This window comes from Anthonomus grandis, chromosome 1, assembly GCF_022605725.1.
Source record: "Anthonomus grandis grandis chromosome 1, icAntGran1.3, whole genome shotgun sequence".
Lineage (NCBI taxonomy): Eukaryota > Metazoa > Arthropoda > Insecta > Coleoptera > Curculionidae > Anthonomus > Anthonomus grandis.
In genome coordinates, this window is record NC_065546.1 from 42570028 (window position 1) to 42631404 (window position 61377).

The 61377-nt window shown below is 32.9% G+C and overlaps 4 protein-coding genes across 6 annotated transcripts; 2 read left to right on the top strand and 2 right to left on the bottom strand.

Moving 5' to 3' along the window:
• The first annotated feature begins 301 nt into the window (after positions 1-301).
• Positions 302-6151, top strand: LOC126744931 (uncharacterized). Its single transcript, XM_050452530.1, has 2 exons — positions 302-1083; positions 5873-6151. Exons 1-2 carry the CDS (start codon positions 768-770, stop codon positions 6049-6051), a joined length of 495 nt encoding a protein of 164 aa, XP_050308487.1. The 5' UTR covers positions 302-767; the 3' UTR covers positions 6052-6151.
• Positions 6152-6295: 144 nt separating this feature from the next.
• LOC126744897 (U3 small nucleolar RNA-associated protein 25 homolog) lies at positions 6296-27236 on the bottom strand. 2 transcript variants are annotated; one of them, XM_050452488.1, is made up of 6 exons: positions 26699-27234; positions 23384-24045; positions 23086-23328; positions 17886-18512; positions 11924-12100; positions 6296-6589 (listed from the first exon to the last, which is right to left on the bottom strand). In XM_050452488.1, exons 1-6 carry the CDS (start codon positions 27096-27098, stop codon positions 6422-6424), a joined length of 2277 nt encoding a protein of 758 aa, XP_050308445.1. In that variant the 5' UTR covers positions 27099-27234; the 3' UTR covers positions 6296-6421. The 2 variants fall into 2 exon arrangements, with proteins under 2 accessions (XP_050308445.1, XP_050308453.1); XM_050452496.1 differs by lacking the exon at positions 6296-6589 and having other exon boundaries at positions 11965-12100; positions 17900-18512; positions 26699-27236.
• Positions 27237-27290: 54 nt separating this feature from the next.
• Positions 27291-33177, top strand: LOC126744912 (transmembrane protein 161B). The gene is made up of 9 exons (XM_050452508.1): positions 27291-27608; positions 27687-28058; positions 28109-28188; positions 28262-28477; positions 28536-28652; positions 28702-28842; positions 28896-29070; positions 32666-32884; positions 32940-33177. Exons 1-9 carry the CDS (start codon positions 27606-27608, stop codon positions 33057-33059), a joined length of 1443 nt encoding a protein of 480 aa, XP_050308465.1. The 5' UTR covers positions 27291-27605; the 3' UTR covers positions 33060-33177.
• An 8271-nt stretch (positions 33178-41448) lies between these two features.
• LOC126745642 (heat shock 70 kDa protein cognate 4) lies at positions 41449-59804 on the bottom strand. Of its 2 annotated transcripts, none has more exons than XM_050453576.1 (6): positions 59639-59804; positions 54109-54506; positions 53870-54050; positions 51042-51637; positions 46901-47062; positions 41449-42267 (listed from the first exon to the last, which is right to left on the bottom strand). In XM_050453576.1, exons 2-6 carry the CDS (start codon positions 54490-54492, stop codon positions 41638-41640), a joined length of 1953 nt encoding a protein of 650 aa, XP_050309533.1. In that variant the 5' UTR covers positions 54493-54506; positions 59639-59804; the 3' UTR covers positions 41449-41637. The 2 variants fall into 2 exon arrangements, with proteins under 2 accessions (XP_050309533.1, XP_050309539.1); XM_050453582.1 differs by lacking the exon at positions 59639-59804 and adding an exon at positions 59445-59571.
• Between the last annotated feature and the right edge of the window lie 1573 nt (positions 59805-61377).

Here is a 61377-nt window from a genome sequence, read left to right on the forward strand (position 1 = left end):
TAAATTGGGCAAATAAACGATTTGTAATTATTATTATTATTCTTATTATTATTAAGCATTATTAATATTTAACCTAACAGTGACATTAAGTTTTTTGATATCAAGATGAAATTAAATCAGGTAGTGATTTTTTATTTTTTGTTGTCAATTTGCTCATGACAAAATAGCCTTATTTAGCCCATATACTACTAAGTAGCCTAAGGTGGTCGCAAAAATGAAATAACAAGAATGACACTCCATTTAAAAAAAAATTCCAGACATGCACTATCGCGTTCCAAAAAAATTGTAAGAGGTTAGAAAATGTTAACCCTTCTTTGTTAGGCTTTATGGAAGACCGACGCACTGTTTTTTCTCGCATTTTTACCCCGAATACCTTCAAGATGCCCCCCGTAAATCAAAAGGCATAGCAACAAACACACCCCGGTACACGTTAGTGCCCTTTTGCAAACCTTTTTTCCAGGCAAGGCGCATAATCTTTCCCGCCCGAAAGCGACAACGTGGGGCAACCCACACCTCCCTAAATTATCGATTTCTCGCTATAACCGGGCCACTGAACCCCGGCGGCAAAACAAAATCAAAACAATCTGGTCGTCCTAATTTCCCCCCCACGGGAAAGAAAATTAACCAACTAACACACTTTCCGCCGGAAAAATGATCGATTGTGTAGCAGGAAAAATAAAGCGAGCATCAGTCCTAGAAGTAGTGCACTTGATTCCTTAATATAAACTTTACTTGGATCTTTTAAACTGTACAGACACACGTTAATAATGTCCTACAAATCCAACGGGATTAAATTAACGAAATGCGACTCGCAACAGTGGAAAACCGCTTCGATGCTGGAAAACAACCCCCCCTCGGTGAAATTTGCCGGGGAAGAAGCGAAAGATCGACTGTACGAACCGAAACATAAAAAGAAGCTGGTGCGGGTGTTGACTGTGGTCGCTTATGTGTTCTTTGTGTCTTTGGCGGCGATAATGTTGTCGCTTTATTACGTATTCTTGTGGAATGGGGAGCAACGTGGGGCTGCCAAAGTGGTGGAGAGGCAAGTGTACACTGGGAGCAGATGCGACAGTATTTTGACAGGTATTGAGAGACAATCACCGTTTTTCAGAAAAATGGGTTGTGTCAAAGGCAATTTTATTCCAGAGTGACCATTTTTTATCATAACTTAGGACCTACTTAAAATATTTTTAGATTTGTTTTATTTTTATATAAAGGGATTCTTGATGGTGGATTTGAGGGTAGAAACGTGACTCTGGGTGAAAGATTTTGTGACTGGGGCAGTTTTTGTTAGGGATTTTTTGCCAGCTTAACTCCTAACTAATTTTCACTTTTTGCCAGGAATATTTTCACTAAGTAATAGGAATATTTTTAAACGGGTTTTAATGAGAGAAAAAGTATTTATTTCCTTAAAATTTCATATATGAACGTTTCTTGTACCCCAAAAATTTTCTGAATTAGAGGAAATTTTGTTAACCAAGGTCCAATGGTCTCCAAATTTAAGGTTTGGAAACGCATATTGCGATATCAAGATTTATACTGGACATTTTTTTTATCATAATTTGAGATATTTTTATACTTTTTAATATATTGGAGTTTTCGTTAGGGCATTTTTTTTGCTAGCTTTCCCAACCAATTTTCACTTTTAATGGGAATATTTTCAAAAGGAGTTTAGTAAGAGAAAACCCATTTCTTGTCTAACCATTTAATATATGAACATTTATTGAACACCAACAACTCTTTGAGTTAAAGACAATTTTGTCAACCGAGGTCGAAGAGCCTCCAAATTTGAGGTTCTGTAACGCATATTGCAACATCAAAATTTCTAAGCATTGCTGGTAATTTTTGGTAATAACGTGGGAACCACTGGAAATATTTTCATACTTTTTTTAGATTAATATAGTACACTTCCTGAGGATGAATATGAAGGTAAAAACGTGATTTAGGACAGTTTTGGTTTGGGTATTTTTTTTGCTAATTTTCCTAACCAATGTTCACTTTTCTTGGGAATATTTTTACCATAAAATAGAAATAATCTTAAAATGATTTAAGTCAGAGAAAGAGCTTTTCTTTCCAATTAATTTCATGTATGAACATTTCTTGTACCTGAACAACTCTAAGTTTGGCAAGAGGCAATTTCGCCAACCAAGGTCCAAGAGGCACCAAATCTGAGGTTTTGAAACACATACTTCATGATTAGTTTTAGGGTAGTTTTGGTTGGGAAATTTTGTATGCTTACTTTCCTAACCAATTTCCAGTTAACTTGAAAATATTTTCACCAGGTAATAGAAGCATTTCTTTCCAAATAATTTCACATATGAATGTTTTTTCTACCCCAACAACTCTCCGAGTTAGAGGTAATTTTGTCAGCCAATAAGTTCCGAGAGCCACAAAACTTAAGGTTTTGAAACGTATACTTCAATAAGATCAAGGTTTTTAAACTTTATTGGAAATTTTTGGCTATAACTTGGGAACCACTGGTAACATTTTCATACTTTTTTCATTTTTTATTTTATTATAGTATAGTTGCTGAGAATGGATTTAAGAATAGAATCGTGATTTTGGGTAGTTAGGGCTGTTTTGATTGGCGGCATTTTTTTTGCTAACCAATTTTTATTTTTCTTAGTAATATTTTCATCTAGTAATAGGAATATTCTCAAAAGGGTTTTAGTGAGAGAAAAAGCTTTTCTTGTCCAAAAATTTCATATAGGTATGAACATTTCTTGTACCTCAAAAACTCCTTGAGTGAGAAGCAATTTGCTCAACATATTTAATACTTTATATATAATAAAATAAATATTTTCATACTTTTTTTTAGATTAACATAGTGCAGTTACAGAGAATGGATTTGAGGATAAAAACGTAATTCTGCTTGAAAAATTATTGGTAGTTCGGGCATTTTAGTGAAGGCATTTTTTTCGTAACCAATTTTTATTTTTATTATTTTCATAAAATAATAGGAATATTCTCAAAAAGGTCTCAGTGCGAAAAAGAGCACTTCTTTTCAAATAATTTCATATATGAAAGTTTTTTGTATCTCAAAAAGTCTCCGAGTTAGAGATAGTTTTGTCATGCAAGGTCCAACAGCTACCAAATTTGAGATTTTTTAAACGCATATTGCAATATTACAATATTTAACCATTACTGGACATTTTTGATCATAACTTGGGAACCACTAGAGATATTTTTATATATTTTTCAAATTAATATAGTGCAATTCCTGAAGATGGATTTGAGGATAAAAACGTGATTCTGGGTGAAAGATTTGGATATTTAGGGCAGTTTTGGTACGAGAATTTTTTTGTTAGCTTTCCTAACAAATTTCCACTTTTCTTAGGAATATTTTCACGAATTAATAGGAATATTCTTAAAAGGATTTTAGTGAAAGAAAGAGCGTTTCTCTCCAAATTAATTCATGTATGAACATTTCTTGCACCTCAACGACTCTTTGAGTTAGACGCAGTTTTGTCACCAATTAGCAGCCACCAAATTGAGGTTTTGAAACGCATATTTCAAGATTACGATTGATGAGGGAATATTTTTATAAATAACAAGAATATTCTTAAAAGGATTTTACTCAAAGAAATAGCATTTCTTACCCAATCATTTCACATATAAACATTTCTTGTACCTCAAAAGGCAATTTTGTCAACCAAGGTCCAAAAGCCACCATATTTCAGGTTTTGAAATGCATTTTCAGGGATAACATGGCAGCCACTTAAAATATTTCCATATTTCTTTTATACTGTAATATAGCGGAGTTCCTGAGGATGTATATAAAGGTGAAAATCCGTTAAAAATGTATTTGACTTTTGGCTTTGTTCTTTATTAGGCCCCTAAAGATGTAACCTGGAAAAAGCCTTTAAATTACTATAATGGAGAAACTAGAATGTTGCGTGATTCTAAACCGTCTCAAGGGATTAGGAGCAGTTTTAGGATAAAACGCCTATAAAACTGGGTAGTATTATGTCATGAGTTTTATTAGCAAAAAACTGGAAACTTGGAAATTCATAGTTTTAAAAATAATGTAACAGAATAGGCAAATATCCAGGGATTTGATAAAAAATATTTTATGTCTTCAAGGAATTTTACGTTTCCTTCTGCGCTGTACAAGGACTCCTTTTATATTCCAGGCACTTGATGCAATATTTCATACTTTCCAAGGTTATTCTTATACTTCCAGGTATTTAAATACATTTACATTTTCCTAAGATTTCGGAGTACATTTTTGTGTTTCCAGGCCTTTGACGTCATTCTTTTAGTTTCTCAATTTTTAGAGTAATTCGGTAGGTTTCTATTCAGTAGGAGATTTTAATAACGTTTTGTATTTTCCAGGCCGTCAAAGTAATTTTTAAGGGTTTTAAAATAATTTTTAATTTTAAGTTCTCAGGATCATTTTTTCCAGGCATTTTTTATTTATGCAGATTGTAATAATTTTTCATGTTTTTGAAGTAGTTTCTAGTTTCCTTTTAATTAGCAACCCCTTTAAGTGATTTCTCCAGAGCATTTTTTTCCAGGGTTTCAGGGATTTTAAATAATATTTAATTTTTCCAGACTCTCAAGAGCATTCTTTTCAGACTTCTGAGAATCGAAAATAATTGTTCATAATTTCCAGGCAATCAGGAGTAATTTTTCTAGGCAATCAGAGATTTGTCATGATTTTCCATGGTTTTGGAGTAATTCTGTAGGTTTTGTAAGGATCTGTAATAATTTTCCATGTATTCTATGATTTTGGAATTCTTCATTTTACATCACTTTGTTACGTTTTCCTTTCATTTGAAATAATTTTACCAAACTTTTCGGGTCAGTTTGTTGCTTCAGTCATCGTTTTATCCTTACAGGTGTTATTAATCACTAATTTTTCAATGTTTTCCAGGTTATAAATAAGGCTAATGAAACTGTAAGCTATCAAATAGCTTCCAGTCTATTAGGTCTCCCACGGACTTATAATATTCTATATTATAAAGTCGGAATTATATAGGACTTTATATAATTCCCCATGTTTTCCAAACTTTTGAAAATTAAAGTATTTCACTTAATTTATCGATGTTTTCCAAAAATTTTAAATAATTTTACATTTTTTCAAAACTTATATTTTAATAGTTTAGGATCTGAAATTTCCAGGCAATCGGAATAATTTTTCTAGGTTTTTAAAGATTTTCCTTATTTTTGGAATAATTCCGTAGCTCTTTTAACGATCTGAAATAATTTTCCAGACTTTTGGAATGTCTTCGTTTCACGTGATTTTCTTATATTTTCCTTGAATTATTTATAATTTTTTTCAGGCATTTAAAATAAATATTTATGCTTTTCAGACCCTCGAGAGCATTTTTTCCTGACTATCAAAAGTGTCTAACTTTCTAGGCATCTGAAATAATTTTCCACGTTTCTTAGGTTATGATAGTCCTATTTCTTATGGTTTATTTGAATTTAAAATCATTCTTCCAGAGTATTTTTTTGCAATTTCGAGGTATTTGTAAATATAAGATCATTTTGTCACGTTTTCCAGAATTAGAGAAAGTACTGCTTTAGGTCGTCCAGAGAATTAAGCTGATTTTGTATTTTTTCCAATTTTCCAGAGTTCCAACGTTGCCAATCATCTAACAGAACCATGATATTAATAAACGACCTGTCTGTAAATGACCTGTTTCATGTTTTAATATATACTGATTTATTTTCTCGCTAATACACCGGTTTTTGGAATCTGTTGACCGGGTTTTAGGAATTTGGATGTTGATAAACAATAGTGATCTATTTATTTTTATATATTTATACTTATGTATATGACACTTTTTGACACGTTTACCACCTAAAATCATAGAACTTTAATTCTACGATAAATCACACCTAAAAATTGATTTTTTTTTTGCAGAAATGCAGCGTCATTTCAAACTGATGGAGAGCCAACGGTTAAGTCCCGTCGCCCAGCAACCGACCACAGCCAAAACCATCGCGGAATACGACGATTTTAACAATTTCGAGCAGCTGAGAAGCGGAAATGTCTTTTTTAAAAAACTCATTAGTGACTATACATTTAATGATAGTGACTGATTAAAGACTTATTTCTATTTAAAATGACTAAATTAATGGGGGTGCAGATGGAAAATTCTTGACTGAGGTGGTGAGGAGAAACCCAAGAATTTACGCTGGGGCAAGAAAAGTCTGCAGGATTGTTTTATATACTTACTACATTAGTTGCTATAGATCTATGAAATTAGGCCTTTTGTAGTAGATTTCCTTATAGTTCCTAACTGTTATGTATCGAGTAGCCAATACTTTATATACCAACCATTGCTTTACTTAAATAACTCTTTTATTGTAACAAATAAAGATATTAACTGGTATCAAATGAGGAAATTTGTTTAAAAATCATAAAAGTATATTTACACAATAACAAGTCTCTTGTAAAGCCTATATAGAACTACTCGGTACCAGTGACGATCATATGCACATCTCTCTCGGACTCGAGCATTTTCGTCGCCCTCTCCGTTCCTATTATGGCAGCTAGCTGTAAAATGTCATATTTCGAGTATAACACTGTTACGGTCATATTGGTCATACTGCCCACTTTTTTGTTCATATTCGCCTCCTAAAAACGATACAATGGGAATAAAAAAGGACATTGGTAGAACGTTTAGAACATTGAATACACTAGAATAAACATTGGCTGTTTTCAGTTGAGCGCATCATCTACACAGGGCATAGAGGAAATATTTTGTTGATAAACATGCTTAGTATTCCACGTTGCCATTAATTACTCAATTTTAACAAAAGAAAAAATAAATAATACTACAATTTCCACATAGCAACGGTGTAAATTTCGCCCGGATTTTTATCGATACAGGTATTTGGCAACTGCGGTCATTGTTTACGTTTAAATGGTGTACCTAATAGTATTAGTATTAAAAAAGATATTTTGAGTGATTTCAGTGGGTTTCTTTTTAAAAATAATAAAATTATAAGCTTCCTTTTTGCTAAAAATTGGTAAAGAAAGTTATTATGACATATTATCAGTTAATTTTATATACATATAAATTGTATTGGAGCAGGTATTCGTACTGATGAGATGAAGTGCAATATATTTAAATTCTGTTAAATATTATTTTAATATTAGGTCTGTAGAGGCTGGCTCTGATTTGTTTTCTGAATTTATTTTGGCAGAGGATTTACTCAGTTATTGGCTTGTATCAAACCCGGCTATTTGAAAGTATTGCTCGTCAGCAATCGATTGGTATTCATGGCAATGATATTTTACGTTGTGATAGACAAACTAGAGGTTTTAAATTTACTTGAACTGTACGGTTTGGTGTAAGCTACAGGCCTCCACATGCTAATTGTACCTCTGACGGCCGATATTTTAAAAACTTACATATTTTACCGAATATGATGCAACAATGTAAATTTTTAAAATATTTCCTTAAAAAATTATAATTTAACACAAATGCTTAATTTCCCTAGAAGAAAAAATAATCACTCCAACACCTTACTGCATAGTTACTTCGAATGCTTCTCCGGTGGCTCTTTATAATGTGATACCAATGGATCACATAATCATTCACTTGTCAAATGTTTATTAAAAACCTGGAAAAATCTGTACAGTTTATTTTTAACAGATGCTATTGCTTGGGAAAATTTATTTGCCTTGGACCCCGTTGATGATATGGTTGAGTTCTGGAATGTCAATATTCTGCGTATATTTAATTTACATGCCACCCGTACTACTGTTAGAGTAACAAAATCTCCAGCGCCTTGGTTGACTCCGAATATAAAATTACTGATGCGCGACTTCAAAATAAGGCTCTATGAGGTATAGGCTCAATTCGGATTTAAACTGATTTGAGTATAAAAACCTTGAAAAGAAACTTTGTTGATACAGCTGTGCGTTAGGAAAAAAAAATCGAAATTGAAATCAAATCCAAAAGAATTTTGAAAAATATTAAATTATTTAATTATTAATTTATTATTGATAAGTAATATTATTGATACTAAGCATGCTAATCAACTTAATGCTAATATATCTAAGTTAACTTTCATAGAAGTTACTTCTGCTGATGTTTTGAAAATGTTTAACAATATCAAATCGAGCTCTATTGGCGCAGATATTATAAGTGTAAAAATGCTATATCTAATTTTTCCTCAGCTCATTAAGTTTAATGTTTCATAATTTGAAAAAGTCATATATTGATGTTGTGTATAGGGTTTATGGGGCAAATACTGAAAATTCTATACATTATGATCCCGAAAAATTTTGGAAATTTGTACAACAAGCAAGAAACACATCTAAAATCTCCAATATTCTGAACTACAATAACAATTGTCTGTCTACTCCCCTGCAAATTGTAAATGCTTTTGCAAATTTCTTCGATAGCGTCTTTAACAGCTCTATGAATTAAATCATATGGATATCTTATCATCCTTAAAAAAAACTAAAAAATAAAGATACTGCAGGGTTTGACAGCGTTCCCTCTTTTCTCCGACGTGATTGTGCTTCTGCTTTTGCTGGACCTCTGTGTATACTTTTCAATTTGTCACTACGTACAAGCAGTTTTCCCAACGTCTGGAAACAAGCAAATATTTGCCCTGTCTTTAAGTCGGGAGACAGAAATATGGTGAAGAACTATCGCCCAATCTCTATTTTGTCCAACTTTTCTAAACTCTTTGAGACCTGCATTTATAGCAACCTGTTTCATCAAATTAAACGTCTTATTTTGCCCAATCAGCATGGTTTTTTTTCAGTGTAGATCAACAGTCACTAATTTAACATCATTTCTGCGTAACGCTGACTCTGTTCGTGACCTGGGGGTCTGATAAAAAGCTCACCTTCAATACACATATAGATACTATCATAAGATCTTTAAAGACCCTAGGCTTCATTATAAGATCAACAGAACTATTTTTTAATACTTCAAGAAGGACAATTTCCGACCTCCAACTTAAAACTAAAGAGGGGTTTTAGTCAGCAGTTATTGCTTTCAAGGTTTGATGCACTGTCTCTTTAGCAATCTGCTGTTTGTGGAAATTTGATATGTAACAATCAAATTGATGCTTCAGATCTCCTATTAGCTATGAATTTTGCCATTCTCTACATCCATACAAGAAGACACAATTTATTTTCTTCAATTTATCTTGACACTTATGGCACCAATTTGGCCAAAAAAGAGCCCACATATTGAGCATGCAATTGGTTCAATAATGTTCAGCTAACGATTGATGTTGATCTGTTTAGCATGACTTTAAGTCATTTCAAATCTGTTATTTCAGATAGAATTAGATTGTTAGTTGTTTAAGTATTTAATGTAAGACTATACTACTGTACTATTTAGTTTTATATTGTATCAGTTAATGAGTTTGATATTGTTATTTGTTGCATTACTGAATTTATCGTATTATCTGTTGATATTTCAATAATTGCCTTATTATTAGGATTTGTTTCCTGTTGGACAATGGACTTTGAATCTGAATAATTAAACAATACCTTTCAACCTTCAAGTATTATACCAATTGCTGCTTCAAAAGTATTGGAAAAAATGTTTTACCACTTATACAGAAAAGTTTTCGAGCTAATCATAGCAGAAATACAGCACTCGCCAAAGTTTCCAAAGATTAGCATACCGTTTGATCCCCTTCAGTCGGTAAAAATTAAAATTTGTATTTGTATTTGTATTTGTATTTGTATCTGTTAATAACAAAGTATTATATTATGATCAAACAAGGTGTTCCACAAGGTAGTGTCCTGGCCTCTATTCTTTAATTTTAATTTTTCTATAAATTATTATGCAATACGTCAATATGCTGACCACAACGGAAGGAATCACACAATCATATCAGCCAAGCTCGCTCTAGATTTATCTATTGAATACCTAAACATAGACCAAGTACCAGTCTATTCCAAGGATCATTTTCCTTCAATTAGATAAAACCTTTTTAACGATATTCCTCTGTCAATTCGCAGTTTTCTAATGCTAGCTGCATCCGTCAGAGAACAGATCAAATGCTGAGTGCTCAATATTTATAAATCATGAAAAATGTAAGTTTTTCTTTTTTTAATATATTTTTTGTTAACATTTGTGAATCTTAACTTTACTAAAAATATTTTATATTTGCTTTTTTTTTTGGGACTTCATCTATTCTGGATGAGGTGGTCACGTGGAAGAGCGATTAAATCGAACAGTGCAACCCATTTCATATTTGTTTCCTAAATTATAAAACTGGCCAAGAGAAAATGCTGGAAATCATAAGTTTTATTAAGTTCGAAATTTGGTCACTAGAGAGTCAATAATTCAATTTAAAATTTCTCCGGGTAATATCAGCTTAATGTACCTTTTTTTGACATAATTATAAATATTGGAATATTTTCCATCATTTTGGTCAGACTCATTGGCATACCGACCTTCATAAAGTAGGGGAAGGTAGTGAAAGTATAATTTGTTTAAATGGCTATAACTTTTAAAAGACGAAAGATTTGTTAAATTAAAAAAAAAATTAGGTTTTTTTTCTAGTTAATTTAATCTACTTTTCGATTCTGCTATTAAAATTATACGGTGCCATTAGGGTTTTTGTGGAAATACTTCAACTGTAAAATAATTTCATGCCATGCCTCAGCAATACTAAAACGACTATGTGTAAAAATTTAAAAAATGTTTAAATATTATTAACTTGAATTTTTAGTTGATTTACCAAATGAAAGATTTTTCCATCGGATGACCAAGTGTTTTTCCCATATTTGTGTTTTGCGGCAACCAGCATTGAGTATCTTTTTTTCGTTAGATCCTCAAACATTATCACACCAGAGTTTTTGAGTAATTTTTTGGCAGCCTTAACAATTTTTTTTTAATTGTTGATATAAAGCGGACTGTAGGCTTCTTACTTTGATTATTGTCATTATTAATGGTAAAGGCAAAGTCCAGATCCTGAGGTGAGCACGAGATATTGAGGTTCTTCTTAATAAACAAACACACCTGTGCAGGAATATTTTGCTTGTCTCTAATCTCAATACCACAAATTCTGACACAATTGTTTTTTGAATTTTGTTCCATCTGCTCTAATCGCTCTTCAAGTAAAGTTATTGACTTTGAGTTTTTGGCAATGGAGTGTTCGCAATTTTCGAAACAATCACAAAATGAAGATACGGTTGCTCCTAATTTACTAAGCTTCGACACAATTTTTTCTTCTAGTTGCTTAATTATTTTGGTACATACTTCTGTGCAATTTCTCCAAATCATCGACTGAATTTTGACCATTTTCAGTTGTCGAACGTGTTGCGCTTCGAGACATTTGGAGGGACACTGATTGAATTTATATGCAACGCAGACGTCTTTTAATTAAGGTACAAAAGACGGCAATTATTACACTAAATTAGCGTTTAAGATGTATGAACTGGTGCGCGCAATACCTATAATACCGACACATTAAAAATTCAACTTTTTATGTTAAAAAATACCACTTTAATTAAATAAAATAGTGGAGCTCTTGGGTGCGTGACCGCCCCCAGAGCTGCCATACGTTCGAGTGATGTAGTCGTATTAGAGTTATGTAGGTAAGTATGTATATTATTATAATTTGCCAAATATTTCTCTTATTGGAACCAGTAAACGCCGCAAAAATGTGAAGGAAAACAACACAAATTGGCAACAATGGATACTAGCGTTGTAAACATATCAGGTATTCCAAATTGATTTTTTATCAATTTTTTTGTTATGAATATTCTTTTTATTCTGAAAAGTTTGTTGAATTGTCTCAAAATATACATTATTATTAGATAGCAAGTAAAAGTTTTAAGGAGCACATTTTTTAGTTGTGAAAATAGACAACACATTAAAAGAAATGTTCAGTGAATTAAGCGAAATCAGACACCTCGCCTATGGTTTGCATCTAACCTTGTTCTAGGTATTCAATGTCCTAAGTTAGAACGTGTATAGTGTACCTGCATCAAATTGGACAATTCCGAGTAAAAATACGGAAAACTGGGCGGCTGGTAAAATATTAAATGGCGCACCCCTTTTATGCGGATTCTGTGGTAGAAGTGGTGGCGCTCGGTGTAGAGGAGAAAGTGGGCGTCTCCGTGGTAAAACATGTCCCGCGCGCGGGCTATTTTTGAGTCCTGCGGAAAGAAAAATGATAAAGTTGAAAAGAGAAATAAATAGTTGTAAAATGTATTTTTTTTTTAAATATTTTACATTGTTAAAAAATCGTTGAAACGACATTACACAAAACAATACGGAATTGAAAACAATATGGATACCAGAAATGAGGGTTTAGTTTGGGGATGTTTAAGTGGTGTCAAACATCTTGTATAAGAATGTGGTACTTTCTTGAAAAAAAAGAAAACTAACACTTCTAAATGATGTCGTACAACTCTGTACCCATAACATAAATGTTCAAGGAATTTTTCGTTACCTAAATTAGTTTATTGTGCCATCAGTGACTGTGTTTTGTAATGTCGAGCCGGGCAACTTGAGAGAAATACAAGGTGAGGGTTCTCAAGAGCATTATTTTACCTGATTTAATTTATTAAGCTATTCATTATTATTCAATATGCGCATCTTTCTGTGCCAAGTTTACGAAGCTGGCGCCTTGGCACGTCAAATGACGCTATGGGGTTATCACCACAGTGTGATAGGCGGTTTATGCACTGTAGAGCCGGTTTGTTTGCTTGTTTATTTGTGACTGGCTACCTAGCCGATACCTGGTCGATTGTTGTTGAGTGTCCACATCAACAAGTTTTTTTTTTGTTATAAAAGAAGGACATCGGTTGTTAATTATTTTGCCTTCTCAAATATATGATTAAGGTCGGCTGATGTCAAAAATGGATGTTAATCTTACTGTAGGAATGATATACAGTGGTGGCAAAAAAAATAAGAGTGCCTGGTTTTATTTGAATATTTCTAATAATATATTGTGCTACATAGAGAAAAAAACAATAACGATTTCATATTTGTACAACATATGCCATCAGTCATAAAAAAATAAATACACGTTACCAGTTTAATTTGTAATTATAAATAAATAATTTATTTCTTACACGTTTTATGGTGGACAAAAAAATAACAGTATTTTTCAAAAATGGCCATAAAAAATTTTAATTACAATGTGGCGCAAAACAAACGACATCATTAGATAAGCGAGTCAGTACTTGGTAGAATAACCTTTATTCTTGAGGACGGCTGCGCATTTTCGTGGCATCGAATCGATCATGTTTCAACTGGGATGGAATACCAAGCTTCCTGAACTTCCTTCCATAAATTTTGCTTATTTGTTGTGTTGTTACAAGCTATTCGGTTTTTCAGCTCCCTCCAAAGCTTTTCAATAGCGTTAAGGTCAGGCGATTGTGATGGCCATTCCAGAACCGAAACCCTATTTGGGGTAAACCATTGTTTAACAATCCGTTCCGTATGTTTAGGGTCGTTATATTGTTGATACACCCACCTTATAGGCATATTTTCTTTGGCATATTGTAGCATAACTCTATCCAACATATCAAAATAAATTTCTTTTGTCATGGTCTCTTTAATCCAAAATATGGGATGTACTCCATTGTAGGAAAAATAGCCCCCACAGTTATAATGTTCCCTCTGATCCTAATAAGTTGATCTTCGTCTCATCACTAAAAAGTATGTTGCAAAAATTTCTTTGAAAATGTTCATTAAAATTATTCTTAATAAATGCCAGTCTTTGTTTTATATCTTTTTGCTTAGAAATGGGACTTTTCTGGCCACTCGACCATATAATTTTTGGTCTTGCAAACGTCTTTTTATCGTCCTAATGATAATACTTAGACTTCAGTTTCGTTTTATAGAGGTAGATGTGGAAAAAGGTTGTTTACTGACCTGGCTTACAATAAGCTTATTAGTCTTCCGTGTGGTTTTTCTTGGACGGCCTCGATTTTCAGGAACATTTTCCGTTTTATTTTAAGTTTTTAAAACTCTGGAGTTTACACAAGATGATCTTTTGAGCATATTCGCAATAAATGCATAGGATTTATGTTGACTCCTCAATTGCAAAATTAGACGCGTTTCTTCGGGGCTACAATGCTTTGCGCGACCCATATTTACCAACGCGATGCAACGATCTTGTTGAAACTGACTTGTATTTATGGAAAATTATCAAAGACAAATCTTTTATTTGAATAAACAGAAACCAAATAGTTACAATAAAGAAATACTCTTATTTTTTGTCCACAAGGTTTTTAAACAATAGTGAAAAAAACTTGCTTTTAAAAGATAAGGCATTCTTGGTTGATTTATAAATTTTATCAAGTAAATAGATTAAATGGCGGAAGAAAATGCGTATTATTTTATTTGCAAATTCCAACGTATAGCGAAGCTAATTCAGTTTGATTCGATATGCACTCTTATTTTTTTATAAGAAGTAATTTCAATGTCCATATTATCGGTGAACTCCATTTTCATCCAGTCTAATGAACTAGTCTCCATTTCCACGTCCATTTCTGTTACTTTTTAACTAATATGATAAACCGGTTTAAAAAATCATTATCCTATTCTGGCAAAACAAATTAAGTCTACTAATTATGGGCGTAAAGTGAGTTGCCATAACATAAGAAGACAAAGATAAATATAACAAATTACATTAAATCAGTTTTGGATGACTAGATTTTTATTATTGTTTGGACTAAGTGATAACTAAATTTGCTTTTGTTTTGTTAGTTTTTATTGTTTACATGTTTTTTTTTGGGGCTGCTTGAGTAAAAAAGAGAATTTGTGACTTTTTGTATATTATTTAAATAACTATAATATCGCGAGTTTTTTAAAACGTGTAGAAGGGCATACCCAGTACCCTCATAAAATTAATGTATGGGCAGGCATTTTAGGAAATAAAGTGATTGGGCCATTATTTATTAACGGAAATTTAAATGGAGACATTTATTTGGATATTTTGGAAAATACCATCAATCCGCTTATCACTGAATCCAGTGAAAACCAAATCGATGATGATGGAAACCCTATACTTGATGAGGCTGAAATATATTTCCAGCAAGACGGCGCTCCTCCTCACTATGTTCTTCCCGTTCGGCAATGGCTAGACGACGAGTTTCCAGATAAATGAATAGGGCAAAGGGGGCCTATAGAATGGCCTGCTAGATCTCCTGATATAACGCCGTTAGACTTTTTACTATAGGGTCATTTGAAATCTATTGTGTTTACTCCCCAACCTGAAAGTTTGGATGAACTTCGTCAACGCATCATCGACAGCTGCCATGATATCCCACAACATGTTTTTGAAAATGTCCGTCAGGAATTTGAGCATCGCCTATATCATTGTTTGGCCAAAAACGGACAACATTTTGAACACTTATTGAAATAAAAACTGATATTTTCATGTTTTTGTTTTCTATCTGAACAAATTAAGATAAACAAAGATTATTCTAATTTTCTCGAAAACGAATCGACCGATTTAAAAAAATCAAACTTCAAAATAAAAGACTTCGAAAGACCTTTTAAACAAGCTATTACTCTCGATACCCCTTGCCAAATCATCATCCAGGTCATCATTTCATTCATTTCAAGGTCATCCCCTTAAAATTTTTAAGGGGATGACCCTGGGAGGCAGAGGGTGAAAGCGGATGAAATAATTTCAGGTTAGAAAGTGGTCCCCTTGACAAACCTTTTGACGTATTTCGGCGTTTTTTTTTAAACAGTGGTTTTCGATAAATCCGTGGTGGGAAGTTTTCAAATGAACACCCTGTATATATGATATAAATGCTCATTTTAGAAAAAACTATAATAAACTTAAAAAAGGATATTCTCAAATACTACCAATATCGGCACAGAAATATACCGATCTGAAAAAACTACGTATTAATAATCTACTCCCTCAGAGTTCTATTATTGGTATTTGTCTTTACCAATGTCTAATTCTGTTAGAAATCACAATTCAGAACCAAGTGTAGAAAGTAAAACTAAAGATGAAATTTCATTTCTTTTCAATTTTTAAAACGACCACTTGTATGTTTTAACTCGTTCTTAATTTGTAATAAACAAGAATAAAAGTTTCTTTTTAATTTGTGTAATAATTATTACATTTAATATGTTTAGGACATAATAATTTACAATAGATATATACCCTTTTTCAGTTTTATTTGATGTCTGTAAAAACATTAGACTCCAACCCTAATTTTACTTACCGTTACTTATAGTTTTATTTGACCCCAAATCCAACTCACTTAGCAAGAAACATAATTTGAATTAATTTTTAATTGTTTCCAGGCTTTAAGAGTCCATTTTTATGCTTTCTAGGCACTTGGAATCTTCTTGTACATCCATTACAGGTATCTGAGATAATTATTTAAATCTTCTAGGCATTTGAACAAACTGCTCTTTTTATTTTAGGCATGTGGTTTTTTTCTTTTTGTTTCATGCATTTGGAGATTTTTTTATGTCTTCTATCAATTTTAATTAATTTTCCACGTTGTCCACACTTTTCGACCCATTTCTTATCTCTTCCAGGCATTTGAAGGAATTTTTCGTTTGATTCCAAGCACACATGGCAACACTATGCTCTACAGGAATCATACATTTTATTAGATTAACCAACGCTCCTAAATATATATATATATATATATATATATAAGATATATAAAATATATATATATATATATATATATATATATATATATATATATATATATATATATATATGTATATATATATATATATGTATATATCTTATATATATATATATATATATATATATATTTAGGAGCGTTGGTATATATATATACATGTATATACATACGTTTGATATATATATATATACATATATATATATAACCGTCTAATAAAGAAATAAATAAATCAGACCCAATGAGGACCCCCAAGGAAGGGAACAATCATATAATTCCAAACATTTGGCGAATAATTTAATTTGTGCCTGAAATAATTTTCTTCTAGGCAATTGAAGATATCCCAAAGTATTACCAGGATCGTATTCCAGGCAAAATCCTCTAAGTATTCTTAAACCTCTCCAGGCATTTAATTTAATTCTAGAGCTTATTGAAGTTATTTGAGGTAATTTTTTAAATTTCCCAGGCTTCACGGACATTTTTATCTCTTTGAAACAATTTCCTATGTTTTTCCAGACTTTTGGAGTAGTGTTTAAGATGTTCCATAGATTCAATATGGTTTTTCATGATTTTCGCACCTCTATTCATTTTTAACGTCATTCAAAAACTCCTTAGTCCATTTTTATGTTTTTTAAGCAATTAGTGTCATTTCGCATACCTATAATTATTTAAAGTCATTTTTTCGTATTTGCCAATTTTTTGAAATAATTTGTTAAGTTCTGCCAGACATTTAAGGACTTTCTTATATCTTCTATGGATTTTAATTAATTTTCCACATTTTCCTGCCTTTGAGATAGATATCTTAAAGTATTCTTAGATATCTTAAACTATCTTAAGATATCTCAACGTATTACCAGGATTGGATTCTGGGTAATCGAGTCGGTTTCAGTACCTGGAATGGTCCTTTAAGTATTCTTAAGCCTCTTCCGGGCATTTCATGTAATTTGCTACTTTATTTGAAGTATTTAACGGAATTTTTAAATATTTCATACTTTCTAGGCTTTTGGGATAATTTCTCGTGCCTTTGAGAAATGTAAAACCATGTCACCCAGGAATTGAAAACAATTTTTCATATTGTTCAGGCATTTTTTATGTCTTCTAAAGATTAGAAATCTTTTTTTTTCATTATTCGCCGACCTGCAAGGTTATTTTCCTTATATACGTTTTCCAGTTATAGGAAACAACTTTCCATGTTACACGTTTAATCAAGTCTTTACAGCATAATTACCTATAAGCTACTTATACCAAGTCAATTAGTCCCACCCTTAAGGACATTCCTTTGAAATCCCAAAATTCTTACACTCACCTTAGAATACTCACAAATCTGTACAAACCCGATATCCTCCCTCTTAAAATAATTCCTCAGCTTGACATAATCGAAATAACTGGGCACATAAATCAACGTCTGTTTCATCCTGCTGTCCCTCTGTTGGGGCAGTACCTTCTGCACGAAAAAGTTAAATCTCCTCTCCACAGCGTCGGCTGGACTATTCGCGCTAAACTTATGAAAAACATGCGGCAACTGTACGAAAATTTGACTCATACAGCCCGGTTCTATCGGGTTGGCCACTTTCACTTTACCGGCGAAATTAGCGCATTTTTTATTAAAAATAGAATTAATTTCCGGGGTTGTTAGAGAGGAGAATATCAGGGTTTGTCTGTAGTATTTCGCCCAAAGATTCAGACACCACTGTCTCACTCTGGACACGTCCGTCCCATGAAGGTCTTTCGGTTTCAGGTGCATATGGTTAAAAAGGTGGATGATGTGGTCCCAGTTTTGCATTGAAAATATCTCCGTTTGGTCCAGAATGAGGATTTCCAGGGAGGTTAGGAAGTCGAAGTCTCTGTCCGGCTCTCCTTCTGCTCCTATGATCGTCCGTAAGCCCAGAGGTGAGGCCACTATGATGTCTGATGAGTAAAAGTCCGAGTATAGCTGAAAATAAATTTACTAATAACGGATAGAAAGAGAATTAATGGATTAACAAGAAGAAAATATATGAAAAGATACAAAAAAAATTATGAATGCAATTAATGTTTTTCAAGTTCATAAAGTAGTTTTTTATATCATAGATCTATTTAAAGCAGTTTCATTTTATTCCAAGAATCTCCAGAAAAAAAGGTTCTCTGTATGCCTAGAATGTTTTTCTAAATCTCTTCCAGGCAATTGGGGATATACTATTATATCCAGGAATTTATCGCAGGCATCTTCTGCCGTCCAAAGCTTAAAAGTGGTTAATTTACATTTTTGTTAAAATTGAATTTTTGACATCAATGAATTCGTTATGGATGTCACTATTGTTTTCCTTTTACAACAACAAATAGAACAGATCTGAATCAATTTGTGAGCCTAAAATAATCCTTTAAATACTCTTAATGTCTCTGCGAATGTGAATTGATCCTAACTAAAAGCAAAAAGAAATCATAATTCTTGCAATGGAAAAAAAAACATAAATTCTTAATCATGTAGAAACTTGGGCACTTTCCTGAAGGCAATGGAAGGAATAATCTGTCAAATAGGTCATCAGATGAGGATTGTTTTGATGGGTGACTTCAATTGTGTCTTTTGGAATGAACTGTGCCGTGGGTGATAGTGATTCCCTGAGTGTTTTTGACTTACTACGCACTTTTAGGTATAAAAAACTAATCTCCGAAGCAACTAGAGGAGATTCTTGTTTAGATAATGCATTTACTAATTTTTCATATTTAAACTTTACAGTCCAAGCAGTTCAGTTTCATATTTCCGATCATCTCGGGAAGATTGCTAGTACAGACCATTAAGGCCACATATAGGGTGTCTCACTTAAGATGGATACAAGACAACATCTTGGTTGTTTATTGAGCGATCTTTTTCATTTTAGGTAGAAAAAAAACTTAAATAATTTAATTAAGTACTCTTTAGTCCCTTTCAGATATTGAATATTATTTTCAGTTTATTCCAGGCATTTAAGGTCATTTTTTATATCTCTGATAATTAATTTTAATAACAATGTTCTTATATCTCTAAGTTTTATTAACTAGTGGGAAATATTAAGTAGTTCTTCATATGTTCCACGCTCTTATAGTCATTTTTGATATTTCCCAACTTTTATTTAATTCCAGGCATTTCCACTCAAAAAATGTAAAACAGGTTCTCTAAGAGGACATTCAATTGTAATGATTTTTGTTTATTTTGTTCTGAGTGCCTGGAATAATTTTCTAAATACTCTTCCAGGCAATTGGGAATATTCTAAAGTACGTCCAGGATCTTACTCTAGGCATGTGAGTCAGTTTGACTGTCTGAAATAATATTTTAAGTCCCTCCTAGGCAATTATTTTAATTTTCCAGTTTATTTGAGGCATTTAAGATCATTTTTCTCTCCTATAGATTGTGCTTAATTTTAAGAATAATGTTCTTTTATCACAAGTTTTTATGCCTTCCAGAGTTTGAAGAACTCTATGTTTTCTTGGCTAACTTTATATTCTACAGTTTCCATTATTTTTTTGACAGTGCTCTTTCCTTTCAATCACATATAACATGTATTGTCGTCACATGTAGCTACAGAAGACTGGGTTTCATAACTCTCAGAATCTCAGAGATATTTTTAGTTTAAAACTTTTACATATCTCTTATATAAGATCTATACTCGAACATGCTTCTTAAGTCTGGTTCCCCCATTGCCAAAACCATATTAATTATGTTGTACCCGGAAACTGGTTTTTCCGCATACACAATTGTTGGAAAAATTGTCGTTTCTTGCACTGGAGAAAAGGCGGAAATTTTCTGATTTGTAGTTTTTATATAAACTGGTAAATAACTTGATAGATTTGCCTGAAATGTTAGAACTACTTAATTTTTATTGGCCTCGCATATCAGCCAAACACCCACAAACATTTTACCTGTCAAGATCTAGAACAAACATGAATAAATTTTCTTCACTGCTTAGAGTGTGTGACACAGATAATTCTGTTCAGGATCAATGTAAAATTTTTTTTTATGTAGAGTTCTTTTTTGTATCGATAATTTTTGAGTCTCCTTCCAGGCATTTAATGTATTTTTCCAGTTTATGAGTGCACTTATAGAAGAAGTTAACTTAATTTTAAATCATATAAAAAAATGCTCGGGATGCTGATTATATTTTGCAATTAAAATTAAGCTATTGTCCTTCATAGTTTTCCAATTTGTTAGAGGCAATTAAGATCATTTTTAATGTCTCTTATATATTTTGATTAATTTTAATTATTTTTGAATGTTTTCCAAGCACTTAGTCATTTTTTATATCCCACAAAAAATAAGATTTTATTTAAAAATAATCTATGTCTTCTCGTTGGCGGTTGGTTGAATCGGACTTGAAGCCCGATAATTTCAATGACTATTTTTCTAATATTGCTGAGAAGTTACTGGAAGCAGTTCCCAGTGACGGCGATCCATTGCAGTATCTTAATTGGAATGCTATCAACCAATCATTCTTTTTCCACCCTGTAGATGCCACCGAGGTCCTTGAAACAATTTAGTGCTTGAAGAATCATAGGTCTTCGGGTTCCGATGGTATCTCTTCACGTCTGCTGTCACTTCTGCCTGCGAGCGCTTTAGGTGCTTTAGTTTGGGCAATCAATCAGTCATTTCTTCAGGGCGAGTTCCCATCCTGTTTAAAGGAAGCTATGATTATCCCTCTTCATAAGGGTGGTAGCTTGGACCGACCCTATAACTTCCCATATCAATTTTGTCTACCCTCTCCAAGGTTCTTGAGCGGCTTGCAAAAAAGAGAATTGTCTCTTTTTTGACCAAATACAATGTGCTGTCCCCTAATCAGTATGGATTTCAGTCATCTAAGGGCATGCAGGATGCCATTTTCAGATTCTTGGAGAGTGTGTATCTACCTATGAACTCCAAGGAGGCTGCAGCAGCGGTGTTCTGTGATCTGTCCAAGGCCTTCGATTGTGTGGATCATGGAATACTGCTGTCAAAGCTTGATTTTTACGGATTTAGGGGAGTGGCTTTGGGGTGGTTGAAGTCATACCTGTCTGGCCGCACCCAGAGGGTGGTTGCATCTGGATTTTCGTCAGGGATAGCACATCTTAAATGTGGTGTACCTCAAGGGTCAGTGTTGGGTCCTATTCTATTTTTATTATACGTTAATGACTTAAGCTCTCTATCACTGCATGGACTAGTGGTTCAGTTTGCCGATGATACTACAATTCTGTGACATAACAAAGATCAAAAAGTAGTCAGATCTCTCATAGTAGAGGACCTTCACAAAATTAAAGAGTGGTGCATCTGCAATCCGCTTGTATTCAATGTTGATAAGACTTTTGTTCTGGGCTTTAAGTTAATTCTAAAGAACTGTTGTTTAGTGGACAATTAAAAATAGGCACTAAGGTTAAAATGTATTATTCCAATAAATGGTAGAGTGGAAAAATAATAAATACTGACGCCGACTTTCCTGTACAAATTAAAAAATGTTCAGGTAAGACAGTGTGTAATATTTTGGTATTGCGGAACTTCACTTATAATGTAGAGGGTTTTTAGTTTGATGAGTAGAGCCCACTACATGGTAGGGATTATTGTCGATTTCTCAGCCTCTTCATTGATGAGAGTTTAAGGTTTGACAACCACGATTTGGGACTCGCTGCTAAACTTTCTTTTGGTTGTTTTGCAGTCAGGGCTGCCAGGCATGAGTTGGGGGGGGGGGTTGTTTGCTCGTTCAGTATATTTCGCCTTAATAGACTCTCATATCCGTTATGGGTTGTCATTTTTGGGTTTGTGCTCCAAGGAACTCCTTAACATAATTTTTACTATTCAGAAAAAAGCATTAAGGTACTGTGTGGTGTTGGTCTGAGAGTCTCTTGTAAACCTCTTTTTGTAGCTGAAAGAATTTTAACAGTTTTCTCACTCTTTATATTGGAAACTGCAACACTCATACATAAGACCGTAAGTCCACCATCCTGCACCAGTCATAATACTCGTCAAGTGGGCAACTTATCTCTTCCAATCCCCACCTCCTCACTTACGAGAAACTCTCTTATATTTATTAGTCGTAAAATATTTAATCATGTTCCTTTTTCGATTAGGACTGTTACAGACCTTAAAAAGTTTAGGAGACAACTAAAGAAATTAATCTTAACAAAAGCTTACTACAGCATTGAAGAGTTTTTAACGACTCATTTTAATATTTAAAATTAATTATATATCTGTTGATCAGATTTATTTTATTTTTTTTATTATTCTTGTTTTATGTTGGTTCTCGCCTTTTCATTTCTTCTTTTTTGGTTTTTTCTTTGATTATATAAAATATGCTTCTATGTATAATCAAATTCGATTCTGTATTCTGTTTTTGACCTGTATCCTGTATAACCAAATAAATACTTGTATTATAAATTCTAGGATTAGGAAGCTTTTAGCACAAGTTTGTAAACTTAGTAAATAAAGTATATTTTGACTTTTGACTTTTTAAATAAATAGTAAACAAATTTAGTTTATGTAGGCAATATATAGTAGTTAATAGTGTAATGAATTAAAGCTATTTTACCTTTAGGCTCTTCTTAGTAACACTCATACCGATCTTAAAATCATCCCCAGTATTGCCGCAGAAAGTCTTTTCATAATCCTCAGGTTTAGGATTTTTTTTGGGCATATACAACTCATTGCCAGTGTAGTCTTCAACGAATCGATTCTTCTTTATAACATTCCCCTTGTCTTCTTTAAATAATATGGTTATTATGGTGTTTATTATTTTGTATGCAGAATCTTTGAAGGGAGCCACTATTAATATCTAAAACAACAAATTTGAAAAATTTCTAAAGCAAAAATAAATAAACCCTTCCTACCTTAGGTCGTACAAGTCCTTGATCCCTAAACTCCTCGGGAACATCATCTTTTTTTGATAATTTCGCATTATGGTGTAGCACTTTTATCCTAGTTTTCAGGACATGATTAACAGCGTGCAAACAATAAACGAACCGAATCTCTTGGGCATTATCAAAAGTCCTTTCTGGATAAAGCAGATCCTGATAGTTGTTCACTATAGAAAAAATCTCTTGCTGTAAAGGGGTAAACAATGTTTCCTGCCTCAATAGACCCTTGTTGGCTGCCATAAGGTTGGGTACTATTTGGGACTTAATATGTAGCTCTTTAGGGGTACTTTTGCTGCTAATTTTTTTTGGTACTGCACTAGGTAAAGCATAAGTTGTTTTGTCAAGGATTGAATTATTGCAGTTTTCTTTTAAGCTACATTGGGGTATCTGAATAAGGAGATTTCCGAGTCTCGGCCAGGTTTTCTTATGTATTTCCACCAAAGGGGGCTGAGCATCTAAACTTTCTAATAAACTGGGGTGAAGTTCATAGCAGACGTGTTGGACGAATGGGTCTAAGGAGTTTTCCAGGTTTTCTTCTTCAGTTTGGATATCAAGGTCTGATTCCTTTTCTTCATCTTCTGAAAGGCTGTCAGGGCTATTTTGAGGTTCTTCCAGTTCTTCACCTGTGTCAGATCCTACGAAAAATTGGTATTTGGGAGTATTTCTTTACAAAAACTATTTTATTATGCAAATATTATTTTTTAAAGGCGAGGATCACTGAGGTTTTTTTTATCATACCCCCTGTGAGCATTTTGGGATATATTTCTATATATTTTCGGCCAGTAGGAAAAACTTTTTAGTAGAATTCAGTATTTTGTTAATTGTTACTTTTGGGTATTTCTTCAATTAGGTAAAGTCTATTATCCTTAATGTGATTTCAATATTTTTTTAACTTTTACAAATTTTTTTAAGGCTTCTTTTTTATAAATGCCATGAGACAGTTTATTTGCATGTACCAATATAAATAGTGTAGCAACTGTTTTTTTACCAGATAATTAAAGGTATTTTTAAAAAACTAGTTCCCTTATCTAGGCAAATTCATTTCGTTTTTGGTATAATTCAGAAATTATGAAGCTTGTTACAACTGTTAATTAATAAGTAAAAATAAAACTAAGGCAAATTACTAATTTAGGAAGTATGTTGAGGTTAGGCGCAAATTGAAACATGCTATTAGTTCAAAATACAAGCAGTAAATGTTAAAGATTTAGGGTGCCTTGGCTACTGACCCCAAGTATTTTTAGAGTTTTATCAAGAGCCATAGAAATGAATCCGAAATCCTTGCAACTTTAAATTACAATAACTCATAGAACATTAAAAGACTTCAATGTTCTAAACAATAACTTATCTCAAATAATTGCTAACATTTTTGCTACCTACTTTGGTGATGCCTTTATAATCCTAAATATCTTCTTTGAAAGCCCAACTGTCATTTTGACTTTTTTAATAATGAACCCATATTGGAAAATTATGTTATCAGTGCACTAAATAAATTGGGGAAATAGGGCTATTGGTTTTGATGGTGTTGTGAGATTCTAAAAGCCTGCAGTGACCTACTAACTCAGCCACTGATATTTATGTTGAATCTTTGTTATAAAATATCACCCTTGCTCAATGAATGTAAAATAATTATATTAGTAAAATAATTCCCATCTTCAAGGGAGATTCAAAACAGAAACTGGTGAACTATAGACCAATTTTTATTTCTAAGGTGCTCAAAATTGTTTTTTTTTTTAAAGGCTGTACAGGGATATTAGATATCATATATATGAGCAAAATGGTTTCCTTCCTCTCCAAAACCTACATTATTGAACTTAGTGATTTTCTTACAATATACCTATAATAATTCAATAAACAAAGGGTCCCTAGTTTATGTTGTATTTGCTGACTTCAAATAACCTTTGACAAAGTTAGACACACTATCAAAAGAAGTGCTCTTCAATGAATGGATGCAGCACCTGCTCTTATTATGTTGTCTGAAAACACATCACTATGTTAATAATTTTTCCTTCAATATACTTATTTCTGCCTTCATAAGTTTTATATTTAAAAATATATATTCACAGACATATGTACAAGATTCATGCTTACTTGGTACAAATAATGATCATATTGGTACAAATGTTAAAGAAGGATATGAGGTCCTTGGGATATGTTATTAGAACCACTAATAATTTTAATCATAGTGTGTGAGTTAAGTTGTTTGAAAGGCTTGTTTTGGCAAAACTAGAATATGGCCCTATTATATGGTCTCACATGATACTTGGGTCAACAGTATTGAGCATATCCAAAGAAAGTTTGTTAAATACTTATATTTTAAAAAGCTTGGTCACAACCCAGAAAGAGGCTTTGCTAATTGAACTCAGAATGTTTGAGTGTTTATCTATGGAAAACAAAAGGATAAGAATATGTATCATTTTTCTTTTTAAAAATTATATACAAATGAGGTGGGTTGTTCTTCATGTAACATGGGTAGTACCACTTCAAATGTGTATCATTATTTTTATATAGTGTAGTTATAATTAGCATCTGCTTATTGATATTAATTTGAAAGAAAGTTGAAAATAAACACAATTAAATTTTATTTACTTAATGCCAGAAATACTAGATCAACAAAGAGTTTCTACCTGGATTTCTCTTGCAATAACCATTTTAAGGCTTAACCATATAAAATGTGTTCCTTATTTAATAAATATGCCTCTCATAATGATATTTACCAAATTTCACTGAACCAATTCAAAATTAAAATGACTAACAGGCTTCATAAACATCAATCTGCAAATCTTAGAAATATGATTTGATGATTGTCATATTATTTTTCTGTAATGATTTATAACATTTTCGACTAGCTGCACCAATCGAATGTACTACAAACTACTCAATGCGAACTCAAACAGAATTACAATTTCAGCTGATAGGAACCTAGAAATAGCAGTGTCAAGTGGGGGTTTAACTTGCTTTGCACTGACCCAGTGTGGTAAAATGTAAATTTGGAAACTAGCACTGAGTGCAATTACTTTGAAACTATCTCATAGAGGCAATTCTGTGTAACTTAACCTCAAATCCACATAGCTGAACAGCCCTCAGAATGGGCACTTGATTGGAATGAATTGCTCACCCCGAGAGCATTTGAATAGAAACTGCGCAAACCAGTTGAAATTATCACATTTTTCAATTGTATATTATCACTGAATTTTATATAATCTTCAATTTACTCTCATCCTTAAGTTTGGCATCTGTAATTGGTTAAATTGCTGTTCATACCTTAACAAATAAATATTACAGACTTACCAGATCCAGCTGAATCATCAGCATCTAAATCTTCCTGGATGTTTTCCTCTTCCTCCTCAGTATCACTGCTGCTAATTATAGAATCGTCAATTTTGTCCCCAAAAGTAGCCCTAAGTAACTTCAAAGGGTTTTCTTCGATTTCTTCCTCACTATCTGATGGTTCAGGTTCATAAACCTGTTTGATCAGCTTATCTTCAAGCTCTTCCTTGGACTTTTTACTATGATTATTCTCGTCACTGGCATCGTCATGTTTCCGTTTATTATTGTGGTTTTCTTTATAAATGCTGAAGGTTTTACGCTCTTTGGTTTTCTTGAAGTTTTTTCCGCGTTTTGAGACTTTTTTCGTAAAGTTCGAGGGCGGCTTTTTGACCACATCTTTGTATTTTAACTTACGCCCCATACTACTCTAAATAGTGAGAAAACCCTAAGATGTATTCACGTTTTTTCAAACAACTAAAAAGTGATTCAACTGTAACAAAAACAAACTTAAAAAGAAAACATCGCTTTTGGGGCACGCAAATACAACTAACCTCACATTTTCATGTGTCCTAACCTAACCTCACAATTCGTTTGTCATTGTCACTTTTTGTAATTATTTGTATATTGTGTGTGTTCGAATAAATCAATCGAGACCCACAACAAATCAATCAGTCACCATTTTAACCCCAATAGTAAATGAAGAAAATGTTTTTTTAATAATTAACCGTATTTCCTCTGTAGTTGAAATAGTTTAAAATTGCCATTAGAGTTTCATAGTCCTGTCTGTACCCCAATTAAGGCCTCATTAAGTTATATAATATTTTTTTTGCAAAATCTATTAATAAAACCTTAACAAACTAGAGCACCCCGGTCCCAGTAGCGAATAAATCCAAAAATAAACCATAGAAATTGGAGTATGTCATAAAAAATGGTAAGCACTTAACCCAATTTACTAATTATTGTTTTAAGCCCTTAGAATGTTATTTATTTGACCTATAAACATTACTAGGCGTTACTGGGAACTCAACTGGTAGTCACCCTTGTAATGATAAGTGTGATACAAAAACTCGGGCCCCATTATTCATTTGCCAAATGGCTTCTGTGCTCCACTGGGCTGGTGCGTTATCTTTACCCTACCAATGATGAGCTTCGCCAACTAGCCAATATACCAAAAGAAAAACCAAAAAATAAGAAAAATGGTAAAGGGGTTTCCAATGGAAAACTTTCTACAGACTTGTTTCATATAAATAGGTCTTTGGATGTCCGGTTGGAGACTGCTAAAGTGACTTATTTAGATGTTATTCACTTAAGGTACTATAATGAGTATCAGTGGCTAGTAGACTTTTCTGTGTATGCTGGGATTATTTATGTGATCACTGAGGTACTAGCTTAATATTCTTGCTTCAGCCTATGTAATATAAATAATTTTAGGTGTATCACATATGGTTTCCCATTAGGGACGAGGTGAATTTGAGTATAGTTTGGTGTTCCCTGGTGGTGCTTTTTGCCTTGTATCCTTTAAATGAGTTTAAAAGTAAAGATTTGTTAAGTCAGTTAGTAAACTCCTTAATTTGTTCTTCATAGAAAGCTTTTAACAAGTCTTACAGTTCAATACTTTAAAGGAGAAGAGTCAGTGGGTGAAAGGTCAACATGTATAGTAATGGCCTTTGTTTATTTACTGTTGGCCATGATGGTTCTAATTGTGGATGAAAACACTTTGGAGCTGGGGCTGGAAAGTGCTTATACCAGTTTTAATCAGAGTGCTTCCACTTTTTTGAGTAAACAAGGACTGAGTTCTTCGTAAGTATGACTTTCTTCTAAGAATTTCAGTGTAATCATGCATTTGTCAATATTTTAGAGGTCCAGCATCTAAAATATTCATTAAATTCTGCATAGCAGTGTGGTGTTCAATAATGGGAGCAATTCTCACATTTCCCGGAATGAGAATAGCCAAAATGCATTGGGACCTTTTAAGGTAAATAAAATATTTCTATAAAACCCTTTTACACCCACTTTGTTTCCAGGTACTTTCATGAGAGCAAACTGAAACAAATCCTGCTGAATTTCACTTTTGCTTTACCATTTTTATTGGTGATCTTATGGATTAAACCGGTTACCAAAGATTATTTTACTGTGAGGATATTTTCTGGCAGGACTGAGCCACTGTGAGTGTACTTAAAATTTTGTATTTTGTATCAATATAAGTTGTTTTTTTAAGAATGACCGAATATGCCTTTGAAATTGCCAGAATTCTGGCAATACTCCTTACTGTTGTGATAAAAATTTGCCTGATGCCATGGTACCTTCAGGCTTATTTGGATATGGCATATCATAGAACGGAAGAGCAGAAAAAGGAGGCGGGAAGGATAACAAATGTGGAATTTCAAAAGAAGGTAAGAGGTTTTCATTTGGAAACTGGAGTTAAGGAGTTTTCGAGTCGACGTCACGACATTTTTGCATATCACTCGAAAATGTCGTCCCATGAAAGATTTTTGTAATTCAAAAACTTTATGAGTTAACTAAAAATGTACTTGTCCAGCATAAAAGTTTTATTAAGATAATTTTGAGTGATAGTTGAGAACCTTGAAATGGATTTTTATAATTTTTCCAAGAGAACATGGAGAGATTTAATGTATTTAACATTGTTTTAGGAATAAATTTCAATAAGCTCGCAGTGATTGGGTTAAGCTCTATTAAATAGCATTCTTTCCTCAAAACTTGGACTTCTATTCAGGAAAAATTATTCCAGGCATTTTTATACTGGGTGTGTCACAAAAAAGTTACTATGAAATATGATTTTTTTTAAACGGTACGCCCTGTATATTATGGTACTAAAATGTGAGGCAAAAAGAGTACTTTACTTTGGTATAACGTTTTTAAAATTTCAGTGCGGCGTTGCAACGTAATTAATTTTTTTATGTTATTTTTTGCCCTTTAGAGGGTTCGTTTAAAAAATCATAATTAACTTAAAATTTATTCTGCGTCTATGAAACTTGTACCACAGTTAGTCTAGGGTATGCATAGTATTTTACAGAAAAGTTTAAATATCTCAAAAAGTACTTGGTTTAGCTATAGGACATATTAAATAAAATATGAAGGTACTTGAGGGACAAACTTAATTAGATAAAAATATACAGGGCGTTCCATTTGAAAAATTTCAGATATTGCGTATTTAATTTCAGCAAGTTTGAAAGTTCTTTAAAAACACCCTGTATTAAAAAATTACAAATTATCATAGTCAGCCTAGAGGAGGTACCCTAGACTAACTGTGGTACAAGTTTCATAGGCGCAGATTAAATTTGAAGTTAATTATGATTTTTTAAACGAACCCTCTAAAAGGCAAAAAATAACGTAAAAAAAATTAATTACGTTGCGTTGAAATTTTAAAAACGGTATACCAAAGTAAAGTACTCTTTTTGCCTCACATTTTAGTACCATAATATACAGGGCGTACCATTTAAAAAACAATCATATTTTATAGTAACTTTTTTGTGACACACCCAGTATACATAAAAATATTTTTAGTTCGTAGGTTTTTGTTAACCCTACAACTTTGCTGTAGAACTTTTTGCTCTACCTCGTATAGTTAAGGCGCTAGCTTAGCCGTACACCTTGTTGGCACACCCTGTATATTTTCCTAAAAATAGCCCTCGCTAGCCAGCCAGCCACAGCCTAGTATCCAGGCGTTATTTTGACAGGGTGGTTTTGTTTGTTGACATTTTGACTTTTAACTTTTATTATTGACGTATTTTGCTTGTTGACTAATTACAATGGAGCAGGGATTTGTTCGTGGTCAGTCAGACAACTTACTTATTATTGATTCCCTGGCAATGGTTAGAAAGCACTAGCATTTTTGCAAATCTGCAAAAATGTCATCTGGCAATTATTTTTCCTACGAAATTTAAATCAAAACACTGAACATCCCACTTTGATGTAATATCCAAAAAGAATAGATTTAACCAAAAATTTTACTTAAAAAAAGCCAAGAATCTCTTAAAATACACTCAAAAACAAGTAAGCGTGTCACCATAATGTGAGAAAAATTTGGCTCACTTGGTTAACATTGTAAATATAGGCTAATACCGGTCCAACCATTTTCCTTGTCTAAGGCGTTTTTCGACATAGAACATATGTACATATGAACTTATTAAAATATTTTTAAAAGTTCTACATTTCATTAAAGTTGCTGCTACAAAAATTTGACTCACCCTGTATATTAAGAAGACACAAAACTTAACTTCTCTTGGTTTACTTTTTTTAATTTACTACAGTAACCATGAAAGTAATGTAAAAATATCAAAAATTGGGTAATTTTCTATTGGGTAATGCAATTGAATCGAAAAACTAAACGCAACCAGTGACCAACCCTCATATTAGTATTTATTTCATCGCACTTCCAAAAAAAACCTGGAAAACGGAGCATTTCCGCAAAAAAATTGTTATGCATAGTATTCTTATGTAGAATCATTCTAAAAAACATTTTTTTTCGTAACCTGCTATTTCCTCTTAGCAAAACTTTAAATTTTAATAAACGTCTATTTTTTTTATTATACTAAAATATCCATAAAAACTAACTATTCAAATGAATTTTTATCGATTCTATACCTATTATGACAAGACATTTTAATTTAGTAATAGCAGACCCTGTAAGTTGTAAGTTTACTAGTATGTATAAGTAGTTTACTAGTATGTATAGTAGTAAAAAGACTGCCGTCATAGCTATCTTAAATAATTTTAAATTAACTTACCTCAAAATGATCCTCACAGCAAAACTGATTACAAGTACTCGAAAGAACTTTGTTTATTTTATTGTCTCTCTTCATTGCATTACACCACTGTTTCCGTATTTTCTCTCCTCTGGGTACACTAATAAAAACTTTATTTGGAGTAGTTTTTGTCGTATTTCTACACCTTGGCACAATACAATATTTATAGCGGGTATGTGGAGCAGACATTTTGAAAAACACAAACAACAGCAAAATTGCAAAAACATGCATAATAATATTAACAAAGCAGTGTGCGCGGTCGACATGCTAGCGTCGGTCGTCGCGTCCACTTGGGCGCCTGTGACGTATCATCCGGCCGCGCTGGTACAAGGAAAAATGAAACATGGCCTATTTATCCGAACTTTGAAAATTTATTGTGAAGTAACTATAAATGCTAGAGAACTGAAATAAATTGCTAAATTTAAGTTGGAGCCTGCTCTTTTTTACTAAAAAATAATCGAATTATCGTTTCCAAGCTCATTCTTAGTTAATACTTTCATATATGATGAATTTTTGTAACATAAGAAATTTGTGAGTCAGACTCAGATTTATGAGGGATGGACCTAGGTGAGCTTCAAATAAGATTTGTTCGTATTTTGAGTGTTACTCAAGAACCTTTCCTCAGATTTTTATATTTTTTTAGGAGAATGTGGAGGAAATTCTAAGGATTGTTTTCATGCTTCAATAGGCCAAGGAACTTTTGGTTAAGCTAGCATTTTCTTCACAAAATGGTCACTTCTTCAATTATTCCAGCTATAAGTGTTTTCACTAAAAGTAAAAGCAGTCCTTCATGAACAATTTCATATATGAAGAATTCTTGTAACTTAAGAACTTTCTTAGTTAAACTCATATTTACGAGGCAATGGTAAACTCAGATTTTTTACGATAATTTTGAGCAAACCAAGTGAGGGATTTTTATAATTTTTTCGGGAGAACCTAGACGGAATCTTAAGGATTATTTTCATACATAAAATGTTCTTCTAGGAGCAAAATCCAATAGGCACCGCCACTTTTGGTCACGCCACATTTAAATGGCATTTTCATCATAAAATTTGCACTTCTATCCAAATAAGTAAAAAATTATCCGGGTTATTCTTATGGAATTTTCTTAATGAACAATTTCATATATCAAGAATTTTTTTAACTCACCAACTTCCTTAGTTAGACTCACATTTACCAATGTCGGAACGAGGAGAGGCTAAAACATGATTAAACCTTCCAGGTAGAAGCAGTTTTTTACTACTTATGCGTGGTAGCTCTCCAATATTTGGCCCCACTAATAATGTGCCTTTTCCTCACCTGTATGTACAAAACGCTGAGTGAGTTTCAGTGGGGTTGGCTGCTAAAGAATCCGATTATCGAGGAACTCAACGTGCAACCAAAGAAATACGGATCGGAGCCCATTGACGACTTCTTTTTGACCCTGGAAAGCTTAAAATCGGTTTGTTTCGATCACTTTTTTATTGGTAAATTTAAACTAATTTGCTTTTTTACAGGTATTCGCAGCGAACGTGTTAAAAGGGGTGTTTTCCTTCGCGACCTGGTGGAGCTGTTTCGTATATTTTGCCACCACCTCCGTGGGTCTAGTTTACCAGTCTTATTTCTCTGTTGTTTAAGCAATTTTTACAAGTCATTTATTTGTAAGACTGATTTGTTTTTGTCTGTTATTTATTTAGTGTTCAGATTTAGAAGAGTTAATTAAACTGGTTTGTACAATAAAGCGTGTAAGAAATATGTGAGAAAATAAGGTATTTATTATATACCCCTATTATTTCAATTTTAACATGTCTATCTAAAATCATATTATGTGTAAAATCATATTATGGATCATTCTGTGCTTAACCAGTATTTGTTGGTTAAGCACAGAATGATAACGCTCCTCCCCAAGTAAGTCTGTTTGGCTTCAGGGAGGTTTTAAGCACGAATGATGCAATATTTGTCTTTCTGTAAGACCTTCATTTAACCTTGAATATTGGTGACGCAGCCGCAACGGTCTTCTATGATTTCTCCAAACCATTTCATTGCATGAGTCACAAAATATTGCCGGGGTATTGTCTCTGGAATGGTTCGAATCATTCTAGTCTGGCAGAAGGTAAATTGTCAACTCAACGATCAATAGATTGAGTTCCCTAGGGTTCCGTGCTTAGCTTTATTTTATTTCTTCTCTATATTAATGACCATGCATCTCTTAATACAACAGATTGTTTCACAATCTTTGCAGATGACACCACCATTCTATGGATTCATAAAGATCATGAGTCATTAATGGAAATTGTAGCGGAGGATTTAAGTAGGGTTAAGCAATGGTGTGATTCTAATCCCTCTCTCTAAATATTAATAAAATTAAATTATTAAGGCATTACAGATAGATATACAGGATAAAGAACTGGAAACAATCAACTGTAATAAATTTCTTGAAATTTTCATGGATTATGGACTGAAATTTCATGGCTAGTGGTGTTATGTTGTAAGGTTTGTCGTATATGAAGCTGAAGCTGGTAAATCAGTGTATCATTTTCTTATTTAAAGCTACATACTTGCGCTGTGGAATTGCTTTTTGGGGTTGCTACAGCCAATATCTTTTTAATTCTGTTTTTGTTTTACAGAAAAGAGCAGTTAGGTATGTTTGTCGTCACCTGGATGCATTTATTTAGAGATTGAAAGGTACTGACGTTGTTCTGTTTGTTTATATTGTAAACGTGTTTAATTTATAAAAAATAGAAGTTATACAAGCATCTTACCAGCGACAAATCTAGGAAACACTCTAATACCAGACAAAACTTCAATATTCCAATGAGTGAACTGACTATGAACTCTCTGATTGATGTATTAAGATTTTTAACCATCCATATTCAAATATAAAGTCAGCTCAGCACAAACATTGATTTGATTTAAAAGATCTGTTGCATCACTCCTTGAAAGTGAAGCATTTTATAGTCTTACTGAATATTTTGTTCATGACTGGGAACAAATGATACGTGTGCAAGCCTTAATTAAACTAAAGAAAACTTTTAAGAAAGTTAAAAAACACTTTATTCCCACCACACAAGCATTTATAAGAATGAGGGGAATAGGGATTGATATTACACGACGTATTGAAGTTATTTGGAATTTCCATGTGTGGGATCAACAAAATTTGGATACTTTTGTAGGTTTTCTCAGTTGCTATATGAGATAGAGCCTTGCGGTTCTTGCATTATTTTGTGCTACTTTTTTATGAAACGAAACATGCCATTTTCAAAAATTTGACAGTTACCATTTAATCTACAGATTAATTTTGAAAATGTTGGATTCTGGAACCTCCCTTATTATTTCCGTTATTCACTGGTTTTTATGGTTTTTTTCTGTAGAACACGCTTATATAATCTGTTTTATTTTACTAATTAAGATTTTAAGATAAAAAATAAACTATTTTTTTCTTAAACGAAACACCCTGTATATTTTTAAATCGAAAAATCAGCGCCGTTTTTTTTCCGTTTAAAAATATATAGCACTGAACTTATTTTCAAAAATTACTACAAATTTCGTAAAATAATTGAGGCGTGTGTCACAGCAAATGGGTCTATATTAAGGCTCGGAATCAAACTCGGTTTATTCGAATATTCAAATATCGAGTTTTTGCAAAAAAATTTATATTCGATATTCGCATATTCGATACACGGCACGGCGTAGTTGTACTAGTTGTATTTGACTCTGGTTGTGTATAAAAACGAACGATTACGATAAAAGCACTGTATAAGGGTTAATTTTAAATTAATTGACTTAATTAACAGTATGTCTAGTAGTAAGTCAATATGAGTTCGAAAAGCAAAATTTCGATTTGAGTGGTTTGCCACTAAAATGTATTAGTAATTAGTATATTAAAAAAGCTGGACGGAAGGCGACTGAAAAAAATCGATTCGCGCCGCACTAAAAAGTTTCAATGTCTCTATTTTTTCTATAAGTTTACACAGAAGCTTGGAATTGATCGTATTTCTATTAATACACATTAGACAAAACAAAATAAACTTTGAAACTCCGATACTAATTGTAACTTGCGCTCTATTACCGTTTAAGTGTGAAATTTTGGTATTTATTAAAAAAAATGTAAAAATTGCCATAAAAAATTTATAAACAAATTTCGACCTACACATACTTAGCTTAAAATGTTTGAAATTAAGTCAGCTATCACCCCCTTAAAGGATTGCATCTAGCTTCCGGACACCCTGTATAATTCTCCCCATACTAAAATTCTGTATCTTTGAATTGACTGAGTTAATATATGATGTCACTTTTATCTAAAATATATAAAATAGACATTAAGTATGTATATGCGAATTAAAATTTCGTCAAGGTATATTCCAAGATATTTTGTATGAGAGGTGTCCTTTATTTAAATATATCTATTAATTACTAAGTATTCAAATATTTGAATATTCAAATATATTCGAATATTTGTATTATTATTCGAATAGTGAATAATTCAAATATTCAAAAAACAAACGAAGTGAGTATTCGAATACATAATTTTCCAAAATTCCGAGCCCTAGTCTATATATCCAATTTTGGAAAAAAAAGCTCGATTTAATATCTATTCGATCCGACGCATACCTACATAGATAAAATGTTAATACGACAAAAGTGCTTTTATCCATATAAAACTACTATTAAATTTCAGGTGTCGCGCAAAAGGTTGCATATTTACCGACCTGATCGCGTCAATCAGGTCCAATCCAATGAACCAATCAAATTGATTGAAATTTAGCGCGCGAACTAAAGGTTCCCTCCAAAACCGTTTAATTTTTGTTTTGCCACGCAAAGAGCTTGTTTATTTTGCTCCTGTAAAATAATTATTATAAAGTGTTGAATTGAGGTTTATTTAGTTTAGCGACTATGAATGAGAGTATTACTCCATCAGAGCAAGGAAAAGCTAGGAGAATTCCTGGGGATCGTAGCAAAGGGAAAAGGAACCTACCAAAATCTAAAAGGTTTGTTAATAGGATTTTTTAAATTTATTTTGTATAAATTTAAAAGAAACATAGATTTTGTAATAAAATGTTTGCTTGCAATATTATTTTAATCTCAAAATTAATATTACAGGATAAGTTATTTTAGGTAGTTTTATTATTGTAGATATGATCCTCCAGGTCCACCAGAATATTCTCGTTGCGGTCATTTGAATAAATCGTATAAATGCAAGAGGTTAACAATGACAGACATTAAAGAATTTCATAAAAATTTTTACTCAACGCGCGAGAAGAACTACCAGGATTCATTTATCATAAAATATGTAAAGGCAACAACCGCGAAAAGACCACGTCCAAAAAGAAACCTAGATTTACAAAAAGGGTTAGTACAAATGACTACATTAGAGTTTCCGGTGCGGAGAGGTTTTGTCTACGTCTGTGTCAGCAAACTTTTGTTAATGTCCTTCAAATATCACGAAAAAGGGGTCAAGGCTTAGCTCGAAAATTTTTAAATACTGGTAGAATGCCGGTTGATAATACAGGGAAGCAAGTCCAAATCCCCTTTATGACAAAAAAGCGCCGCTATTATAGGGTTTATAGAAAAATTAAAATGTTGTGAAAGCCACTTCTCTCGAGGCAAGTCTGTCCATCGGCGATATTTGCCTGAATATTTCAGTATCATTAAACTGTATCCCATGTACAATAATAAAGAGAGTGACAAATTATTGAAATTAAAAAAAAAAACACTTTTTTTCAAAAAAAAATTTACCAGAGAGTATAACATTGGGTTTGGGTTCGTCTACCAGGGAGGCCTGCTTTAAACGTATTGAACTTAAATCTAAGGTTAAAAATGCCGCCAGTACTCAAGATAAACATAAGTTCATGACTGAAATGGCATTTCATAAAATGCGATATAAGGCGTTTTTCAGAAAACTTCAGGAAAAAGGAGACCTTTTAACACTCAGTTTTGACTGCCAAAAAAAATTTAGTTCTACCTAAAATTCAAGATCAGACTGCATATTATAGTAGGCAAATTTATATATACCTATAATTTTTCCATAGTAAAAGAAAGTTCAGCAGACCGCTTGGCTCCGGAAAACGTATATTCCTATACTTGGATGGAGCATCAACACAAAAAAGGTCCAAATGAAATTGATTCAGCGGTGTTTCATCAATTGTCAATCCTCGAATCTTATTCAATGCGGTGGGCAAAATCGTAATTTAATTATGTCGGGAATGTTGAACTACTTCTTAGCAAAAGTCGCCAATCATTAAGGTAATAGAACTTATTTTTTCTATTACTGGATACTCGTTCTTGCCTATATTGAGAAAACTACGAAAGTTACCAGTAATAATAAATGTGGAAATTTTAGCAGGGAATTATTCTAAGTTATAAGCAAAACGGTTTATCATCACCAAATCTACCTAGCAAAATGTGTTGATCCAAGGGAAAACATCTTAAGGCGGGAACAGACTAAGCAAACATTGTTGAGCAACAGTTGATCAACTCGTGAGTTGGCTCAATTTATACGTGTTGCTCAACAGTTGCGCAACTGTTGACAAACTGTTGCATGATGTTCGCTCCCGAGGCGGTACATCAAGGAAAATATTGACCAACAGTTTCGCCGGTGTATACGTGCGCAAACTTGTCAATATGCGTTTAGTTTAATTCAGGCATTCGAGAGCGGTACATCGGCCGAGTAACGTTCAATTCATTTGAAAATGTCGCACGATTGGTCAGAAGACCAAGTTCTAAATTTGATAGAGCTTATAAGGGAACATTCAAATATATGGAATCCCGAAAATGAAGCTTATAAAAACAAAAATAAACGAACTGACGCATTCAATATTATAGCGACCGTTCTAGAACTATCCCGAGAAAAAATTGAGAGGAAATGGAAAGTTCTGTAAACCCAGTTTAGACGGGCATGTGCAAAAAGCGTCACAAAATCTGGTCAAGGAACAAATGAATTATACGTGTCCCCTTGGTTTGGATATAATAAACATTTAATGTTTTTAAAAGACAAGAATACACCAAAACATACAAGAGATACTCAAGAACAAGTAAGTAAACTTTTTAATTTCTTTATAATGAAACATATTATTTTATTCCATTCTGTCTTGCCAAGGCACTCTTCCATGGCCTGAAAAATAATGTGCAAATTGTTCTCGAACTTCCTGTGCTACTCTGGTTGATTTTCTACCAATTCTATTTAACTTCATAAATGAAATTGAAGGTTCTGGTTCGTTTCGCCAAGATCCATGAACCAAAATGCCCGTTGAAACATCTTCATTGTCATAGGTTCCAGGGGGAGCATAACAGCCCATGATTGTTTTAGTATTTACTATTTTGTAAAAAATTATGTAAGTAGCAACATGTAAGAACAATTATTTCAGCAGTAGTAGGTTGTAAAAGCAAGGGCTTTCGCAAAACTCGAAATACAGACGACATAACGCCAAAAGCATTTTCCACTACTCGTCTTGCTCGCGATAATCTGTAATTAAATGAGCGTTGGAACGTCCCCTTCAAATGTTCGCCGGGAAATGGTTTCATCAGGTTCTCCTGTAGAGGAAACGCATCGTCGCAAACAAATACAAAAGGTGTTGTTCCGTCCTGTTGTCCTGGCAGGAATTTTTCAGCTGGTAAATTAAGTATTTTAAGCTGGTAAATTTAAGTCCCATCATTTAGTTTTCTCGCGAAAAGTGTATTTTTAAAAAACCATCTGAAATTCGTCCTTGACATCCCACGTTTACGTATAAAAATCGACACTTTGCATCTACTACTGCCATAAGGACAATACTGAAAGTGCCCTTGTAATTATAATATTCGCTTCCACTTCTAAAGGGGCATTGTAGTACGACGTGTTTACCGTCAATGGCTCCTAAGCATTGAGGAAAATTCCATAAGTTTTCATAGTCAACGGAAATTTTGAGCCACTCTTCAGGTGAATCTGCTAACTGAAAAAAAAAACATTATTTAAAAAAAGGATATCCAACTAAGGCCGCAATTGTTCATTAAGTGCCCTATGACCTCCCAACATCTAAATATGTACTCTGCATATTATTATTATACCCATACTATAGGCATGTATACTTTGTTTCAGAACTTGGAAAACACGCAATACGAGGATTCATCAGAAACCATCCTTACTGAAGGTTCCTCAAGCATTCTTCAATTACAGCAAGCAGAAACACCTCATGACACAGTGAAGCAGTTGGCAACAATAAGAAAGAACAGTTCTGGAAAGCAGTTAAACCCTTCGGATCCTCATAATATTGGAATAGAATCAGGACCGTCACAACGAGACACCGTAAGGCAGTTGGTTCCAGTAGGAAAAAAACTCGGGAAAGCGCCCAAATTTGTCTGATCCTTAAATGGATGAAGCTTTTAAATCAATAAAAACACTTACGACTTACAGAAAATCGAAGAGTAAGGGATAGCTTTGAAGTATATGGGGAATACGTGGCAAATAAATTAAGAACGTATGATGCATTTGTTCGAGCTGATGTAGAACATAAAATTAATTGCGTTCTCCATGATGCTGATATGCGAATACTTTATCATTCACACGGGCAGTTTACTCCAAGAACAACGAATTTGCCACTACCAACTGTATCACCTGTCTCAAGTTCGCTCTCTTACGCACCAGCTCCATCTCCTTATTATACATCAACAAGCATTCAACATCCTTCTGATCAAGATAGTCCAAATGAACATAGCTTTATTGACGCCCTAATTGGATTCCAAGCGGACATTTCATAAAAACTATATTACGTTCTTATGTTTTTATTTGATTAAATAAGGAAAAAAGAATTTGATTTCTTTTCTTACCTGAATATAATCTGCCAATCCTTCTATAAGGGCTTCGCAAGTTTCAGGAACTATAGTACCAATTAGCAGTTTAGAAATTTGAAATATACATTTGACTGACATATGAATCTCCAGTGGCTAAAAACCTAAAGTTATCATTAATCTTGTTTTCACGCATATGGCTTCCCGAAAGTTTGTATTTTTTTTTGCAATTTTAGGTCCAATCATAAAGATGAGACTTTCAAATGCGGTTGCATTAACTCGAGTAAAGTTTTTGAACAGCATTTGGTCTTCGATTCTTAGTTCTGGTAAAAACTTCCGTTTTCTGTTTGCGAATATACTTCTTTGCCACCACCGTCGCTTTCTGCAGTTACGCAATTTTTTAATTTTCATTAATAAAAACGTGCACCATGCGAGTAAAGCATCGTCTTCGTCGCACATTTTGGCTCGACTGAACGAACTTTTCAGCAACAAGGTTTGCCGATGTTTTCCAAGAATCATCGACGTTTGTTTGCCAACAGTTGTTCAGCTGTTGCTCAACAATGTTTGCTTAGTCTGTTCCCGCCTTAAGAAGCACATTGGCGAAACCTGGGACACAATAATAGCAGAATGGTTCTTCTACAAAAATGTATTGGAAATGATGACTAGAACTAATGACACAGATCTTGAAGAAGAGCAGCCTTCTGATCGAGTGTACATTTTTCAAAATAACTTTCTAATTTTAAATTTTTATTTAGTGTTAATTTTTTGATATATGGTCATTTTAAGTCCTTGGTTAATAATAAAGATAAAAGCCCTTTTTATTATTCCATAAAAGTGTGTCAAAACAGCCTATATCCATTTGGTTGTAGCAAATGGTCTATATCCAAACTTTATAGCTGAATAAAATTCCTGATTGATTTCCTGATCCGATTGATTTTTCTTGTATTATGGGTTGATAAGAATCATGTACAATAATGGTTTAGGTTACACTACTTTTAATTTAGTTGCAACAGTTTTTTGTTATGTATTAGATATAGGCCATTTTGCATTAACACGCCTCAATTTACCAATTATTTTAAATCTAATAGTAGGCCATGCTCATGCATCCCTATGGAAACAATGCCGCACTATTTTTAAGAAGGCCATGACAGAATCACGTGAAATCTAAACCGTAACAGGGTGCGTAAGTTGGGGCACTTTCCGCACGCTAGTGGACTGGCTGCCACTTTGCCACATTCATGAATGAAGATCAATAAAACACTACAATTTTCCGGGATATTCAGTTTATTCAATGAAAAATCGGAAATACTGCTATCAATTCTTCTGACGTAAAAAAGGAACTTTAAACAAACAAAAACAAGCGGTCTATAGATCTCGAGACGTTGTTAAAACAAACAAAAACAAATTTACAGAAGAAAATTACTGGAATGAAGTAAAATATTTAGCAACTCAAAGTTAATCCACCTCCTCGATGGTAGGTCCGGCACCGCCAGCGCCTGGGGCACCACCGGGAGCGGCACCAGCGCCACCCGGGAATCCACCGGGCATACCGCCGGGAGCTCCACCCGCCCCTTGGTACAACTTGGTGATGATCGGGTTGCAGATACCTTCCAATTCTTTCTGTTTGTGTTCGTATTCCTCCTTGTCGGCCAACTGGTTGGCGTCCAACCAAGCGATAACCTCGTTACACTTCTCCAAGATCGTTTGTTTCTCGCTATCGCTGATCTTCTCTTTGATCTTGTCATCTTCGACGGTACTTTTGATGTTAAAGCAGTAAGATTCCAATGCGTTTTTGGCCGAAATAGTGTTTCTCTGTTTCTCATCCTCGCTACGGTACTTTTCAGCCTCGTTCACCATCCGTTCGATGTCCTCCTTGCTCAAACGGCCCTTGTCGTTGGTGATGGTGATCTTATTCTCTTTGTTGGTGGATTTTTCGATGGCGGTTACGTTCAGGATACCGTTGGCGTCGATGTCGAAGGTGACTTCGATTTGGGGTACGCCGCGAGGCGCCGGGGGGATTCCGGTCAGTTCGAATTTGCCCAGCAGGTTGTTGTCGCGGGTCATGGCACGTTCGCCTTCATAGACCTGTAAAACACGTAATTATTTAGAAAACTTCCGAGAAAATAATAAAGTTTCATACATTTCTAATGTTATTTAATCAGTTATTTAAATAATCATGAGAGTAGCTCATAAACTCCAGTCTGGCATGACAATTTAATATCATCATAAAACAATGTCCCCAAATATGACCTTTCACATCAAAAGCAGTATTTGGCTATCAAAATGTGAAAATGAAAATAATCCGATCGAGTTCGATATATACGGTGATCCAGTTTCGAAAGCGGAAACTTAACCCATTTTTTACCAATCATGCGAAAATGCAACAGTCATATTAATTTTTTTTTATAATATAAACAAAATAAAAAATGAAATATCTAACGTTACTATAGTATTCACTAAGGTTGAATTAAAAAAATTTTTAAAACACCCAATAAATAAACCAGTGTTTTGATTTTTAAATTTTTATCCAATTCAAGCAAAATTTTAATGTCTAAACATACTTTCGAATATAATTGTTTATTATTGGTAAGCATAATACAGGCGAGATTTTGTTTAGCTGAATCGTATTGCTAACACGTGTGTATTTACCTTTTTTTACTGACAACAAAAAAATGTTATAAATTCCAAAATACTTGACTCCAAATTGTAATGGTTATATACAACAATGTTGGGAAAACGCATCACTGGGAAAATACGTTATCTGTATTTTGGTCGAAGTAGCGCTTGATTTGCCAACGGTATCAGCTAGAGATATTGCGGTTTAGGCTTGTGTGTGTGTGTTTATGTGTAAGAAAGTTTTTAGTAATATTGAATTTTAATCGGTGCTGTATATAACTTTAATAAAGTGTACGTGTATTTTCGAAAAACATGCCTAAATTTCTTACGCAAAAAGAGCTGGAGAGTGCTTTATATGAAGTAGTAGATGAATTGGAAGCAGAACATTCCGGAGATGTTGGTAAGATCTACTAAGTATTTTTGTTAGGCCTGTTATGTAGACAGAAATTATTTTAGTTGAAATTGATGTTGTTTATATTCCTCCAGAATCAGATAGCTTGAAAAAAAAACAGCCAAAATGATGTGGACATAGCGGGCACATTTGAATTACAGATAAGACAGGACAATGAATTTCACTGGGATTCGTCTGATGATGAGAGTTTGGCAGCAAAGAAACGGAAAATCGAAAGGTCTAACACCAGCCAATTTCAAAGTAGGGAACCAAAATGGAAAAAGGGTTCAATTCCTATGATGTCCCAGCCTATTTCGAATGAAGGCCCTGCACTTGAGAAATTGGTATATTTACTCCACAAAAAGTCACCTTTAGACATTTTCTTTTTGTTCTTTGATGACCAAGTATTAAATCTTATTGTAACATTTTCAGAAAAATATGCAAAAAGACAATAATCGACATGATTTTGAGTTGGATAAATATGAATTACTAAAGTTTATAGGACTGCTAATATTTACAGGTTATCATAAACTACCACAAACACAACTATATTGGTCAACTGATGAAGACAAGGGGATAGACATTGTGAAAAAATGTATGAGTCAAAATAAATTTTAAAAAATATAAAAAAAACCTCCATTTGTCAGATAACGCACAATTAGATAAAACAAGTTTTGTAAGCTTAGGCCATTTTTTGATCTCATAAATCAGAAAATGTTGCAGTTTGGTATATTTTCACACTGTCTGTCCATTGACGAACAAATGGTTGCTTACTTTGGGCAGGCACTCCTGCAAAATGTTTATTAGGGGTAAACCCGTTAGATTTGGTTTTAAATTATGGTGTATTTGTTCGTCAGACGGTTATTTATATCAGTTCATTCCATACGCAGGAGCAAATCCAAATAAACAAAAATCTGTATTAGGTATGGGTGGGCAAGTTGTTGTTGATTTATTGTCTATAGTGGATGACCCAATGAAGCATCAGGTATTTTTTGATAATTATTTTTCTTCGTTTCAATTATTTTCATATCTTACCGATAAAGGTTATTTTGCGAGCGGAACTATAAGGGAAAACAGAACCCTCCGCTATCCTTTAGAAGGGACCAAAAGTGTTTCTAAACAAAAACGCGGCTACTACATTTTAGCACATGACACTGTCAGTGGGGTCTCATTAGTTAGATGGAACGATAATTCAGCGGTCACAGTAATAAGTAACCATTACAATGACGAACCATTATACAGAGCTAAAAGGTATGAACGTAAAGCAAAAAAAGACAATCCTATTCAGCAACCTAATGTTATCAAGATGTACAACAAATTCATGGGGGGAGTAGATCTCCACGATAACGGGATAGCCAAGTATAGAGGGATATCTAGAAAAAAGTGGTGGTGGCCTATGTTCATTAACACTATAGATAGCACTTTAGTCAATTGTGGGAAGGTTTATAACATTGTCAGTGGCAAAAATATTAGTCAACTAGACTTTAAATCGTACATTGCTCTTCGCCTGATAAAAACTGAATCTTCCATTCGTACATTTATTACTACCCCTAGGGCAGTTCTTGAGCAAAGATATGATAATATCGGTCATATTATCACTAAATCGCTCCACTCCAGACGTAGATGCAAAATATGTAGTAGTCAAACGGTATTTTTATGTAAAAAATGCAACGTGCCCCTCCATACCGATTGTTTTGAGCGTTACCAAAAAAAGTAAACTACGTAAAAAAGTAAATTACGTAAAAACGTAAAAAAAGTAAAAATTTAATACATAATAAATATTGCTATTCGAAAAATTGTTTTTTCATGCCCTGGTAAAATATGGGTTAAATGGCCGATAGAAAACCTCAAAATAATATCACTTTGCGCAATGTAAACTATATTCAAAAAATGCTTCGTTACAAAAAGACAGGGTGTCTGTGTGTATTAAAGTATTTAAATTTAATTGAAATTTGGCACGTTTGGTTAGATAATAAAGATACATGTCTTTAGTGGCGTGCGTACCGAAACATCATTGTACAATTCTATTGGAAAAAATTGCATGTCTCTGATACTATTTTGAATAAAAATTATTTCTGGTGTCCTCGCTTAGTTCACAACAAAAAAATTACTAGAATTTTATTTTCATTTAAAACATTTTTGCTAAGAAAAAATTAAATTCATTAGGCAATTAGATCTACGTTTTTTTCAAATTTTAAAGTAGGCCATGAAACAAAAAAGATTCTTACTGTCACTGTTTTTTCTTTTCATTGACTCATGACAGTTTCTTGAATGTTGAGTAATTTATTTTCAAAATAATTATTATTAACGATTATTATTATAACAATTATTATTGCGATTAAAGTCGCCTGTATTTAGGTATTAATCTAAACAATCTTTGTTTTCCAACCTTGAATTCGCAGATTACGTATTTTGGTACGCATTTTTTTCTTATTATGAACTGTTATTGGCTATCCTAGGTCTTTGCACATGTAAGGATGCGTTATTTTTTAAATTCAATCATTTGCTAGGTGTGAAGTTCTCTTATATACATGTGACACACCTCTGAATTTTACTGTTTTAATAGTTTTTTTTGAACTTTATATATTTTAAGGTTGGTGGTTGGTCTCTTGGTGTTTTATTGTGTTCCTTGTACTATTCATTTGATTTTTTTTCCTTTTTCACTTTAATGAATTCATTGATGTTTTGTAAACACTTTTTCTTTTGACACTTATTTATTTTATTGTTATATGCTTTGTCAATAAGATGATCATATGTTGAGATGGTAGAGCAGCTTTGACTTAAAATCTATGGCTAACTTAGTGTCAGGTGTCACTGTGCACTCTTGGTAATTTTTTTTCAGCTTTGTGAAGAAATTACTGTACTTTGAACAATAAAGCATATTTGATTTGAATTTGTGTGCGATCATATTATCGACGTTGTCAATTCTTCAAAGCGAAAAATTTGCTGTTGAGTAGAAGTTTTTGCAAATTATTTTATATGATAATGAGCGTTGAGTAAGCAAAAAAGTAGTTTATTTATGTTGACTAGTGTTGTGAACAATGGAACGTTCCCGTTTATTTTCGAAGAATGTTCGCGAACGTTCACGACTTTTTTCGTGACGTTAATTCTCAAGAGCACGAATGAGCATGAATCCGAACGTTTCACAAAAATGTGAACGTTCCCATAGCGTTAAAGAGTCAAAGTATAAGCTCAAATACCGGCCAGCCAAACCTCTACCAATTTAATGGAACCGAAATCAAAAAAAAAATAAAACTCAGTACCAAATCTGGGGCTGAAATTAATACCATTGAAGATGATTCTTCTGAGTCTGAATTTGATTTAATGGAAATTCTGAGTGATTTAAAATCAAGCGAGCGCGATGAGGGAGAGGATAGTTCGGAGGAGAGTTCCTAAATAGGTTGTTTGAAAGTTTACCTTAATAAATAGAACATAAACACAAACATTTTTAATTTCAGATATTTTCCTAAAGAAACATATTAGGAAAATATCTGAAATTTTCCATTTTTTTCATTTATGCTCGTTTGTGCTGAAAATTTTCGTTCGTGCTCGTTTATGCTCGAGGAACGTTCTCGAAAAATAAATTCTCGAGCATTTTACAACACTAATGTTGACCATAGAAAAAATTTAAATTTTAGCAGGAAAGTTAAGAAATATACATTTCTTCAGCTAATAAAGCACATTTTATTTGGATTTTGAATGTGAACTTACTTGAATGAGTACTCCGGGCTGGTTATCTGAATATGTGGTGAAGGTCTGGGTCTGTTTGGTGGGAATAGTGGTGTTTCTTTTGATCAAGGCAGTCATCACACCACCAGCAGTTTCAATACCCAGTGAAAGTGGGGTAACGTCCAATAGAAGCAGATCTTGTACCTGTAAAGTTCAAAATATTTAATTTAGTCATTTTATAGGAAATATAACAAATTGGTCTTAATGAGCTGTAAACATAAACTCGTTGTTTTAAATCGTTAGAAGTACAAATCTAGATGTTACTCTACTTAAATACATATTTACATTAAAACAGAACATGATTCGCTCAGAGTTCATAAAATATAGGAATATGCCAATGACGTAAAATGCGCACAAACCAATTTTAAACCAAAACATCAATAAAAAGAAAGACCCATACATATATTAGTTTTACTTGACCGTGAAAACATGCATCCCATTTTTTTACACAAAAAAAAGGATAGAGTTGTTATAATAGTAAACCTGTTCTCTTTATTCATCGCAGTTTCTTTGGAAATTTGCTGGTTTGCTTTCACTTCGATTGATTGGCTTAAAAAGCATAATTTAGAATTCTTCCAAAAAAAAATTTATCTATAAAGTGGGTACCTAGCAGAAATAGAACTTTTAAGTTGGCAGATGTAGAAGCTGTGATGAGGCAAAAATTCGCAGAATATCTGTTGCTGAGTTGAGAAGCATTTGTGAGTGTGTCAACAAAATTGAAGAAAAATATATGAAAGACCATGATCTTTTTAATGAAACTGATTCCCTAAAATTTTAGTCTAAACACTGGTTCTTCAGATGAAGATTTGGAGCAATTTAGACATTTTATTGCAGAGTGCCTAATTTAAATCCCATTCCACCATACCAATTATGGCATTAATGAGCCAATTACATGAATGGCTCAAGTGCTAATGGTCTGTCAGATAAGCTTTTTTAACTCTAGGATTACATCTTTTAAGGGGCAGTTAAAGAATATTATTTCATAGGGGCTTTCATTAATAAACTCATCTACACCTTTCATTGATTTATAGATCGTTTTGTATCTGAATATATGTTTGTATGGGTATGCTATGTAACACTTTTGTAAATGCATTCCGTAAATAAATAAATAAATAACATAGGTATTTTATGTCATATTATGTCCGATTCTAAGAGCAGTAAAATGTATATAACAATATTTAGTTTTTTAATATAAACAATTGTTGTATTTGTTTAATATCTTTAATAGCTGACAACACAAAAGAAATAGACGTTTTAAAACATCATAATGGGTATAAAAAATATTTCTTTACTACATATTGCAAACGTTATTTTGTGAAGTAATATATAAATATGTAAAGAGTATGCTTATATCCACATACCCATAAATAACGCAGAGCGAGCTTAAATTTATGAAGTAGTTGGATTCAACTGAGTTGCCAATGTTTGATTTTTTTGTTTTATGATGAAAATAAAACAATTTAAAATATTTACAGTAGTGGCAGAAAGTAGAGCAACTTCTTTATTTTAAACACATCTATTTTATTTAGTAAGAAAATACAATTATATTGGAAATATAATACCAATAAGATCTAAGCATTATAAATCTATCAACAACTTAACTTAATATTCTTTGTTTATATTTTTTATGTACAAAAATTAATTCTGGGGCGGAAAAAAGTATCGTGTAATGCAAGCTTCGTGTAATGCATTGAACAATTCGTCCTTATTTTTGTAAGTTTTCCCCCTTATTTTCCAATCCAAAATTTCCCATAGGTTCTCGATGGGGTTTAAATCTGGTGATTGACTTTCCAGATTGATCCATTGATTGGCCAGTCCATTACTTGAATATATTGCTGTCTAAACCAAGCCTTTACATATTTAGAAGAATGCTTTGGATCATTGTCCTGCTGAAAAATGTGCCTAAGGGGCATTTTCTCGTCTGCATATGGAACCATTTCATTTTCCAGAATATCTTTGTACATAAATCTATCCATTATCCCATCAATTTTATGAAGTGGCCCCATTCCAAAACCGGAAAAGCAGCCCCACACCATAACTGATCCACCACCATGTTTTACTGTTGTACAAGTGTATCTTTAACCTTTGGTTTGCAGGACGTCGAACATATGCTATTCCATCACTTTGAAACAAATTAAACTTTGATTCGTCGCTGAATATTATCTTTTTCCAGTCATTAATTGTACAGTGCAAATGAGATCGAGCAAAAAGAAGACGGGATCGTCTGTTTTTTGCAGATAATAAGGGCTTTTTTGCTGGACGTCTTGCAAATAATTTGGCCTCACATAATCTGCTTCTTATTGTCCTTGAAGATACCTGAACGCCTAATTCTTCTGATAAACGCTGCTTTATTTTACTTGAACCCAAAAATGGATCACTCTGAGATATTTTCAAAATTTGTTTATCTTGATATTTATCAGTTTTTCTTGGTCTTCCTGTTTTTTTTCTAGGTAAAACATGTCCATGCTTCACATAACTTGAAATTATTCGCGATACTATAGATTTATTCAAACTAAACCTTGCAATATTGATTCGTTTTTCACCATTTTTGTGACAGTCTATAATTCATGTTTTTAAATCAACGGATAAAGGCCGTCCTCTAGGCATTGTAAACTAACTTTGCTTTTAATGCAACCAGTAAACAGCTGGAATTAAACTAATATTATTCGATTTGTAAGTTCTAAGAAAAATGTTGCTCTACTTTTTGCCAGGTACACAAATTCTTATCAGTTTAAAAATAAACAGAAATATTTAGAAGGTCAATTCTTATCTGATTTAAGACTACCTACTTGACCAAAAGTATTGTGAATAATTTTAATCCTTTTATCATTGTTATTGCTTTGTTAGTTGTCAAGAAATTTTATTTTTTTAAAAGTTGCTCTACTTTCTGCCACTACTGTAGTTCAATCATTATTAAATTGTGTTAAGAAAAAGATAAACTGTGTTAAGAAGAAATTTCCAATAATACAGGTGTACAAGGAAAATGCCTCAAGACTTAGCCTGGTTTTTTCACTTTTATGCCCTTCTTCCCCCTTTCGTCGCGATTACAGTCGCCGAAGATGAATGTCTAACGTCACCGGCATATTCTCTCTTTTTATGGACTATATACAGGATGTTCTGTTGATCATGTTACAAACTTCTAGGGTAGATAGAAAACTCAAAAAAAAAAACGTAAGTTCATATGAACACGGATCCAGAAATGCTTCCTCGGGGATTTAGAGCTATTTGGAGATAACCTTTAGTTTTCGTTTTATAGCTTTGGAACTACTTTAGCTACCGCAACCAATTTTGGGACGTTTATTCTTTTGAACCTATTAAACAAAAATAATTTTAACCAGGGGGATATTTGGTGAATTTAACCACATTTTTCTAAGACTTTAATTTCTGACCATTTGGGTATCAGATTATGATGCTCCTATGGCTTGTGCTTGAAAAAGATGCTCTCAGCAAAAATCAAAGTAAAGCAAAAATCAAAGACAAGTAAATTAAGATAGAGCACCAGAATTAATTATTTTAGAAATAACTCTACAGTTCATTTGCTGAAAAGCGATACTGAATATTAACAAGATTCGAGAATTAATCAGGACTGAACTTCTAACTGCCTGCTGGACGTCCCACAATACTGTGCAATTAAGTACTTTTAAAAATTACATAATTTATATCTACCATATATAGGGTTACATTTATGCAATACCCTTCTCGGTTCGCACGCCCCTAGTTAATATAATTTTTGTTTAATAGTTTAAAAAGGATAAACGTACTAACAATTATGTCTCCATATTGGTTGCGGTAGCTAAAGTAGTTCCGAAACTATAAAACGAAAACTAGTTTTTAAAGGTTATCAGCAAAGAGATTAGCTCCCTAAGGAAGCATTTCCGGACCCATGTTCATATGAACTTTAATTTTTTTTTTTTACGTTTTTTATCTACCCTAGAAGTTTGTAATATTCAACGGAACACCCTGTATAACAGGTTTTCCCTTTGTACTCTTCAGATTCGTAAGCGGAAAACGGAAAATCTCCAAGAAATACCAAAACCCCATTGATTGTTTCAACAGCCATTAAAACATTTATTACGTATTAATGTGTAAGAACCACGAAAATAATAAATAAAATAAAACTTACTTCCTCAGACTTGTCGCCGTGCAAGATAGCGGCTTGTACCGCGGCTCCGTAGGCAACAGCCTCGTCGGGATTGATGGACTTGTTCAACTCTTTCCCGTTAAAGAAGTCCTGGAGCAACTTTTGCACCTTCGGGATACGAGTGGAACCCCCGACTAGGACGATATCGTGGATCTGTGCCTTGTCCATCTTGGCATCGCGGATGGCCTTCTCGACCGGTTCCATCGTCGAACGGAACAGGTCGGCGTTCAATTCTTCGAAACGGGCCCGGGTGATCGACGTATAGAAATCGATTCCCTCGAATAAGGAATCGATCTCGATACTGGCTTGGGTGGAGGAGGAGAGAGTTCGCTTCGCCCTCTCGCAGGCGGTTCTCAACCGTCTCAGGGCGCGTTTGTTACTGGTCAGATCTTTCTTGTATTTACGTTTGAACTCTTGTACAAAGTGGTTGACCATACGGTTGTCGAAGTCCTCGCCACCCAAGTGGGTGTCTCCGGCGGTGGATTTTACCTCAAAGATACCGTCTTCGATGGTTAAAATTGATACATCGAAGGTTCCGCCTCCCAAATCGAAGATTAGGACGTTACGTTCTCCGTGTCCTGTAAGAGTAAAAGTATTTAAAAAAAAAGGCAAATCAAAACCCAGAAACCGTTATAAGAGTAGATTTTATATCAGACATTAAAATAATCATAAAAGTAGCTCATAAACTCCAGTCTGGCATGACAATTTTAATCTCATCATTAAGGTTTTATGAATTTTATTTTTTATTTATGTATTCAATAATCAGTCTTACATAAAATATAATCTAATTAAATTCTCCAAAATACATTTTATAAATTTATAGACTAAATTACTTTGATGCACGATTTTACTAAGTACTATGGGTGTACCAGTATGCATTAATATTTATGATAGTACTCTTCACTGGAGTAACAAAAATTAAAACTACTCTATATAAAATCCCCGTAAAAGTTTTTATTGAATACCCATTCATTTAGTTTTGCTTAACATATTCAGGAGGCTATTCTAAATTTTTGGACCAAGATAAAAATGTGTCACTAACAAACAATGACAGACATTATAACATTCCTTGTATTTAGTCCATGTGCTAGTGTTTCTTTAAAGTATGGTATTTTTATCATAAATCTGGCTATTACTTTAATATTTATTAGACCAATGTCCGAAAATCCACTGTCTTTAAATAGCAAATCAGTTAAAAATTTTTTTTTCTAAATGTTACCTCCACACTCCTAAGAAAATCCTTATCCTTATCCCATAATTTATTATTGACAATACCAATATAAAACCTCGTCTTTTAAAACTGATAATATGGCTTTCATATATACTGGGTGTCCCAAAATCCTTTTAACAGGATAGAAATTGCTCATTTTTGAAGTTAGCAAAAAATTTCAATATGCATTCTTTATGGGAGACAATGCTCTTTTCAAAAGTACCCCTAACTAATCTAACCCCAAAAAACCACCTCTTTAACTTTTTTTTTTCCAAATGACACCCCCATTTTTTGTCTGAATACAATAGAAAAAAAGGAGTTGATAATATTCAGCAAAGGGTTGATACAAAAAGGTAAGCACAACTTTAAGTCTCTTTTCCATTTTATTCCATGTAAATTTTAACTTAGCTGCATTTTCATAAAGTTCTTTTCAGTTTTAATGTGCCACTTGCTTAAAGAATGTTATTTTGTCTCATATGACAGTGTGTTTAGTGAAATTTTGTGACTGTCTTCAGTATTGTAAGTGCACCTCTGATTGATTTTGGTATTTTTTAAAAGTTTAATATCTTATTTTAATTAGGTTAATATTTTGGATTATCCATAGATTATAAGGTTTTTCAGATTTTTTAAATTTTAAGCGGCTCATGTTTATTTAAGATATGTATATTTAATAAGTGTAAAAAATGTTTAATTATCATCAATATCTCTAGAGTGGGACAAACTATTCCACTGAATTAAATATCCTTTCTCAATAAAGTCATTAATATTAATGTTTAAAATTTCTAAAGGATATTACTTTTTTTAAGATTTGTTACTTTTCTTAGTGATGTGAGGCCTCTGACTTGAGTGCATATGAAATTGTTAGTACAATTTAGAAAAAAAGCTCCTGAGTTTAAAGTATTAAATGGTTAAAAAGCTTTTGTATCATTTGATAAATTGTACTAGAAAGAGCATACATGGAAAATCTTAATCTATAAAACAATTATTTAAAAAATAGATTATTCATTAACATTTGAAGCTTGTAATATAAAAGATATGAACAAATAAATATACAAATTGCAGCAAAAAAAAAAAAAAATTCACATACATTTTGAATAAACAAAAAATGTGTTAAAATTTGAAGTAAAGTGAGTTTTTTAATCATAATTTCTCGTTTTCGTATAATATAATATGCCTTTTCATCATTAAGAAGCATTTTTTGATATTAAAGATATTTTAAAATGCCAGTACATTTTATTGCAAAACTATTATTGAAATTCCCATCTATTTTGGAGCAAATTTGTTCCCTAGACTACTGGTGAAAATTTTTCAAAATCTTTGTTCATGTTCAAGTTTAAAAATAATGAAAAGGTGTAAATAAAATTTCATAAAAATATACAAGAGTGATAACAAAAATTTACTACATCCTGTGCTAAAAGCTTCCTAGTAATGTAGTTGTGTATTTATTGATTTTTTTTTTAAGCAATTTTGGGCTGTTTAGTAAATGCCTTCTCATTGAGAAAGTTCTTTTTAACTTTGAATCAAAAAATATAGATTTTCATCTATGATCAAATTGTTGACTTTTAAATCACCCAAATCTAGTCTTTATAATAAGACATACCTTTCTTGTCAAGCCCATACGCGATGGCAGCAGCAGTAGGTTCATTAATAATCCTGAGTACTTGTAAACCGGCGATGGTACCGGCATCTTTGGTGGCCTGACGTTGTGAGTCATTGAAATATGCTGGTACTGTGATTACTGCATTAGTTACTGATTTACCCAAATAAGCTTCGGCCGTTTCCTATAATAATAACAAAATAAAACAACCGTTATATAACCACTTTTCCTCCAATAATTACCTTCATTTTAGTGAGGACCATAGAACTGATCTCTTCAGGGAAGAAAGTCTTGGTCTCGCCCTTGTAATCGACTTTGATCTTTGGCTTTGTGTTGTCGTTGATGACTTCGAAGGGCCAATGTTTCATGTCGGCTTGTACGGCCGGGTCGTCGAAACGTCTGCCGATAAGACGTTTGGCGTCGAAAATGGTGTTATTTGGGTTCATGGCGACCTGGTTCTTGGCGGCGTCTCCGATAAGACGCTCGGTGTCTGTGAAGGCGACATACGAGGGTGTCGTCCTGTTACCTTGGTCGTTTGCGATAATCTCGACTTTTCCATGCTGGAATACACCCACGCACGAGTAGGTGGTTCCTAAATCAATACCAACAGCTGGTGCTTTTGCCATTTTTCTTTTTGATTCTGTAATAAAGAATTTTTATTGTATTTAATTAACCTTAATAAGGAAGTAACTTGCTACAATGAACAGTTTTAAAAAGAGGATGTATTGATGCTAGGCACTTAGGATTTCATTGAGACATGTCAATTTATTGGCTTGGCCTTGGAATGGCTTTATTCGGGTTAAAAATTTAATTAAATAAGTGACTGTTAATCTATCCTTAAAAATTCTGCTAATTAATATGATTTAATGCTAATAAGATATTTAATTTTGTGAAACAGGTTGTGGTAAATGCAGGTCTTAAAGGCTTTACAAAAGATACAGTTTAGGTGAAAGTTCTCCACCATATTTAGTTCTCCAAACTTACAGGTTAAATCTTTGCTTGTTTCCAGATGTTAGGAAAAGTGCTTGTGCCAGTGACAAATTGAACAGTATACACAGAGAATTAGTGAAAGCAGAACCTCAATTTCTCAAGTGTTTTTAGAAAACTATTGGCTTTATTCATGTATTAAATATAATATTTTATTTTACTGACATACTTAATTATTCTTAGTTTTTAAATTTATTGGGATATTGAGCCAAATAAAACCTCCAAGCCTTTTAAATATATCCTTAATGCTAACATTTTAATCTACATTAGGCCTTAGTTAGGGTGACAAAAGAAATGGGTAATTCGTTTGTTGCGAATCATGAAACAGGACATTAAAACAACTTTCAAGATTACTCCATTAAGGGTCCATTTTTAGAGAACCTATAACTGAAATATTAGTAGATACTCTTAAATATACCTTAGACTCTAATTAATTTATGGGGTTGTTAACTATGTATACAGCCACCAACATTTATTTATTTTTTAATGGGTCAACCCCAATACAAAATTATGTAAGTAACTGTAAATAAATTTTTATTTATCAGTTAACAAAAATAAAAGTTAAATAACAAAAAGAAAGATAACCATAATTGAGAATCAATTTAGTTTATAAATGGAGGCCAGAAAAGGCTTCAAAGGTTGAAAGAAATCGAGGTTATGTACCTCATTGCTTAGTTTGAATAACATGTATTGCAAGATGGTTTACGTTAACTGATTTGTCATGTGAGACAATTTAGTTCAATGGACTTAACATATAGAGAATTTTTAATTTCCCTGCTTTCTTCTAGACGACAAGGTTTTAAGATCAAGTTTTAAAATGAAACTCTGGATCATTGTAAAACTAAACTGAGAAGAAAATGTCTATGGTCAAAACAGAATTTGAAAGTAAGTGAATAGCACTTACGTTATTGACCTATCTCAATGCTTTTAGCTCAACAACAATAAAAAATTTTTGTCAAAGTTAGAATGACTTAATTTCTTGAAAGGCACAATTTATTCATAATGACCAATTTGGTTTTCAGGATGGAAAAAGTACTGATGATGCAGTTTTCATTCTTTTGTAAAGCTGTCAATAAAACAGAATTTAGAGGAAGTAAATTAAATTATTTAATAGAAAACAAAACTAAAACACTAAAATGATGTCAGAGCACAGGTTAAAAGGTATCATTAAAAAAATCGTCAAGGCTATAATATGCCCTGGATAATAAAAGTGATTTTAATTCCTTTTTGAATTTCTCAACTTCTAAAATTTGTCTGATACATAGAGGAACATGGTTGTAAATTTTTTTGCTAAGGTATATAAGTGAGTTCTTGGTGAGGGAGGATGTAGGGATTGGTAAGGGAAAATCGTTAACCTGGCGAGTCATATGACCAGTGTTAGAGGGAGGTTTAGGACATTTATGAATAAGAGTAGCTTTTTCTAAGATAAAAAGAGAAAAAAGAGTTAGGATTTTTTGAGATATAAAGAGAGAGGATTTTTTGAGATATAAAGAGAGGTTTACAAGAATCTCTTAACCCAGCGGAACATAGGTAACTGCCTTTTTTTGAATCACAAAAATTATGTTTATTAATCCCTTGTTGCTTAAACCCCAAAAAGGCAAGCAATAACGAAGATGGGACTCAATAAGAGAAAAGTACACTGAACATGCAACTACCCCTCCCAGCTCATGCCCCGCCATTCTTACTGCAATGCATTCAGAGGATAAGTTTGATGCAAGATTTAGGATATGATCTTCAAAGCGAAGGCGACCATCAATGGTAATACCAAGGAACTTAACATAGAGCAAAATAATAGTGGTCCTAACATTGAACCCTGAGGTACTCTAGTTTTAAGGGATCTGGAATCGGATAAACATCCAGATACTGTAACTCTTTGGGTACAATTAGACAGATAGGATTCCAGCCATTGCAATGCCACACCTCTAAAGCCATAACTATTGAGCTTAGACAGCAGTATTCCATGATCTACACAATCAAATGCCTTGGATAAATCGCAAAACACTGCCGCCATGGACTCTCCAGAATGAAGGACACAGACACTCTCCAAAAAGCTGAAAACAGCATCATGAGTCCCTTTTCCCATTTGAAATCCTTTAACTGATTTGCAGATAAAATGCAATTATGTTGCAAAAAAGATAGAATTCTGATTTTTGCAAGTTTTTCAACTATTTTGGAGAGGGTAGATAATATAGAAATTGGACGGAAATTACAAGGCTCACTCAAATCTGCACCCTTATAAAGAGGGATAACCACTGCCTCCTTCAAACATGCTGGAAAGATGCCATTATGAAAAGAATTGTTTATGGCAGAAGCTAAGGCATTCAATGCTGAGTCAGGCAAAAGGAGTAGTAATTTTGATGTTATTCCATCAGCTCCAGCTGATTTATGGTTTTTTAACTTTTGCATCTCTAACATCAGTAAGGCTAACAGGATAAAAGAAAAAAGAATTTTAAACTGACACTTGTTGAATATAATGCAAAGGATCAATATTAGTATTCACATCCTTGAGCAATAAATGAGGAATATTACAGTAATAATCATTTAAACTATTTGGTCTTACTTCTGGTTCTGAAACTTTCTTGTGAGAATGCCCGGAGTCATTTATAATTGACCAACATTCTCTCTGCCTATTTGAGGACATATTCAAGTGGTCACTATAATATTTAACCTTTGCTGATTTTATCGTCTTTCTGTATAGACTACGATATTTCTAATGATAAAGAATAATGCTTGCATTAGTTGTAAACTTGCACAACTTAGCCAAAAAACAGAGGTTTTTAGCTGAAGTTCTGAGGCCTGCTGTGACCCACGGTTTTCTAATGTTAACTCTATCTTGTGTAATACCTATGTAGTTGTTTTGCATTTATATTCTAGGTTTGGTATCTATTTCAACATTATTTATGATGTGTTTTTAATTTAATTTAATAAGACATTTTTAAATTTTTTTTTCAGGAGAATTTCCACCAGAATTAAGTCTCTAAAATTAGTCCCAGAATTAAGTTAGGAAATTAAGACAATATGAAAATTATAGAATTTTTTTTTTAAAAAGAATGATTACATCTATAAAAAAATATAATTTAACTGACTGTATCAGTAGTTTTTTAAAAAACAGCAGTACTCTAACTCTACAACTGCTTTTGTACATCACATAGATCTATTATAAGAGAAACTTCAAGACATGGGATTTAAAGGAAAATATTGAATTTAATTCAGACTTAGGAGAAAATATTATGTCAGACTAGATAATACTACTAACGAATATATTTCACAAGGATCCATTTTGGGACAGCTCTTTTATGCTTTATATTTATTAGACCTGAGATGTGCTAATCTAAGGGCATTTGACTTATACATATATGCTGATGATACTTGTTTATCTTATACAGGAACTGAAGAAATGCCATTGGATGATGTGATTAACAATGAACTAGGTAAATATCAAAATTGGTTGTATTCCAACAAGTTAAAAATCAATATAAGACTAAGTATGTGATTTTTAGACAAAAAACTGAGTTGAATGGATGTAAATATAAATAACTTAGGAATAGAAGATATAGAAAGTGCCATAGATCTGGGCTTGCTAATTGACAATAACTTAAATTGGTCTTAACACATCCAGCATGTTACAAATAAAATAATTCCAATGTTACCTATGGTCCTATGCCAGGACTATCTTTCTAACAAGTCAAATAAAATAATTATAGAATGCCTTATTTTTTCTCTCACTTTAGATACCTTCTACCTATCTGGCAAACTTGTGGTAAGACACAAGTTAATGATATTAACATGAAAAAAAATTATATCTACTGAGTCGGACTAATATGGGATTAAATGACCCATATCAAGCATCAAAAATGTACAAATGGATTTAAAATTTGTTAAACCTAGTCGAGATATATTTGGGAATTATTTATCCAGCATTGTTATAAATTTTTGTTTAAAATTAGATAATCTCAAGAGGCCAAAACTAGAAGCACTTATTAGAGATGTAGTAAATTAAGAAAATTGTACCAAAGTGAAATTAAAAAAAAAGAACAAAATTATCAGTATCAGTTTTAAAAACAAAAATTGCCTTTGCTTGTTATGCTATTAGATTTGTCCCAATTGAACATTGTCCTAGAGTCCCACTTAAGATATAGAATTCAATTTTGGGACTCTGCTGGCTCTATACATTCTAAGGTGCCCAGTGTTTTCATTGTTGCAATTATATATACATAATTTCGCCTATATATTATATTGGTGTCTGTAATTTACACTCAGGCTGTTAATAAAAAATTAAAGTTACAAAAAAACTTTAGGACATCTCAATCATCATCAAACTTTAGGGGATCATGCTTTACCTACAGGACAAAGGGCCCGATAATAAGAGGAATATTAAAAGAAAATTCCAACTCGCTTCTCGAATATTCTAGAGTTTTCCGCATAAATAATGCAGCCATAATTAACAGAATGACTTGAGTAATTGCTTGATAAGCGAAATTCAATAATTCATATCAAGACAAAGGTGGGTACATAACCTTGAAACCGCGTGGGGGAGAAGCATAAAACGCCCAATCAATAGGGTTTATCTAGAAAATATTGAAATATATACCTTAATCGATGAGGAACAAAATGGGGCTCCTAAGAATCTGCAGTGAGGCACAAATTATCGATTATTCTATAATGACTGGGGCACGTGTCAAGAACTTGAACGTCAGAAACGATGTAAGAAATTGTCAAAAAAACCCCTTAAAATGTCTTTGACGCTATAGAACAACAATAGAGGTACTAGTAAGCGAGTCTTACCTTAGTTTCCTTTGTGCACTTAAAAAAAAAACGGGTTTTTACTTAAATTCTAAACTTCAGAGCTTTAACCTACAACAACTGCAACGATGAAATCAGGAAGAATTTTACAAATGGCGGGTATTTATATGGGGGACGCGCGCGCCTTCCAGAAAATTCCGTCGGCCGACCAATCAGAGGCGAGTATCGACCGGAAAACGTGCGTCATCCGTGTTCATTGGGCAACGTCATTGGCCGCACTATAAACGGATGTTGCGGAAAACAATCAAATAAGTGATTTTTTTCATAATATTCTTTTTTTATTTACGCTTTATCATTGAAATAAAGTCATGGACAAACGCGGGAAATATCAAGAATAATATCCCTTTTTCTTTAAAATAGCAAATCGTTTTTTTTCTAGTGTTGCCACTCGTAGCATTACTGAAGCCTCAATAAACGATTAATTATAAAACTCAATTTATTATTAATAAGGAAATTTATTAGATTTGTTTAAAAATAACTTTTCTTTAAACATAACATGAAAGGGAATTTGCATATGCCCGTGGTAACCGTAAAACAACAAAAATATGACAACGTTGTAATAGGTAATTAACCTTTTCGATGTCAAAGACGTCCGAAGGCGCGTAATTTAAATTTAGTCAATTGATATCTTTAAAAAATTTATTATGTTTAATCTTTAAACTTATGAATAGTAATACAATTACAGTATAGAGGGTGATTACTTAAGTGCGATTTTAATAAGATACTACGTCAACGAGAAACAGTTCCTAACTTATAGTTTATCTCGTTTTGTTTTGCTTTATCACTCTTTATTCCTAACTAAGAAGGAAACCAGTTTGACTAAACAACTTTTCTACAAAAATCACCTTTAAAATAAAAATGAGTAATTTATGTGGGTAATTTTATGTGTGTGAAGTTAGCGCCTGATCGATAACCAGCAACCAAAATCGCAGCATATGATTACATAAAAAAGTTTTATTCAAATCCTTTGAGAGTTTTGGAAGTTATAGCCATTAAATTTTTTTTACGTCTATTTCAATAATTTTTTACCCAAAAACTTTTTTTTTGTAGAGATTTGCAACCATCCAAAATCGGTTTAGATATTTATTATCTATTATAGCAAAAAATTTTATCCAAATCCTTTGGGAATTTTGCAAGTTAGGTTAGTTAGTTCTTTTTCATCTTATCTTTAACATTTGACTCACAGAAAACAGACAAAGGATAGAAGACAAACCTCTGAATAAAGTTCTGCGGAACAAAACGCCACAAAAACGGTGGATGCGATCCGAACTAGCAAAGATACCTGTAAAAATGTATACCGGCCCCTTCACCAAATATGGAGAAATGAACATTAAAAATCTGTTGCAATATTAATAGACAATATTAATTATTTTCCCCAAAATATTTCAATCAATATTCAGGTAACCTGAAGAAATATTATTACATTTCTTTTAGAATTCCAGTTTACCTCCGAACATCAATTGAAATATTATAGAAAAAATTATTTTTGTTGCCTATTATTATTTCAATCAACAATCTGAAAAAGACATTAGCAAACACATAAATAAAATTCAAATATAGAACTAACAAAATATTTATTAAAACAAGTAAAAATCTTAAAATCAATAAGTACTACATAATAATATGCATTTACACGGTATTATATTTTAAATTAAAAAATATGGAGGTGAATTTTCGACTTATCATTTCTTGGCGACCTTTTGTAAGTATTGTCTATTTTG

Excerpts from the sequence above, each read along its gene's own strand:
- LOC126744931 (XM_050452530.1), top strand. The coding sequence starts at position 768 with ATGTCCTACAAATCCAACGGGATTAAATTAACGAAATGCGACTCGCAA. Across the intron at positions 1,084-5,872 it reads ATGCGACAGTATTTTGACAG|AAATGCAGCGTCATTTCAAA; the intron begins GTATTGAGAGAC and ends TTTTTTTTGCAG.
- LOC126744897 (XM_050452488.1), bottom strand. The coding sequence starts at position 27,098 with ATGGGGCGTAAGTTAAAATACAAAGATGTGGTCAAAAAGCCGCCCTCG. Across the intron at positions 18,513-23,085 it reads TTACTAAGAAGAGCCTAAAG|CTATACTCGGACTTTTACTC; the intron begins GTAAAATAGCTT and ends ATTTATTTTCAG. Across the intron at positions 12,101-17,885 it reads AGATTTGTGAGTATTCTAAG|GACTCAAAAATAGCCCGCGC; the intron begins GTGAGTGTAAGA and ends TTCTTTCCGCAG.
- LOC126744912 (XM_050452508.1), top strand. Across the intron at positions 28,189-28,261 it reads CTGGTGGTGCTTTTTGCCTT|AAAGCTTTTAACAAGTCTTA; the intron begins GTATCCTTTAAA and ends TGTTCTTCATAG. Across the intron at positions 28,653-28,701 it reads ATGCATTGGGACCTTTTAAG|GTACTTTCATGAGAGCAAAC; the intron begins GTAAATAAAATA and ends CTTTGTTTCCAG.
- LOC126745642 (XM_050453576.1), bottom strand. The coding sequence starts at position 54,492 with ATGGCAAAAGCACCAGCTGTTGGTATTGATTTAGGAACCACCTACTCG. Across the intron at positions 51,638-53,869 it reads GTATGGGCTTGACAAGAAAG|GACACGGAGAACGTAACGTC; the intron begins GTATGTCTTATT and ends TTACTCTTACAG. Across the intron at positions 42,268-46,900 it reads AGCCCGGAGTACTCATTCAA|GTCTATGAAGGCGAACGTGC; the intron begins GTAAGTTCACAT and ends CGTGTTTTACAG.